This window comes from Scyliorhinus canicula, chromosome 1 (genome assembly GCF_902713615.1).
Source record: "Scyliorhinus canicula chromosome 1, sScyCan1.1, whole genome shotgun sequence".
NCBI lineage: Eukaryota > Metazoa > Chordata > Chondrichthyes > Carcharhiniformes > Scyliorhinidae > Scyliorhinus > Scyliorhinus canicula.
The window spans coordinates 133,889,879-133,961,967 of NC_052146.1; the positions used below are offsets into that span (position 1 = coordinate 133,889,879).

The 72,089-nt window shown below is 46.6% G+C and overlaps 1 protein-coding gene across 3 annotated transcripts; it reads right to left on the reverse strand.

Moving 5' to 3' along the window:
• Nucleotides 1-5,201: 5,201 nt before the first annotated feature.
• On the reverse strand, nucleotides 5,202-47,165 carry LOC119967682 (hydroxymethylglutaryl-CoA lyase, mitochondrial-like). 3 transcript variants are annotated; one of them, XM_038800538.1, is made up of 9 exons: nucleotides 47,023-47,165; nucleotides 28,198-28,281; nucleotides 24,907-25,014; nucleotides 22,181-22,276; nucleotides 13,710-13,858; nucleotides 10,993-11,056; nucleotides 10,539-10,727; nucleotides 7,331-7,456; nucleotides 5,202-5,508 (listed from the first exon to the last, which is right to left on the reverse strand). In XM_038800538.1, the coding sequence occupies exons 1-9, from the start codon at nucleotides 47,041-47,043 to the stop codon at nucleotides 5,407-5,409; spliced, it is 939 nt and encodes a 312-aa protein (XP_038656466.1). In that variant the 5' UTR covers nucleotides 47,044-47,165; the 3' UTR covers nucleotides 5,202-5,406. The 3 variants fall into 3 exon arrangements, with proteins under 3 accessions (XP_038656466.1, XP_038656448.1, XP_038656457.1); XM_038800520.1 differs by lacking the exon at nucleotides 47,023-47,165 and adding an exon at nucleotides 45,407-45,532; XM_038800529.1 differs by lacking the exon at nucleotides 47,023-47,165 and adding an exon at nucleotides 40,743-40,949.
• Nucleotides 47,166-72,089: the final 24,924 nt, after the last annotated feature.

Below are 72,089 nucleotides of genomic sequence, written 5' to 3' on the forward strand. Positions count from 1 at the left end.
AGGGTGATTGATGAGTATGTAAGGTTTAATAAAACTGGGGAGGTCTCTCCATGGGAGGTGTTGTAGGCTGTGGTGCAAGGAAAGACAATTGCCTCTAAGGTGCAGGCTGATGGGTTGGCTAGGAAGGACTGCTAATGGCTGGTGGATAAAACTTTGGAGGTGGATGTTAAATAATAATAATCTTTATTGTCACAAATAGGCTTACATTAACACTGCAATGAAGTTACTGTGAAAATCCCCTAGTCGCCACATTCTGGCGCCTGTTCGGGTATACTGAGGGAGAATTCAGAATGTCCAATTCACCTAACAGCATATCTTTCGTGACTTGTGGAGGAAACCGGAGCACCCAGAGGAAACCCATGCACACAGGGAGAACGTACAGACTCCGCACAGTCAGTGACCCAAGGCTGGAATCGAACCTGGGACCCTGGCGCTGAGAAGCAACCGTGCTAACCACTGTGCTACTGTGCCATCTTTATGCAGAGGACCCCATCCCTGAACTATTAGCTAGTAGGAAGAAACTGCAGATGCAGTTTAATCTGGTGACTACGGATAAGACGGTGCATCAGCTGTGGAGGACTAGCGGATCAATGTACGAATATGGGGACAAGGCTAGCCGTTTGTTAGTTAACCAGTTGAAGCAGCAAGTGGCTTCCCGAGAGATTGTTCAGATGCGGGATATGGGAGGCTGTTGGCTGCACCAGAGGTGAATAGGGTATTTAAGGCATTCTGTGATAGTTTTGTATAGGTCAGAACTGCCAGAGGACGAGTCAGACATGGGGAGATTTTGGCAGGGTTGGAGCATCCCACATTGTAGGAGGAAGATTGGGAAGGGTTAGAAGGGCTACTGGGGGTGTAGGAGGTTTGGAAGGCAACTGGAAACATGCAGATGGGCAAGGCGTCCGGGCCAGATGGGTTCCCAGTGGAATTTTATAAAACGTTTGCCGACCAGTTGATATCACTGATAGTGGAGGAATTTGAAGACTCAATGGTTCGAGGGTTCACTCCCGAAGACAATGATGCAGGCATCCATCTTGCTTCTTCTGAAGAAGGATAAGGACCTGGTCATATCGGCCAATCTCTTTATTGAATGTAGACGCTAAATTCCCGGTGAAGGTGCTGGCGCTCAGATTGGAGCAGAGTCTCACGAGCATTGTTGGTGAGGATCAAATGGGGTTTGTGAAGATGAGGTGGTTGTCCTCTAATGTGCGTCACCTGTAAATGTGGTTGTCCCCGCCGAAGGGGAGGGTGCAGGCGGTCGTTGTGGCACTAAATGCAGAAAAGGCCTTCAACAGGGTAGAGTGGAACTGTGTGTTTGCGGTGTTGGAGCAGTTTGGGATTGGGCCCAGGTTTGTGTCGTGGGGAGACTGTTATACAGGGAACCTAAGGCTTGTGTTTGTATGAATATTATGAGTTTGAAGTATTTCCAGTTGCACAGGGGAACGAGGCAGGGTGCCTATGTCCCTTCTTATTTGCATTGGCGATTCAGCCGTTGGCCATCGCATTGAGGAATTTAGGGAATGGCAGGCGATAGTGTGAGATGGGGGGGGGGGGGGGGGGGGAATGGAGCACATGGTGTCCCTGCATGCTGATGGCTTGTTACAGTATATCTTGGACTCACAATGGGGAGCATGATGGCGCTGAAGCGGTTTGGTGCGTTGTCTGGGTACATGTTAAATTTTGAGAAGAGTGAATGTTTTTCAGTGACACTATCAGAGAAGGGAACACTGCCAAGGTGCCAGGCTGGCATTTTGTGTGATGGCGATCAGCCCAGGGATGCCCAGGGGCCGGGGGGGGAAGGGAGAGAAAGAGATCCCTCCCATAGTGTGTTGGAGACTTGGGGGTGTGGTCGGAGGTTGCGTCGGTGGCTCGAGAGATCGGGACGCTATGGAGTTACGGCGAGCAGAGCTCCTCAGTGCAGAAAACGGAGCTATGTTCCCGTCTATATCTGTAGTCACCGGCTATCCTCATCACTATTTACCACCCCACTCTCGTCGCGAACGTACTTATCAAATTCATGTCCAAAATATTAAATAAACCACAAACTAGAAGAGCCCAACACCGATCCCCACGGGACCCCACTGGACACAGGCTTCCAGTTAGAAAATGTAAATCACTATCAAAACCAAAGCACAAAGTACACATTTAAATTCATGTCCTTTATTAATTCAGACATCAAAATTGTTCTCTTGTTGCAGTGATAGACAACTGCAATTGAAACTGAACATTCAAAACAACTGCTCTGTGGCTCTTGTGCAATGCAAGTTTTAAAAAAAAACACGTACAGCTTAGGCAAGTTATTTACAGCTTACTGTATTCAAATCTAAAATATACTCCATAAAATAAGAAATTTAAATGTTTTCGCCAATTTATTCCAAATAAATGTTTTTCCTGGGTGAGGGCTCATATTAATTGCACTTAATTTTCATGAAATAATCAACTTTAAAAGATTTGCAAGTTACAAAATATACTAGAATAAAAAAATTTTAAAAATGCTGGGAAAAGGACCTAAAACTCGTGGTTCAAGATAAAGTTATAAATTGCTATTCTTCAGTTTTCAGTTTTTTTAAATGTCAAGCAATACCATCGCCCGCTGCCCCCCCACCCACCCCCCCCGGTTAATTCTCAGGTTTCGGGTGGTCCTTGGCAAGGCCATTAATTATTAATCACCCCAAACTGCCATGAGAAGGTAGTGGTTCTTGAAATCAGGACTACACTTAAAAAGTGCTTTACTGGCTGTGGGTGATCCTGTGGTCATGCAAGAACTACATAAATGGAAGTCTTTCTTCGTGTTATAAGGGTTTGATATAGCTGAGTGGCTTGCCATACCACTACAGAAGTCAGGCAAGAGTTGATGTAGGACTGCAGGCATACAGCTGTCAGAGTAGATAAGAATGGCAGGTTTCCTTTCCTTACGGACATTAGTTTTTAAAAAAAAAGACAACATGATGGCTTCATGATCATTTAAAATAACTGATGATTGCTCTATTTCTTGAGGAAAATGATCTTAATTGAATTCAAAATTCAGAAACTGGATGGTGAGATTTGAATTTACATTCTCTAGATTATTAATCCCAGACTCTGCTTTACGAGCGCAGTAACATAACATTATACTACCATAATCTGCATTGCATAATAATTAGAATGCATAAATGTAATAGGTGTAAAATCAAATATTTTATCTACAACAAATGGCTGTAATAACTGAATATCACAGAAAATGTTGGAATAATTATGATTTACCATTTTAAGGCAGAGAGTAACCACCAACATGGCTTTGAACAGAACAAGAAAGTGATACAGCAGCTATGAGGCACTTTTTAAAAACTGTAAATGGTCTATTGAAATTTCAAAATGTGTTAACATTTTGCCTAGTTTTTTCTTGTCCCAATAGGTATCATAAGACAGCAGGTTCCTGTGACCGAATCATATAATGTGTGATATTGAGTTTAGTTTCCACTTCAGGCTACAGAAAAGTAGATTCTGTACAAGTCATAGCAGAATATTTGACAGCTTTGCATCAGAATTATATTAATACATTTAAAAATAATTCATATTTTCCATATTTTGATTATTGTACATAGTAAATTCACTAATGTTCATTTGAAACTAAATACATTTGCATAGATTTTTTTATTCTTTAGTTCTCACATTCACTTCTAATTATACTATGAGAGATAACTCTTAAAATACTTTGTTGAAAATGTTATGTTTGGATCAAGATAAAGTAAAATTTCATGGAAACTGTACTCGATCATATTCTTTCTGTCCTATAATTGACTGGTTTATTAAGCCATTTCAGAGGCCAGTTAAGAGTCAACTATAGATGGGCGGCACGGTGGTGCAGTGGTTAGCACTGCTTCCTCACAGCGCCAAGGACCCGGATTCAATCCTGGCCCCGGGTCACTGTCCGTGTGGAGTTTGCACATTCCTTCCGTGTCTTTGTGGGTCTCACCCCCCACAACCCAAAGATGTGCCGGGCAGGTGAATTGGCCATGCTAAATTGCACCTTAATTGGAAAGAAAATGAATTCGGTACTTTAAATTTAAAAATAGTCAACTATATATCTGGAGTCACATATAGGTCAGACCAGGTAAGGATGGCAGACTTCTTTCCTAATGGACATTAGAGAATCAGATGGGTTTTTACAACAAGTGACCATAGTTTTGTGGTCACAGTGACGGAGATTAGCTTTCAACTCCAGATTTAGTTAATTGAATTTAAATTCCGCCAGTTGCCACACTGGGATTTTAACCCATGTCCCCTGAGCAATATCCCGGGGTCTTTGGATAACTAGTCCAGTGACATTACGACAACGTCACTGTCTCTCCGAAACATTGGGCGGCACGGTAGCACTGTTGCTTCACAGCACCTGGGTCCCAGGTTCAATTCTAGGCTTGGGACACTGCCTGTGCGGAGTCTGCACGTTCTCCCCGTGTCTGCGTGGGTTTCCTCCGGCTGCTCTAGTTTCCTCCCACAAGACCCGAAAGACGTGCTGTTAGGTGAACTGGACATTCTGAATTCTCCCTCTGTGTACCCAAACAGGCGCCGGAATGTGGCGACTAGGGGATTTTCACAGTAACTTCATTGCAGCCTACTTATGACAAGAATAAAGATTATTATTATTGACATACCTAAACTTTTAGGGTCTTATATCCATCATATACTGTGAAGACTTTCTAATAATTTAACAGGTTGATATAAAATATTAGCTCAGGAGCCACCTTTGTGGAAGCCCTGTGGGAGATGAATTGACGCAGTGAGACTTGCAATGTGGAAAGAAAAGCACTACCTAACTTTGAGGGGCATTTCCGAAAGAAAACACCTACAACAGATAGATAACGCCTGCAGCTAGAGTTATTTTCTTGAAATGGAACAAATAATTCAGAATCAGCCCAGTATTATACACCAAAATTACAATGAGGCAACAGGACCAGATTTACATCTATTTCTGCCCCCTAACAAAACATTTCACTTTGTTTTTGTTTGGGTGGAATAGGAAAGCAACCTTAAGAGAAAACGTTCTCCATTTTGGTACTTTCTATCATTCAACCCCTTTTCAGAGATCGTAACAAGGGTAATCCGGAAAATCCTTTTTGCTCTGCTAATTAATGGAATTAATTAACATCATCTGACCTGACAGGCCAACTTTATTTCTCTCCCCACAGATGCTTCCAACCTGCTGACGTTTTTCATTTTTATTTCAGATTTCCAGCATGTGCAATTTTTTTTTGTATTATGCACCCGCATCTGAATGTAATTCAAACTTAAAATCAGAAGAGCAAAATAAGATAAACTGTCAATAATGCCTTTTAAATGCTGGGGAAGGTGGAAGTTGTAGGCTGGAAAATTTTTACAATACTCATTTATTTTTCCATGAATCTGAATATAATAGTTTACTGATTATTACAATTTGCAAGATGCCTGAGCGACCTTGGAGCTGGTTTTCCTCTTTAGGGCTTTGCAGATATATGCACCAGCCTCCAGTAACTTTGCCAGGTCGACTCCCTAGAAAATAACAGAATAAAAATGTTTTATTAATGCATATTGGGAATTACATGATGACAAAGACCACAGTCCATTTTCTTTTCTTTCTACCATCACGGTGGTTGCACAATACAATGAAAATGGAAACTGTTAATTAATCAAAACAATAAATCGATCTCCAACATTCCCAGAAATAACACAAAAATAACCAAAGTGATGGGAGAGATTTGGGAACTCTAAAGACAAAAGTTTATCCTACTTCTTTCAAATGTACTTACCACGTCACTTCCCAAATTACTAATGCTCTGTATCCCAAGGTTCTGTTTTATTAGAATCATTTGAAAGGTATTCTGGCCATTTGAACTCAATTAAGGCAACTTTGATTGCTGTGGCACCATACGTTGTTCAAAAACAGGAAATTAATGGTCTGCTTTTTACATAGCACTTAGAACAAAAAATACTGAAGTTTAGCACTGAAATAGAAAATAAGAATTTGAACTTTAAAAAAAACACACACACACACAACTCAGGCTGTGTGTAGTTACATAAAATTGAGGAGCGCGAAAACTGAAATTTAACCTTCGGTCTTGTCCCAGCTAATTGATGCACCCATGTACCTGCAGAAGGGTTGACAGCTGCTAGCCTATCAATCTAATTTTCCTCACTCAGTAATGCCCAATCTTAAAATAATTTGGTTTGGTCAATAGTTGTCTTTGCCTTCCACTGTTACCCCAGCTGATTAAATCCCACCTAATTAGTTTATTAATTTATTTATTGCTTCCTTTTATCAGCTGATTCACGATGTATCATGTGTAAACCAGCAGGAGTAAATTCTGTTCAGAATTCAGATTACTCCTGAATGTCAGAGTCAGAAATTTCCACACTTGTTTCAGTTGTGCTTATTTGATACTTCCCTCCATCAAGCTTCAAGCCATCCCCTCTGATTAACAGCTGGGTGTCAGTTGTATGTCCCGGAGTCAACAAAAGTTCATTTTTTAAATTTCAGGACCTGAATGTTACGACAGGGATATTTTTAAAATATAAATTTAGAATACCCAATTAATTTTGTCCAACTAAAGGGCAATTTAGTGTGGCCAATCCACCTAACCTGTACACCATTTGGGTGGTGGGGGGGAAACCCACGCAGACACGGGGAGAATGTGCAAACTCCACACGGGCACTGACCCAAATTTGGGATCTCGGCGCTGTGAGGCAGCAGTGCTAACCACTGTGCCGCCGTGTTGCAGTTCGACAGGCATGATAGATGGTGGGAGCATTAGAGAAAATAGACAACAGATCCCATTCAACAATGCAGACAATAAATGACACTGCAGGTGCAAGTAATCAGCAGAAGAACCTAATTGGTAGCAAAAAGCTTGTAAAGGACGCAATTGGAAGGATCTTTCCACCAGTTTGCTGCTCCAGGAGGGGAAGAATTGAACTTCACTGCATCAAATCTGAGATTGTTTGACAGCATTTACATAATAATAATCTTTATTAGTGTCACAAGTAGGCTTACATTAACACTGCAATGAAGTTACTGTGAGAATCCCCTAGTCGCCACACTCCGACACCTGTTCGGGTACATTGAGGGAGAATTCAGAATGTCCAACTCACCTAACGAGCACGTCTTTTGGGACTTGTTGGTGAATTAGACATTCTGAATTCTCCCTCAGTGTATCTGAACAGGTGCCGGAGTGTGGCAATGAGGGGATTTTCACAGTAACTTCATTATTAGTGCCACAAGTAGGCTTATAAGACTGCAAAGATTATTATTACATGTTAAACAACAACCTGAAAAGTTAAAACAAGAACAAAATATTTCCCTAAAAGGCATACATACTGTGTGAATTCCAAGCCCATTCAACATGTACACTACATCCTCAGTTGCCACATTTCCAGATGCGCCTTTAGCATAAGGACAGCCACCCAAGCCAGCCACTGACGAGTCCACTGTACAGATTCCCATCTGAAAAAACAAATGGAAAATCCCAGTATAGCAGCACACTTCTGAACATTAAAAATTGCATTACTCTTGGGCGTGTAACCAGCTAAGGGTAACAAAGATTATGGGAGCAACTAAACATTAAATATGAAATTAGCAAAGCTAGTTACCTAGTTTTTCATGCTGTTTTTGTGGTAGTCACTTAAGGAAAATTTCAGCTTACAATCTACTAAACCAGCTTAAAAAAGGTACCCAATCACGGGGAACAGAACCCATGAGTTTTGATTCCTTTGGCACTACAGTTTATTTTAAATTGCTTTTTTAAAAAAAAATCTTTTTATTGGCTTTTCTCATTTATAAACAGTTGTTACTTATATACATGACATTTTTCTTGCCTGCGCTAATTTGCTTTACTTTACAGAGAGGTTTGTTTTGTCCTTCATTTATTTGACTAAGTAAGTACATTTTGCTGCCCTCTGGATCGGTCTATGACATTTCTCTTCCCCCCCCCGGGCCATTGGTTTCAGCACCCTTCTTCTTCTCTCGTGGTTTCCCCATCATCATTTCTCCCCCACCCCCACCCCACCCGAGAGGTCAGCGAGAGTCCCCATCCTACCTCTGTCCCCAGTTCGTCCTCACATTTTTGTCTGGTCCCGTCCAGTGGTGTTCGAGCTCTGTCCAGTAGCTGTCTGTATATTTTCACACATAGCCCTCCCTTCTCGCTCCTTGTGCCTATCGGGTCCTCTAGTAGTGTGCTTTCTGAGGCCCCGGGGTACCCCACTGTCTCTTTGCGGAGGAAGTGCTTTATTTGAAGGTGTCTCAATTCCTGTCCTCTGGCTAGTTTCCACTCAGTTCGTCCAGTGTCTCCAGTCTGCACCCTACGTAGAAGTCCCCGACCGTCAGTGTGCCCCCGTCCCGCCTCCATCTTTTGAAGGTGGTATCTAGCATGGTTAGGGGGGGGGAACCTGTGATTGCCGCAGATGGGGGCCATGGGGGACAGTTTGGTTATCCCAAAGTGCTGTCTCAACTGGGTCCACGTTCTCAGCTTGGCCGCTACCACTGGGCTTGTTGTGTACCTTGTTGAGGAGGATGGGAGTGCTGCTGTAGCCAGGGCCCAGAAGGTCGTTCCTTTACAGGATGCCTCCTCCATTTGTACCCAATCTGTGTCGGGTTCTTGTACCCATCCCCTCACTTTTTCTGCCGTTGCTGCCCAGTGGTAGTATTGTAGGTTCAGTAGAGCCAGGCCCCCTCTGACTTTCCCTCTTTGCAGTGTCGGTTTGAGAATTCTCGGGTCCCCCCCCCACCCAAACACAAACGCCATGATTAGCCTGTCTATGTTTTGGAAAAAGGGAAAAAGGCCTTGGGGATGAAGATCGGGATGGATCTAAACAGGAAAAGGAACCTTGGCAGTACATTCATCTTGATCGTCCCACTCTTCCTGCCAGGGAGAGTGAGAGTGAGCCCCATCGTTGAAGGTCCTTTCTTAGTTTCTCCACCAGGCTGGTCAGGTTCTACTTGTGGATCTGTGTCCAGTCTCTGGCTATCCGGATTCCCAGGTAACGGAATCTGTTCTGGGCCGTTTTGAATGGGAGCCCCTCCAGCTCTGTATCCTCCCCCTTTTGGGTTCCCTGGGAATATTTTAAATTGCTTAACAGGATGTGGGCATTGCTGGCTAGACCAGCATTTGTTGCCAAACTGCCCTTTGAAGTCTTGGTGCTGAGCCATCTTCTTGAACTGCTGTAATTCATATGGTGCAGGTACACCCACAGTGACATTAGGGAGGAAGCTCCTGGATTTTATCCCAGCAACAGTGAAGGATTGGCAAGATAGCTACAAACCAGGGTGATATGTGGCTTGGAGTGGTCTTGTGGTGTCCTCGTGCATTGCTGCCATTGTCTTTATGGTGATAGAGGTCATGAGCTTGGAAGGTACTATCGAAAGGGCCTTGGTGAGTTGCTGTAATGCATCTTGAATATGGTAACATGGCTCCCACTGTGCATTCGTGGCGGAGGGAGTGAATTAATATTCAAGGCGATGAATCAGTCTACAGAACATGACATGGTACCAAGTTTGATGCTTTAACAAGAACAGGCGGCATAGTGGTTAGCACTGCTGCCTCACAGCGGCAGGAACCCTGGTTCAATTCCAACTTGGGTCACTATCTGTGTGGAGTTTGTACGTTCTCCCAGTGTCTACGTGGGTTCATCCGGGTGCTCCAGTTTCCTCCCATAGTCCATAGATGTGCAGGTTAGGTGGATGGTCATGTTAATTTTCCCTTAGTGTCCAGGGACGTGCAGCTTAGGTTGTTGGGTTACGGGAATGAGAGGGGGGGGGGGGGGGGGGGGGGGGGGTAGATTGCTAATTTGAAGGGTCAAGTGGCCTCCTTCTGCACTGTAGGGAGTCTACGATTGGGGCACCAATCAAACGGGCTGCTTGGTCCTGGATGGTGTTGAGCTTTGAGTGTTGTTGGAGCTTCATTCATCCAGGCAAGTGGAGAATATTCCATCATACTCCTGACTTGTGCTTTGTAGATGGTGGGCAGACCTACGACAGCCCAGACTTCCCAGCTTCAGACCTACTGTTATCTGGAAGCAAATCTCAAATGATTATAATTTGAATTTAGTTGAATAGATATTTAGTTGAATTAGAGTATGCCTGCGGATGTGTAACTGTGCGCAGTAGTTACAGCAGACAAGCTGCATTGTAGCTCAAACTGTACAAATTCAAGTCAGTATTACAACTGGGAAATCAATCACTTGTAATTTGCTGATACTCAGTTCATCAAAACACTTTTACTAGAACTCAGGTTTCCCAATTTATTTATCTATTTTTAAAAAAATTATTTTATTTTAATTTTTTTCCAATTAAGGGGCAATTTAGAATGGCCAATCCACCTACCCTTCACATCTTTGGGTTGTGGGATGAGACCCATGCAGACATGTGGAGAATGTGCAAACTCCACACAGACAGCAACCTAGGGCCAGGATCGAACCCGGGTCCTCGGCACCGTGAGGCAGCAGTGCTAACCACTGCTCCACCGTGCCGCCCCAGTCTTCCAATTTAAAACAAAACCCACAAAAGTCTTAGTTTTAAAAAAATTACTAGCCTGTAATGCTGCAAAGATGTTGACAAGAGCCTGGCCATATGTATCATGACAGTGTACAGCTAATGCACTGACTGGAACCTCCTTGATTACTGCTGTCAGCATTTCCCGCATGCTGCCTGGTGTTCCTATACCAATGGTATCCCCCAGGGATATCTCATAACAACCCATGGAATAGAGTTTCTTGGCTACCTGCAAAACAAGAAGATGTACAAGTCAGCTGCAAGGTTGACTACAGGTTTTAATCAGTTCTGTTGATTCTGTAATGCATCTTATTATTTAGTGATGTACAATGTTTAGTGTAGAACATCAATAAATTAGGTGAATATGACAACATCTGCTTTTATACTTAAAATAGGTACATTTCATATCTTAGTATCCATTTTATTAGTAGTGATTGCTAAAAAGAAAATTTCAATTTGTGTCCTTCCTCTTCCCCCACTCCCACCATACTTGCCTCTGCAACTTTAATAGGGGAAACATTCCCTTCATAAGGGCAGCCAAGTACACAGGACACATATCTGAAAGAATACAAGAGATTAAGTTAATTTAATGGATTCTCAGTCTATGAACAAAGTTGTGAAAAATTGATGGTCTCTATAGAGGCCTCCTCTAACTAGAACTAATCAGTATGGATAAGTTAATAATGAAGCCCGAAACAGAATCACAATCTGTAATTGGTCAGACCATGGTTGCATGTTTCAATTCGTTAACTGAAACCAGATTTCTGCTTTATTTAGGAGCAGTATTTGTTCCACCTTACCTGGGTATGCCCAATCATCAGATCCAATCTGATAATCAGTAACAGTTTATCTCACCGTACATATCAAGTTGTGTTGAAGCTCTGCTAGTTCCTTTACCTAATTGGGCTGGTATGATTGTGTATTATTTGGAAGACTACTCATGTCTCCCTATGGCAGAAAACAGCAAGTGCAAAGAAATGTGTATATATATATAAAATAAATATTTTCCAGTCCCTCCAACATTGCTTTGCACTCCCGTTATTCCAAGCTTTACGACAGCACTGCTAAGTGCAGTTTCCCTTAAGGCAATGCATAGATAGTAGTGTGGTTCAATGCGCCATTGAAGTTTCTAAATTAAAGCACTACAGTGCTTTACAGTCAGACTCAGACTAAAGAAGAAATTAACATTCCACTGAGTTCAATAATGCGATGGCTCCATCACCCATTTCTGGAAAACGAGATCGCCTGAGACAGAAAAGGTTAAAATCCTCAAAATGGCAATTAAAAAAATTATATTTGTAAAATGTTTTAGAAGAATGTGCAATCTATGTTCTAGGTTTTAAGTTTCAAATAAATTAGGCTTTCAGTTCTAAGAACTCAATGTATTGAAGTATTGCAGAGAAGAAGCTGGAGTTATGATACCCGGAGAGACCAATAACCTGAAGAGAAAGGAATTCCCAGCTAACTCTTGAAGAACAGGATCAATGAACACAACTTTACTTCACAGAATTATAGAATTTACAGTGCAGAAGGAGGCCACATGGCTGATCGAGTCTGCACCGGCCCTCAGAAAGAGCACCCTACCCAAGCCCACACCTCCACTCTATCCCCCTAACCCAGTAACCCCACCCAACCTTTTTGGACACTAATGGTAATTTAGTATAGCCAATCCACCTAACCTGCACATCTTTCGACTGTGGGAGGAAACTGGAGCACCCGGAGGAAACCCACGCAGACACAGCAAGAACGTGCAGACTCCGCACAGACAGTGAAGCAAGCTGGGAATCGAACCTGGGACCCTGGAGCTGTGAAGCAACAGTGCTAACCACTGTGCTACCGTGCCGCCCTTACTTTTAAAAGCTTTACTGGAAGAGTCAAACACAAAAACAACAAAATTATGCAAGCATTAACAGATCAATGGTATTTCACTCTATTGGATGAATTCCACTTTGAACAGTGCATACAACGAAGACACGTCTTACAAAACTACAAGAACTTACATCACTCCCCACACTGCTGGAACCACGTGCAATTTCAGTATTTCCAACTCCAGTATGTGAGATTCTCCACTTTTCACACTCAATGGATTTGGCCCTCAAATTGCTTTCACCAGAAGCAATGTCCTATCTGAAGTTCCGATGTGGTTAACACCCAAATGGCACACTCTTGCAGAATGTCTCGGTTCACGACAGCCTTGATGGCATTGATTCTCCAGAGACCCCCCCCCCCCCCCCCACTAACTGAACCAAGAGTTTGGTCTGTGCATGTACTGCAACTGAATAAAAGCTGTAACTCAGGAGATCTGAAATAAAAACAGAGAGTGCTGGAACAACTCAGCAGATCTGGCAGCATCTGTCTTCATAGAATTTACAGTGCAGAAGGAGGCCATTCGGCCCATCGGGTCTGCACCGGCTCTTGGAAAGAGCACCCTGCCCAAGCCCACACCTCCAACCTATTCCAGTAACCCCACCTAACCCAAGGACAATTTAGCATGGTCAATCCACCTAACACTGCACATCTTTGGGCTGTGGGAGGAAACCGGTGCACCCGGAGAAAACCCATGCAGACACAGGGAGAACGTTCAGACTCCGCACAGAGCGACCCAAGCCAGGAATCGAATCTGGAGTTGGGAAACAACTGTGCTAACCACTATGCTACCGTGCTGCCCCGGTATCTGTGGACCAACAAAGAATCATATTAATATCAAAACATCTGTTTCTCTCGCAGATGCTGCCAAACCTTCTGCGAGACTTTGTTTTTATTTATGTAACTCGTTATCTCAATTAATTTTAATTAGCCTTTTTTGTTGGCTTTCATTCTCATAGCAACCTCAGTCAGAGTTTAACTTCTCAAACATGATGTCATAACCACAAAGGCCAATTATCTCCTCTCCAACCTCCCCCCCCCCCCCCCCGGTTCCAAGCTTTCCAGAATGCTCTTTAGATTCACTCTGAATTTAAAGGGCTATCCCATAAATACAAGTTCTCTGCCAAACTTCAAGAAACTATAATAATTCGGGACAGAATTAATAGTCACATGAACAATTTTCATCTATACCAGTTGAGGATGTATATCTGATGCATTTAATAGCCAAAACGTTTGGGAAAATAATAAATCTGCAGCTTCCCTGTGATGCAGTACATAAACTCACCAATAGAAAAATGCGTAAAATGTTTTTCAACGTGGAAATGTGAAAGATTTGTAATCTTACCCTCGGACTGGAATGCTCGAATCCTTTGCCGCTTTCATCACTTCTTCAAATCGCTGTAGACTCTCATCAATAGAACAGTTAATATTTTTTTTGCTGAACATTTCTGAGGCAGCTCCGAAGATAGCTACCTCTCCTGCACCTGCTTTGAGCTGTGAAAAAACAGTACATTATGGTACTCATGACACAGCGATATGATAAAAAGGGGAAACGCAGACCAAACACCTGATCCTAGATTAAGCCACAAGGATGATTATCAATAAATTATGAATCCACAGAGAGTTCACTGATAAAGAAAATTAGGCACATATGATAATTTAATTATGAGAGTTGGGGGGGGGGGGGGGAAGATGTTATACCAATACCAAATTCTAATCATTGACTGTGACAGGAGTTACAATAACTAACTCTCCTGCAGCAGTTTCTACTGATTTGAAAACGACACCTTCCCCATAATCTGCCCATAAAATATTTGCGGGGCTAAGTATAATGCCATTTACAGAAATCAATTACTGAATGTAGTGCAGTCCTGTGTTATATTATGACATTTTCTGACTATTACCGGACAGACCTAAATTTTACAGGCCAAAACAGCTTTAATTACAACCAATGAAGAAATGGAAAATTTCCCAAAGTTTAAGCATAACAAATGCAATTGAAATATAATTGGTTAACTATTCTCAGTAAACTATTCTCAGTAAACACAATTTCTGAACAGTTCAGCTATCATTAGTGTACTGCAAATGCAGCCTTCTATGGTTTCAAAAATACTAACTCAGGGAATTCTCAGATTTTACTCTTACTCAACAAAGTACCAACCAAATCCATAGTTCAGAAGGAGGCCATTTGGTCCATTGAGTCTGCACAAATCCACCAAAAGAACACTCAGCCTTGGCCCACTCCACCGTCTTAACCCCCAAAACCCCACGTATGGATCATGGCCAATCCACATAACCTGCACATCTTTGGACTGTGGCAGGAAAACAGAGTACCCGGAGGAAACCCACACAGACACGGGGACATTCTGAAAACTCCACAGTCACCCAAGGCTGAAATTGAACCCGGGTCTCTGGCGCTATGAGGCAGCAGGGCTAATCACTGTGCTGCCTCTAATGTGGGAACCAGAGCTACGGATCAGAGGATAGGGTAGTTGTTGAAGGGGCAGAAATAGTATGCATCGAGTCTGTGAGGAAGGATAGACAGTTCATAGGGCAAAGTTGGGTTAAAGTATTTTTGTTTCAATGCAAGGGGTGTCAGGAATAAGGTAGATGAACTTAAGAGCATGGATCAGTACTTGGAATTACATGGATTTCACAAGGGCAGGAATGGTTGTGAGATGTTCCGGGCTTTAGATGTTTTAAGAAGAATAGGGAGGGAGGTAAAAGAGGAGGGGGAGTGGCACTATTAATTAGACAGTGCATCACAGCTGCAGAAAAGAAGGTAGTCGAGGAGGGTTTGTCTACTGAGTTAGTATGGATGGAAGTCTGAAACAAGAAATGAGCAGTTTAATTCTGCCCTTGGGTGACTGTCTGTCTGTGTGGAGTTTTCAGGATTTCTCCACGTCTGTGTGGGTTTTCTATAGACCCCCCTAATAGCAGCAGAGAGATCGAGGAACAGATTGGGTGGCAGATCTTGGAAAGGTGCAGAAGTAACAGAGTGTTGTCATGGGTAACTTCAACTTCCCTAATATTGACTGTACCTCCTTAGTGTAAATGGTTTGGATGGTGCAGATTTTGTCATGTGTGTCCAGGAAGGATCCTGACTCAATATGTAGATAGGCCGACTTGGGGGGGGGGGGGGGATATTGGATTTGGATTTGCTTGGCAACGAACCAGGCCAGGTGTCTGTCTCGGTGGGAGGGCATTTCGGTGACAGTGACCACACTCCTTGACCTTTACCATAGTCATGGAGCGGGATAGGAACAGACAGTATGGGAAGGTATTTAATTGGGCGAGTGGAAAATATACTGCTGTTAGACAGGAGCTGAGGAGCATAAATTGGGAACAGATGTTCTCAGGGAAATGCACAACAGTAATATGGGGGTTGTTTAAAGAGCACTTGCTGCGAGTGCTGGATAATTTGTCCCACTGAGACAAGGAAGGAATGGTAAGGTGAAGGAGCCTTGGATGACAAGAGAAGTGGAGCTTTTAGTCAAGAGGAAGAAGGAAGCTTACGTAAGGTTGAGAAAGCAAGGATCTGGCACGGCTCTGGAGGGTTACAAGGTAGCCAGGAAGGAACTCAAAAATGGACTTAGGAGAGCTAGAAGGGGGCATGAAAAAGCCCTGGTGGGAAGGATTAGGGAAACCCCAAGGCATTCTACACGTATGTGAGAAATAAGAGGATGATCAGAGTGAGAGTAGGGCCGATCAGGGATAGTGGAGGGAACTTGTGTCTAGAGTCTAAGGAGGTAGGGGAGGCCCTAAATGAATATTTTGTTTCATTATTCACTAGAAAGAAGGACTTTGTTGCTCGTGAGAACAGCGTGAACCAGGTTAATAGGCTCAAAAGGTTGATATTAAGGAGGATGTGCTGGAAATTTTGAAAAGCATCAGGATAGATAAGTCCGCTGGGCCAGATGGAATATACCCAAGGTTACTGCGGGAAGCGAGGGAGGAGATTGCTGTGCCGTTGGTGATGATCTTTGCCTCGTCGCTCTCCACTGGAGTAGTACCGGTTGATTAGAGGGAGGCGAATGCTGTTCCCCTGTTCAAGAAAGGGAATAGGGAAATCTCTGGGAATTACAGACCAGTCAGTCTTACGTCTGTGGTGAGCAAAATACTGGAAAGGATTCTGAGAGATGGGATTTCTGATTATTTAGAAAAACATAGTGATTAAAGATTGTCAGCATGACTTTGTGAGGGGCAGGTCATGCCTCACAAGCCTCATTGAATTCTTTGAGGATGTGACGAGACACATTGATGAAGGTCAGGCAGTGGATGTGGTGTTTATGGATTTCAATAAGACATTTGATAAAGTTCCCCATGGTAGGCTCATTCAGAAAGTTAAGGGACATGGGATACAGGGAAATTTGGCTGCCTGGATACAGAATCGGCTGGCCGAAAGAAGACAGCGAGTGGTAGTGGATGGAAAGTATTCCGCCTGGAGGTCGGTGACCAGTGGTGTCCTGAAGGGATCTGTTCTGGGATCTCTGCTCTTTGTGGTTTTTATAAATGACTTGGATGAAGAAGTGGAAGGATGGGTTAGTACGTTTACCGATGACACAAAGGTTGGGGGAGTTGTAAATAGTGTTGAGGGCTGTTACAGGTTACAACAGGACATTGACAGGATGCAGAGCTGGGCTGAGAAGTGGCAGATGGAGTTCAACCTAGATAAATGTGAAGTGATTCATTTTGGAAGGTCAAATTTGAATGCAAAATACAGGGTTAAAGGCAGGATTCTTGGAAGTGTGGAGGAACAGAGGGATCTTGAGGTCCATGTACATAGATCCCTCAAAGTTGCTACCCAAGTTGATAGGATTGTTAAGAAGGCATATGGTTTGTTGGTTTCATTAACAGGGGATTGAGTTTAAGAGCCACGTGATTTTGCTGCAGCTTTATAAAACACTGGTTAGACAATACTTGAAATATTGTGTTCAGTTCTGGTCGCCACATTATAGGCAGAATGTGGATGCTTTGGAGAAGGTGCAGTGGTTATTTACCAGGATGCTGCCTGGACTGGAGGGCATGTCTTATGAAGAAAGGTTGAGGAAGCTAGGGCTTTCCTCACTGGAGCGAAGAAGGAAGAGAGGAGATTTGATAGAGGTGTACAAGGTGATGAGAGGCATGGATAGAGTGGATAGCCAGTGACTTTTCCCCAGGGCGGAAACGGCTGTCACGAAGGGACATAATTTTAAGGTGATTGGAGAAAGGTATAGGAGAGATGTCACAGGTAGGTTCTTTACACAGAGTGGTGGGTGCGTGGAATGCACTGCTAGCGGAGGTGGTGGAGTCATAGTCATTAGGGACATTTTAGCGACTCTTGGACAGGCACATGGACAGCAGTAAATTGAAGGGGTGTAGGTTAGGTTGATCTTGGATTAGGATAAATGGGCGGCACAACATCTCTCGAAGGGCCTGTACTGTGCTGTACTGTTCTATGTAGAGGTGACTTCACAAGTACATATCTTAATTTACAGGGGGGAGGTTTTGTGGCACAGTGATAGCACACCTATCTCTGGACCAGAGGGTTTGGGTTCAAGCCCAATGCCCTGAGGAAGGATTCACGGAGACTTCTGATGGTGGCCATGGTGTGAGTGGTTGCACTAAGGGCAGTTCCTGCTTGAAGACATAGAAAAGAGCTCTTTTTACCCAATATCGGGTGCAACTTTGACGGAAAATTGTTCCCCCTGGGAGTGGTATGTCTGTTGGTTATCAAACCCGGCTGAAGGTGAATGACTTGGCCAAGGAGTTGTGGCGCAGAAACCAGTGGAAGGATGGCGAACGGTGAAGGGCTAGTGCAAGTAGCAAAGCCACAGATGCAACAGTTGATGGCCTTTTCAAGGAAGAGTTCCACCAGCAGAGGAAAAAGATGCAGGAGGAACGCTTGAAAGCCATCGAGGGATAATGGAGATGGTGGAGAAATGCTTCGAGACACAGTGGTCGCAGATCCGAGAGATTTCAGGGGGTGATGTTGGACCATAGCTCGGGTGATGGCATTGGAGATGGAGGTAGGGCTCTTGGAAGACCTCTGTAAGATGTTGAGAGCAAAGGTGGAGGAGCTGTAAATAGATTGAGAAGGCAGAGTCAGTGGATAGTGGGCCTGCCTGAAGGAGTGGAAGGTGTTGAGTGCCACGAGGTATGTTTCGAGAATGCTGGCGGGGCTGGTGGCAGAGGGGATGTTGGACAAGGCCCCTGAGGTGGTCAGAGCGCATAGGTACCTGAGGCAGGGGGGTCGTCCCGGGCGGTGATCGTGAGGCTCCACAAGTTCATGAAGAAGGAGAAGATTCTGCAGTGGGCCAGGGAGAAGCGCAACTGTGAATGAGGAGGGAACAAGATCTGAATATACCAGGTCATTGGAGCTGAGCTGTCAAAATGGCGTGCAGGGTTCAACCGTGCCAAGGCAGTGCTGTATCGACAGTGGATCAGATTTGGGGTGCTCTACCCGGCGAAACTATGGGTGACTTATGAAGGCCAGGAATACTATTTTGATGCCCCAGAAGCGGCCAATGACTTTATCAAGTAGCATTAACTGGGGGAGAATTGAACTGAACAATTTTTTTGTGTGTGTGTGGGGGGGGGGGGGAAGAGAGAGAGAGATGCTGGCACTTTGTTCTCAATTACTTCAAAGGCCGAGTGGGAGTTGGAGGGAAGGTTTTTTTTTTCCTCCGACGTGGAAGATTTTTTCTTCTTTTTACTGTTGGGTCGAGAAAGGGTAGCAGGGGTGAAAAGTTTATAAGGGGAGGGCTGTCCCCTCCCCCTCCTGCTGCCTGGGGCTGTGTTTTTTCTTTTTGTTTGTCTTTGGGGAAGTTGACCGGTGGTAGAGATGAGTCTTTGTTTGAGTGGGGGAGGGGGAGGTCAGCAGGAGCCTTTGGGCAGGAGTCGTCACGCTGGCAGGTAATGTTGGTGAACAGGTGGGGAGAAGGCCGAGAGAGGTGGCCGGGTTTGTGGGGGGGGGGGGGGGGGGGGGGGGAACCGGGTGAAATGAATAGGGGTAGAGCTGAAAGGAGAGGATGGTGGATGATAGATGGGGAATGGAGGTGCAAACCCCCGGTACGGCTGATAACATGGAACGTGCGAGGGCTCAATGGACGGGTGAAGCGATCTCGGGTCTTTGCACACCTAATGGGTTTAAAGCGGAGATGGTCTTTCTGCAGGAGACACACCTCCACGTGAAGGACCAGGTTAGGCTGAGGAAGGGATGGGTGGGTCAGGTTTTCTACTTGAGGTTTGATTCAAAATTGAGGGGGGTGGCAATTTTGATGATTAACAAAACGCGGTTTGTGAGCACGAAGGAAGTGAGCGACCCGGGTGGGAGATGTGTGATGGTGAGTGGGGTATTAGAAGGGACGCCAGTGGTATTGGTGAATATGTATGCACCAAATTGGGACGATGTAGGTTTAACAAGGGGGTTCATGGCAGCAATCCCGGACTTGGTCACACATCAGTTATGGGAGATTTTAACTGTGTTCTAGAGCCAAGGGTAGATCGGTCGTGCCCCAGGTCAATGGGTAGAATACGAATGGAAAAGATGGGTATGATGGACCTGTGGTGATTCAAGATCCATGGGGAAGGGAGTATTTCTTTTTCTCACATGTGTGCAGGGTGTATTCAAGAATCAACCTTTTTATGGTGAGCCAGGAGGTTTTGGTTGGGGTGGAGGGTGGAGAATACGCGGGGATAGTAATCTTGCCTCATTGGCTGGAGATTCGGCTTAGATCAGGGTGGGAGCAGAGGCCGGGGTGGAGGCTGTATTCGGGGTTGTTGGCAGATAGAGGGTTTCACGACAAAGTGTGAGCTGTGATTAAAGATTATATTGAATGAAACCAAAACGGGGAGGTGTCGGCGGCCACATTTTGCGAAGCGCTAAAAGCGGTGGTTCGGTGGGAGATCCTCTCGTTTAAGGCTCATGCAGATAGGGAAAGGAGGGAGGAATATTCACGGCTAATGAATGAGATAGTGAAGGTAGATAGAGAGTACTCGAGGGCACCCACCATGGAGGGATAAGCGAGGAGGAGAAAATTGCAGGGGCAATTCAACAGGTTGACAATGGGCAGGGTGATAGTACAGATGCATTGGGCAAGGGGGCTGCAGTACGAATATGGGGAAAAGGTGAGTCGAATGTTAACGCATTAGTTATGGAGGTGGGCCACGTCCTGGGAAATACTGAAGTTCCGGACTGGGGCAGGGGATGTGTCGGAGCCGGGGAAGAAAAACGAGACAAGTTGGGGCATGTTCGTGACCATGTTTGAGGAGCTGTTCTTCCACCACTTCACAACCTATTCCTCAAAAAAGGGGAAAAAAAGTGTGGGTGTGAAGGTACACTAAAAGAAATTTACAGGACACTGATAAAGGATATGAATACCTTGTATGCCGACACAAAGCACACTCATTTTACCAATTCGTCCAATAGAACAGAGGAATTAGAATAAAAGCAAAATACTGTGGATGCTGGAGAACACAAAGTGCAGGAAAAACTTGGCAGCACTTGTGGAGAGATTAACAGAGTTAACATTTCAAAGTCCAATATAACTGTTCTTTGGAACAAAAATAATTATCTGCTCCTTAAATCAATGAGCCAATCAAAATCAAGGAAAATTTGAAGTATCAAAATTAAAAACAGACTGAATTATAAAAACAAGTAAAGGTGAACATACAAACCTCAGAAGCACTACCCTGACAAAAACACACACACTCCAGCTGTGTATCTATGTTTGAGATTAAGAAGTTCCTGCTACCGCTGAAAGCATTCACTCAATTTTTCTGAATGTTAGATTAAAGAATAGAAGGCTTAGTTGAAGGCCTGAGCTCTTGAGTTTAACAATACATGGCAGGTTGCTATCTTGCACGGTAGCATGGTGGTTAGCATAAATGCTTCACAGCTCCAGGGTCCTAGGTTCGATTCTCGGCTGGGTCACTGTCTGTGCGGAGTCTGCACGTCCTCCCCGTGTGTGCGTGGGTTTCCTCCGGGTGCTCCGGTTTCCTCCCATAGTCCAAAGATGTGCGGGTTAGGTGGATTGGCCATGCTAAATTTCCCGTAGTGTCCTAAAAAGTAAGGTTAAGGAGGGGGTTGTTGGGTTACAGGTATAGGGTGGATACGTGGGTTTGAGTAGGGTGATCATGGCTCGGCACAACATCGAAGGCCGAAGGGCCTGTTCTGTGCTGTACTGTTCTATGTTCTATGATACAGTATTTAGGTATTGTTTTAAAACTAAATGCCAAAGTTTGCACATTATTTGATAGGAAGCAACCAGAGTTAAAATGACTTTTAGCACACTCTGCCTAAATTTGCCACTAAACCTGGTGAGATTTTTAAACTCAGACATAAGATCAAATCCAAAAATAATTCTTGCCTGAATAATCAGTGCCTTATGATGATGCATTTACTCACTGGCCATGTTAGAAATGCTCTCAGAATGAGCTCTGAAGAAGGATTCCGCCCGAAACATAAATTTATCTTTCTCCTCTTGCATTCTGATGGTATGTTGTTATTCTAGCATTGCAAGATTTTCTTTTTCCACTTGTTTAACATTTTAGCAAGCATTTATTTAAAAACCTTTGCACCTGTCGGGATCACACATATCTAACCAATCTCAATGTTATACCAAGTCAAATGTGCAAACACTTGTACTTCACTTCAAAAAAAGGCTTACAAAAATTAATTAAGTTTATTGATAGAAAAGGATTATTGTACAAGTTCTGTAATGTATAACCTTAGGCCATACTTGTGGCATGGAATTCCCTTAAAGTTGTCAATGGAGAGCATTTTGTCCATTAAGTAAACAATGGAAAAGTGCAGGTCCAGGAATGCACACTTACCGCAGACTCAAACCCTTGCAGGTTTGGAGTCAGCACTGGGTAGCTCACATTCGGATATTTTCGGATTCCTTGCATCACTTCCTTCTGGTCAGCCATCTACACAGAAAAAGGCAGTGGGTACATTCCAACACATCGAATAGGCAAGTACAAGTGTAATCACTTACATAAAGCATGATCTTTGAGGGCTCCAGTACAACATTAACTGACCAATGTCATGAAGTGCCATGTCCAAAGTGTCAGGTGCACAGTAAAATAGTATAACAATAATCACAAAGAATCAGTAAAACAACTTGCATTCTAATGCAGTAAGATATCCCAAGGTACTTCACAGTATTAACCAGAATTTAACAACAAGCCACATAAGGCAGTATTAGGACAGATGATCAAAAGCCTGGTTAAAGAGGTAGATTTTAAAGGAGCATCTTAAAGGAAGAGAGAGAATTAGAGAGGTTTTCATAGAATCATAGAATTTACAGTGCAGAAGGAGGCCATTCGGCCCATCGAGTCTGCACCGGCTCTTGGAAAGAGCACTCTACCCAAGGTCAACACCTCCCCCTATCCCAATAACCCAGTAACCCAACCCAACACTAAGGGCAATTTTGGACACTAAGGACAATTTATCATGGCCAATCCACCTAACCTGCACATCTTTGGACTGTGGGAGGAAACCGGAGCACCCAGAGGAAACCCACACACACACACGGGGAGGATGTGCAGACTCCACACAGACAGTGACCCAAGCCGGAATCGAACCTGGGACCCTGGAGCTGTGAAGCCATTGTGCTATCCACAATGCTACCGTGCTGCCCTAAATAGGGAGTGAATAGGTTACAGGACAGCTGATGCCTCTGGGAATTTAAAAAAAAGACAAGTAACCAACATTGGATATATTTTCTCCCAAGTTCTAATGTACAGAACTTAATGCATGTATGGCCAAATCCATTACATCAGGTTTTCTTTCCAATGTTAGAAGTTTAGTTTCCCCAAAGATTAATTTTTAGTTTGCCTCAGTTTCCAATACTTTTATTTACCAGTTTTATTTACTAGCTCTCCAAAACGCAAAATAAACAAAACACACTTGCGGAACCCCTCATCCGCACCACGCACCACCCCCCCCAGGGCAAATTTCACCTTCCGAAGATGTTTATTAGATCCCCCAGCCACACCGAGGCACAAGGTGGAGAAGGTAAGCTCCGCCCCAACAGAACTCGCTTGCGAGAGATCAACGAGGCGAAGGCTAAAACATCTGCCCCCACTCCCGTCTGCAACTCCGGCAGATTTGACATCCCGAACATGGCCCCAGGGCATACGGACCCAAATCCACACCCAGGACGCCGACATGGTGCTGAAAAACGACTCACAAAATTTCTACAACTTCAGGCAGGACCAGAACATGTGCACATGATTAGACGGCCCCTCACACACCGTTCGCAAGTATCCTCTACCCCCTCAAATAGCCCGCTCATCCTTGACTTTGTCAAAAGCACCCTGTGCACCACCTTCAACTGTATTAACCCCAGCCTAGCGCAGGAGGTTGAGGCATTCATCCCTCTCTCTCTTCCCGTCCCCTTAACCTCGCATCCATCCTCCTCGGTGCAAATCCATGATTCCCCTGGATCGGCATCAGCCTCGACCCCGCTCCCGACCTAATGCACTGCCGGAATTGCCTCCAAATCTTCAACGTGGCAACCACCACAGGACTTCCAGAATAATTCCCTGGGGCAAACGGAAGCGATGCCGTTGCCAGAATCCAGAACCCCAACCCCCTTTCACCCTCACCCATAAAGCCTCCAACTCCCTACTCCAGCCCCGCACCTTCTCCGCGTTCGCCACCTAATAATAATGTAAGAAGTCTGGAAGGTAATGTGAACATAGAACATAGAACAGTACAGCACAGAACAGGCCCTTCGGCCCTCAATGTTGTGCCGAGCCATGATCACCCTACACAAACCCATGTATCCACCCTATACCCGTAACCCAACAACCCCCCCCCCCCCAACCTTACTTTTATTAGGACACTACGGGCAATTTATCAGGGCCAATCCACCTAACCCGCACATCTTTGGACTGTGGGAGGAAACCGGAGCACCCGGAGGAAACCCACGCACACAGGGGGAGGACGTGCAGACTCCACACAGACAGTGACCCAGCCGGGAATCGAACCTGGGACCCTGGAGCTGTGAAGCATTTATGCTAACCACCATGCCACCCTGCTGCCCCTTGCTACCCTGCTGCCCCTTGTGATGCCACCAGGAACAGATCTCTCAAGGCCGAAGTTTAGAATAGGGCCATGGTCTGACTTGGACGACCACGGTCACACTTGAGCTGTTTCTCATGTCACACTTTGAAGCAAGTGGTCACAACCTCCTTGGCCTGCCCTCAAGCAGTTGGCGGTTATCTAGATTTTCAGTGGAAGCTTGAAACCTGGGACTTCACCATTCGGGTCAGTGGTTGATGATGTTAACAGTCGGCCAGGAGGTGCACCATCAAGAGGTAGAGCTGTTGTAGGTTTGTAGGGTGCAGAGTAGTTCCCAGTAGGCACTACAGGTTTTCAGATGGATGTGTGGGGACTTCAGGGGAGTGCTTCGTTAGCTGTCAGTGTAGCAGCAACAGAACCCTGTATCATGGTCATATCGTTTGTGAGTCTGTGTTCATAAATTGCTCAATCATCTAAAACAGAATTACAAAAGCTGTTTAAAGCCAGTTCCATTTTCTAACCTGCTTACCTGAGGGACCCATTTTGGAGAGACAAAGCTTGTGGCTTCCACAACAGACAACCCAGCCTCAGAGAGAAGGTTAATTAACTGAATTTTCACATCAGCCGGAACAATGACCTGCAAGCAGAAACATCTCAAGTAGGCAACTTGCATCCTGTACTAAAATGACAGACACCGAGAATCCAAAAGCAAATATCAACAGAGGTTTTCACAACTAACCCAACATCAGTGAGATGTTTCCCGGCGATTCTCCGGGCCCCGATGGGCCAAGTGGCCGACAAGTTTGGCCGAGTCCCACCGCCGTGGATTACTCACCTCCCACACGGCGGGACTTGGAAGGTGAGTGTGCGGGGGCCGTCTTGGAGGGGGGGGGTGGAGGGATCCGATCCTGGAAGGAGGTGGGGGGGGGGGGGGGGCACCGTGGCCTGGCCCGCGATCGGGGCCTACCGATCAACGGGCAGGCTGGTTCCGTGGGGGCCTACTTTACTCCGTGCCGGGTCCCTGTAGGGCTCCGCCATATTGCCCAGGGCCGGCGCGGAGAAGGGAAAGCCCATGCATGCGCGGAATTACGTCGGCTGTTCCGCGCATGCGCGGACTCGCGCCGGCCGTTCCCCGCTGGCTGGAGCTGCGGGGGCGCCTCCAGCAGCAACATAGCCCCCTAGAAAGGTGAGAATGCCTCACTTTCGGGGGCTGTTGACGCCGGAGTCGTTGCCGCCAGTTTTCACGCCGGCGTGGGGGCATAGCCCCATTTTTAGAGAATCCTGAGCATGGTCTCCAGAATTGACTAAACACAGTCACACTTCTGTTTAGTAAATATATATTATGAATGAAAAATGAAACTGAAAATCGCTTATTGTCACAAGTAGGCTTCAAATGAAGTTACTGTGAAAAGCCTCTAGTCGCCACATTCCGGCGCCTGTTTGGGGAGACTGATATGGGAATCAAACCGTGCTTCTGGCCTGCCTTGGTCTGCTTTCAAAGCCAGCGATTTTGCCCTGTGCTAAACCAGCCCCTATTATCCTGTACCTATTCCATGTTTCCACACTTGGCAGGGCCAATGCAATCTTTGTTAGTACAAGAACTGTTTAATGCTTCATAAACTAAATTAGGCCAAAAATAAACTAGACTTTTTGTATGGCGACAAAAAAATTGCTATATGAGGCTGAGGCTTTCTATTTAACTTATGGACTATCACTTATTCTCATCCCAATGAAATCAGAGATCTTACATCCAAAGGCCTGGTTTCATTGGAATTAGATACCAAACTCAACTGTGAATGAGGAGACTCGCAAAACCTTGGGCTTAATAATGCCCTTAAAATTGTAAAATGTCCCAAGGTGCAAAAGATTCAAGTAACTGTCTTTCAGGTCAGCCAATTGCCCCACAGGTTTAGTTAACTATCTCATCCATAAAAAATAACCAAGATTTACTTACTGCAAGTTTTAAATTCTAGCAGTTTATTTTTACTGACCTGCTCTCTAACACTGCCAGATCCAGGGAACAAAAAAATATTCTAAAAAATGCCAGGCTGGGGTCTTTCATTCATGTGTGAATTTTGAGAGATCCGTTTAACCAGGCATTCATCTGCAGTGAGCATTACAACTGAATCTAATTTTCTCCTAATCTAATCTCCACACTGTTATACTTCTAGTAAAGTAGAGCAGGAGGATTCAAATAAAAAGAGGGTCCATGGTTAATTATCAGGTGCAGAGACTGTGAGCAAGGAAGCTGGATCAATTACAGTCCTCCTATCAGCATCCTGTTCTAGTCTGAATAGAACAGCTACATAATCTACGCCCAAAATGTTGAGTGACAATTTAGAATATGATCTCTCGTAAGACCTTATTTATAATGGGGATGTTTGAATCAAATGGGAACTATGTCCCCATAGTGAGTGCGTTTATCAGCATGTTTCTCGGCACTCAAAAACAGCAAGAACCACAACGCAATCCAGCGCGACTCCGGTTAGATACGGGGCCTCAGCGGAGAACGCGGGGCCAAGACCGCACTTAGTCCCATTTTCTGCAGAGCGAGCCCCTGCTCACTGAAACTCCTCACTGAAGGGAAAGATCGAGATGTCATTTTTAAATGGCGTCATGATCTCTTGACGCCCGGACGTGACACTCGAACTCCCCAAAGCCCCAACTCACCTTTAAGGGGTGTCCGTCTCCCCCCCCCCCCCCCCCCCTCCCCAACCACTATCCCACGTGCACATGGCACCCCAGGCTCAATCACTCCCGCGCAAAAAATGTCAGAATGGCATGCTGGGTGCCAGCCTGGATGCATCTCTGCCAGCTGGAAGTGTCACCTGGTACCTTGCCAGTGCCACGCTGACAGTGTCAGGGTGCCAGGCTGGCAGCAGCATTGCCACGGTGCTACCCTGCCCAGAGGGCAAGCACCGGATGCATCCAATCCCTTGGGAGAGCCCGAGTGCCATACCATCTGTTTCCCGTTCGTAGGCACCAGTACCGAATGGTGCTCGCCTGTGGTCTCCAAGGCAAAGGGGATAGATCCCAATGCCTTGGTTACCTCAGGAACTGCATTTTAAAGAGTCAGATTAGCTGTCTCACTCCACTATGCAGATTTGCCAAAAAGTGATCCACAGACAATAGGCGGGCTTCACATCGCGACGTCTCACGGGATTGCGTTAGATCTCACGAGGCGTGGCGAGCTAGGTAGATCCCAGAAGGAGGGCCCCCAGCATTTACCGGCCACGTTGCTTTTCAGGCACAGCTTGGCCGGTAGATCGCACCCAATATCACTGAATAGATTTGATACAGTTACTAGAAAACACAGAAATTCCTTCTTCTACAATCTTCCTTCAAACTCTTGCTGTATTGGATTCTGCCCAATGGCAACTCTTCCCCATTACCTTGATTAACTTCTTGTCAAAAGGAAAACGTTAATTTTAATCTTTCAAAAGGTTTATTCCCTGTTGTTAGAGCTCAAAAGCAATTATTTGCAATTGAAAATTTGACTTCACCAATCTTCGTAAAGTAAATTCTTTGCACGGAGCAGGATTTTCCCAGTGCTTTCCTGATGGATTTCACCAAACAATGAGTGATTAAATTCTCTTCAATTGAGAAATAAGGTTAGCGTGCAGAAAACAGAATTGAAATCAACCAAAGGAATGTATTAACATCTAAAAGCCATCAAGTAAAATTGTTGATTACATCTTCTGTTGAGAATATGGCAATGCAATTAAATTCATCTTTGAAGGCACTAAAGCCACCTTGGAAGAAGTAAACTGAATAACTGTTTCAATTCTCGATGCAAAGTTTTGGTATATTATGAACTTACCTTCTCATTCTGCAGTCCATCTCTGGGTCCAACTTCCACAATTTTCACTTGCTCAGGCAGAGAATGTGCCACAGCCACGCTAGTCTAAATAACGTTAAGAATAAAATTATTAATATCTCCAATGTTATTCACTGCTTAGGATATATTAACGTTGCTTGTATCACGTTATCATAAAAATCCCTACAATCATCACAACAAAAAACAACTATTTTTTGAAACAGTCTGTATAAGCATAGAATAAAATCACAGAATGGTTACAGCACAGGGGGCTATTTGCGCTGTGTCAGCTCTCCAAGTATTTGTTCTCTGACCCATTTCCAATGGAAACTCAAATAGTCCCATTCCTCTGCCTTTTTCCCGTGGACCTGCAAATGCTCATCCGTTCATTCTTCAGATAAATATCCGAGCTCCTTATAAAGCTATGATTGAATGTTTCCCCACCATACCCTCAAGACAGTGCCTCAAGACAGCGCAGTTCAAACCCTAACCACTCACAATTTGAATTTGATTTGTCACGTGTACTGAGGTACAGTGAAAAATATTGTTCTGCGTACAGTCCAGAGAGATCGCTCCATACATGAAAGAACATAGGACATGCATAAATACAAACTGTAAATACATAAACACACAGGCATTCGGAGTGGATTACTACTCGGTAGAGAAGATGTGGGAAGAAATCCATAAGTTCAATCCATAAGAGGGTCAGTCAGGAGACTTAACTGCAGGGAAGAAGCTGTTTTTGAACCTGTTAGTGCGTGTTCTCAGACTTTTGCATCTCCTGCCTGATGGAAGAAGTTGGAAGAGAGAATAACAAGGGTGGGAGGAGTCTTTGATTATGCTGCCCGCTTTCCCAAGGCAGTGGGAGGTGTAGACAGAGTGAATGGATGGGAGGCAGGTTCATGTGACAGACTGGGCTGTGTTCATGACTCTCTTGGGCCGAGCAGTTGCCATACCAGGCTGTGATGCAGCCAGATAGGATGCTTTCTATGGTGCATCTGTAAAAATTGGTAAGAGTCAACATGGACATGCTGAATTTCCTTGGTTTCCTGGGGAAGTATAGGCACTGTTGTGCTTTCTTGGTCACAGCACTGTCGTGGGTGGACCAGGACAAATTGTTGGTGGTGTGCACACCTAGGAATTTGAAGCTGTCAACCATCTCCACCTCAGCACCATTGATGCAGACAGGGGTATGTATGATACTTTGTTTACTGAAGTCAATGACCAGCTTTTAGTTTTGCTGACGTCGAGGGAGAGATTGTTGTTGTTACATCACACCGGTAGGTTCTCTATCTCTCTCCTGTATTCTGACTCATCATTGTTTGAGATCCAACCCATTACAGTTTTGTCATCAGCAAACTTGTACATAGGGTTGGAGCTAAATATTGCCACACGGTCGTGTGTGTATAGGGAGTATAGTAGGGGGCCAAGTATGCAGCCTGCGGGGCCCAGTATTGAGGACTGTCGTGGAGGACGTGCTTTTGTTTATTCTTACTGATTGTGGTCTATGGGTCAGGAAGTCGAGGATTCAGTTGCAGAGGGAGGAGTCAATTCCTATGTTTTGAGTTTTATATGAGCTTGGCTGGGATTATGGTGTTGAAGGCGGAGCTGTAGTCAATGAATGAGTCTGATGTAGGAGTCCTTGTTGTTGAGATGCTCCAGGGATGAATGTAGGGCCAGGGAGATGGCATCCACTGTGGACCTTGTGGCGGTATGCAAGTTGCAATGGATCAAGGCATTCTGGGAGTATGATGTGTCTCATGACCAACCTCTCGAAGCTCTTCATAATGATAGATGTCAAGGCCACCGGACAGTAGTCGTCGAGGCACGTTGGTCTATGCAGGATTTGAGAGTACGATCAGGGACTCTGTCAGGACCCGTCGCTTTCCCAAGGGTTCACTTTCAAGAAGGCTGACTTCAGAAGCTGTGACGGTAGGTATGTGTGTGTCCGAGGCTGCTGGGGCAGTTGATAGCGGTTTGATGGTTTCCTGCTCGAACTGAGCATAGAATGCATTGAGTTCATCGGAGAGGGGTGCACTGCTGCCGGAGATTCTACTCGGCTTTGCTTTGTAGCCCAATATGTTGTTTAATCCTTGCCACAACCGACGAGAGTCTGTGTCGTTAGTCTGTAACCCTAGCTTAGTCTGCTATTGTCTCTTGGCATCCCTGGTGGCTTTGCGGAGGTCATACCTGGATTTCTTGTATAAGTCAGGTTTTGCTACTTACCGTAAATCGGTGTTCTCTGACCTATCTGCCAATGGGGACAATTTCTACTCTGTCCGAACCTCTGGTGATTTTGAATACTTCTATGAAATTTCCTCTCAGCCTATTGTTCCCACTAACTTTATGATCACCATGCACAATACACCTGATTTAGACCTCATTGCATTTCCTCTTCTTCTGAACCTATCCTTGGGGGTTCTATGAAACATATATTCTATTAAACTAGAGCTAATGTTTGCAACACAATGTTGGAGTAGTTAGATTAAGTTATAGACAGAGAGTTTGAAACAAATGCAACCAGTTTGCCTTTTAAAGGGCTGCATGGTTGCACAGTGGTTAGCACTGCTACCTCACAGCGACAGGGGCACAGGTTCAATTGTGCCTTGGGTAACTGAGTGGAGGTTGCATGTTCTCCCCATGTCTGCGTGAGCTTCCTCCTACAGTCCAAAGATGTGCAGAAGAGGTGGACTGGCCATGCTAAATTTTCCCTTAGCATCCAGGGATGTGCAGGTTAGGTTAAGGGGATGGGGCAGTGTGCACAGGGGAGCAGCCATGGGTATGGTGCTCTTTCAGAGGATTGGTGCTGAATCTAACGGTTGAATGACATCCTTTTGCACTGTAGGGATTGTATGTTATACCTTGATATGTCTTAGCCTAGTGCTATCTATCTCTCCCATTTCTCTGTGCACCTGTTTTTGCCTCTCTAAAGTTACCTCATGGTTCTCATCCCCCTGGCAAGTTTGAAACTGCACCATATTTACTCATGCTCGAAGCTAAACAAAAAATGGTTAATCTTCGAACTTGAATGTCCTTGGTTCAATGCCATTTGTGTTAGCCACCGAGCAATTTTTGTACTTTGCAAAGAAAACAAGATATTAGCTGACACACAAAATATGCATTATAAACTCAAAGGTCTGTAAGTGTGTGGTAGTGAAGGCTCACAAAAAAGTGAAACTTCAGATAATTATTGAAATGTTTTTAATTTTGGCATAATTCAGGGTAGGATAACAATTTTATGTTAAATTTTAAAATAATCCACCGCTGGCACATGCCCAACTGAACACGTATTTTATGGCAATTATTTTTTAGAAAATCAGTTTTGTACGTAAATAGTGGCATGTTTGTTAACAAGGTCAAAGTCTAATGATGACCATGAAACCACTGCCGATTGTTTAAAAGCCCACCTGGTTCACCAATATCTTTTAGGGAAGGAAATCTGCCATCCTTACCTGGTCTGGCCCACATGTGACTCCAGACCCACAGCAATATGGTTGACTCTCAAATGCCCTCTGAAATGGCCAAGCAAGCCACTCAGTTGGAGTCAATGCTACAAAAACACAAAAAAAAGAGGAATGAAACCGGATGGACTACCCGGCATCAACCCAGGCATCGGAAATGACCACGGCAAACCCAGTCCTTTTGACCCTGCAAAATCCTTCTCACTAACATCTGGGGCTTGTGTCAATGTTGGGAGAGCTGTCCCACAGACTAGTTAAGCAACAGTTTGACATAGTCAAACTCACCGAATCAGACCTCACAGAAAATATCCCAGACACCACTATCACCATGCCTGGGCACGTCCTGTCTCACCGACAAGACAGATCCAGCAGAGGCAAAAGGGGTATAAAGTAGGGAGGGAGTTGCCCTGGGAGTTCCCAACATCGACTCTGGACCCCATGAAGTCTGGTTTCAGGTTAAACATGGGCAAGGAAACCTCCTGCAAATTACCACGTACCGGCCACCATCAGCTGATGAATCAGTACTCCTCCATGTTGAACACTACGTGGAGGAAGCACTGAGGATGGCAAAGGTGCAGAATATGCTCTGGGTGGGGGATTTTAATGTCCATCACCAAGAGTGGCTCGGTAGTACCACCGCAGAGCGAGCAGGCCAGGTCCTGAAGGACATAGCTGCTAGACTGGACTGCAGCAGGTGATGAGGAAACCAACGAGAGAAAAACGTTTCCTCATCCTCACCAACCTGAATGCTGAAGATGCATCTTTCCAGGACAGTATCGGTAGAAGTGACCACTGCACAGTCCTTGTGGAGACAAAGTCCCACCTTCACATTGAGGATATCCTCCATCGTGTTGTATGGCACTACCACAGTGCTAAAAACCGATCTAGCAACTCAAGACTGAGCATCCATGAAGTCCTGTGGGCCATCAGCAGCGGAATTGTATTCATCCACAGTCTACTACCTCATGGCCCATCCTACCATTACCACCAAGCCAGGGGATCAACTGTGGTTCAATAAAGAGTGCAGGAGAGCATGTCAGGAGCAACACCAGGTATCAACCTGGTGAAGCTACAACATAGGACTACTTGTGTGCCATCAGCATAAACAGCAAGGAATAGACAGAGCTAAGCGATTTCACAATGAACCCATCAGATCTCAGTTCTGCAGTCCTGTCACATACAACCGTTAATGGCAGTGGACTATTAAACAACTCACTGGAGGAGACTCCATAAATATTCCCAGCCTCAATGCTGGCGCAGCCCAGCACATCCGTACAAAAGACAAGGCTATAGCATTCGCAATGCTCTTCAGCCAGAAGTGCCGAGTGGATGATCCATCTCGGTCTCCTCCGGAGGTCCCCAGCATCACTTATGTCAGTCTTCAGCCAATATGATTCACCCCACGTGATATCAAAACACTGCGAAAGGCACTGGATACTGCAAAAGTTATAGGTCCTGACAATATTTCAGCAACACGACTGAAGACGTGCTCCAGAACTTGTCTCACTCCGAGCCAAGCTGTTCCAGTACATCTTCAAAGCTAACATCTACCCAGCAAAGTGAATTGTCCAGGTGTGTCCTGTACACAAGAAGCTAAACCAACCAATTACTGCCCGATCAGTCTACTCTCCATCATCAGAACGTAATGGAAGAAATCATCAACAGTGCTATCAAGCAGCACTTACTCAGCAATAACCTGTTCACAGATGCTCAGTTTGGGTTCCACCATGGTCACTCGGCTCCTGATCTCATTACAGCTTTGGTTCAAACATGGACAAAAGAGCTGAATGCCAGAGGTGAGGTGAGAGTGACTCCCATTGACATCAAGGCAGCATTTGACTGAGTATGGCATCAAGGAGCCCCAGCAAAACTGGAGTCAATGGGAATCAGGGAGAAAAATCTTCGCTGGTTGGGGTCATACCTGGTACAAAGGAAGATGGTTGTTGTGGTTGGAGGTTAATCCTCAGCTCCAGGACATCACTGTAGGAGTTCCTCAGGGTAGTGTCCTGGGCCCAACCATCTTCAGCTGCTTCATCAATGACCTCCCTTCCATCACCAGGTCAGGAGTGGTGTTGTTCACAGATGACTGCACAATGTTCAGCACCACTAGTGACTCCTCAGATAATGAAGCAGTTAATGTCCAAATGCAGCAAGACCTGGACAATATCCAGGCTAGGCGTGACAAGTGGCAAGTTACATTCACACCACACAAGTGCCAGGCAATGACCATCTCCTACAAGAGAGGATGTAACCATCACCCCATGTCATTCAATGGCATGATCATTGCTGAATCCTCCACAATCAACATCCTGGGGGTTACCATTGATCAGAAATTGAACTGGACTAGCCACAACAATACTGTGGCTATCAGAGCAGGTCAAAGGCTAGGAATCCGACGGCGAGCAACTCACCTCCTGACCCCCCAAAGCCTGCCCACCATCTCCAAGGCACAAGAGTGTACTGGAATACTCTGTACTTGCCTGGATGAGTGCAGCTCCAATAACACTCAAGAAGGTAGACACCATCCAGGACAAAGCAGCCCGCTTGATTCCTCCCTCTTCCAGAATCAAACACAATTGAACATAACACAATCAAACACCACCCACACACACAATCACACACAGACACACCTACACACACAAACACCAGCCACACACACAAACACCAGCCAAACACCACCCACACACCCTACACACAAACACCGCCCACACACACCACCCACACACAAACACCGCCCACACGCACGCAAACACCGCCCACACGCACGCAAACACCACTCACACGCACGCAAACACCACTCACACGCACGCAAACACCACTCACACGCACGCAAACACCACTCACGCACGCAAACACCACACGCACAAACACCACACGCACACACCACCCACACGCACGCAAACACCACCCACACGCACGCAAACACCACCCACACGCACGCAAACACCACCCACACGCACGCAAACACCACCCACACCCACACCACCCACACCCATGCAAACACCACCCACACCCACGCAAACACCACCCACACCAACACCATCCACACCCACGCAAACACCACCCACACCCACGCAAACACCACCCACACGCACGCAAACACCACCCACACGCACGCAAACACCACCCACACCCACGCAAACACCACCCACACCCACACCACCCACACCCACGCAAACACCACCCACACCCACGCAAACACCACCCACACCAACACCATCCACCACCCACACCAACACCATCCACCACCCACGCAAACACCACCCACACCCACGCAAACACCACCCACACCCACGCAAACACCACCCACACACACGCAAACACCACCCACACACACGCAAACACCACCCACACACACGCAAACACCACCCACACACACGCAAACACCACCCACCCACACGCAAACACCACCCACCCACACGCAAACACCACCCACCCACACGCAAACACCAACACCACCCACAAACACCAACACCACCCACACGCACGCAAACACCACCCGCACGCAAACACCACCCACACGCACGCAAACACCACCCACACGCACGCTAACACCACACGCACGCTAACACCACCCACACACAAACACCACCCACACACAAACACCACCCACACACAAACACCACCCACACACAAACACCACCCACACACAAACACCACCCACAGACAAACACCACCCACACACAAACACCACCCACACACAAACACCACCCACACACAAACACCACCCACCCACACACAAACACCACCCACACGCACACAAACACCACCCACACGCACACAAACACCACCCACACGCAACCACCCACACACAACACCCACACACACACAAACACTACCCACACACACACAAACACCACCCACACACACGCAAACACCACCCGCACGCAAACACCACCCACACGCACGCAAACACCACCCACACGCACGCAAACACCACCCACAAACACCAACCACACGCACACCGCCCACACACACACAAACACCGCCCACACGCACACAAACACCGCCCACAAACACCGCCCACACGCACGCAAACACCACCCACACAAACACCACCCACACGCACGCAAACACCACCCACACACACACACACCACCCACACGCACGCAAACACCACCAACACGCACGCAAACACCACCCACACGCACACACCACCCACACGCACACAAACACCACCCACACGCACACAAACACCACCCACACGCACGCAAACACCACCCACACAAACACCACCCACACGCACGCAAACACCACCCACACAAACATCAACCACACGCACGCAAACACCACCCACACGCACGCAAACACCACCCACACGCACACACACCACCCACACACCACCCACACGCACGCAAACACCACCCACAAACACCGCCCACACGCACGCAAACACAACCCACACAAACACCGCCCACACGCACGCAAACACAACCCACACAAACACCGCCCACACGCACGCAAACACCACCCACACGCACACACACCACCCACACGCACGCAAACACCACCCACACGCAAACACGCACGTAACCACCACCCACACACACCACCAACACACACAAACACCACCCACACACACAAACACCACCCACACAAACGAAAACACCACCCACACGCAACCACCCACACAAACACTACCCACACACACACAAACACCACACGTACGCAAACACCACCCACACGCACACACCACCCACACAAACACCAACCACACGCACACCACCCACACGCACACAAACACCACCCACACGCACACACCACCCACACACACCACCCACACGCAAACACCACCCACACCCACGCAAACACCACACGCACGCAAACACCACCCACACGCACGCAAACACCACCCACACGCACGCAAACACCACCCACACGCACGCAAACACCACCCACACGCACGCAAACACCACCCACCCACACACACACCACCCACCCACACACACACCACCCACCCACACACACACCACCCACCCACACACCACCCACCCACACACACACCACCCACCCACACACACACCACCCACCCACACACACACCACCCACACACACACACCACCCACACCACCCACACCCACACCACCCACACCCACACCACCCACACCACCCACAACCACCCCCACACACACAACCACCCCCACACACAACCACCCCCACACACACAACCACCCCCACACACAACCACCCCCACACAACCACCCCCACACACAACCAAACACCACCCCCACACACAAAAAAACACCACCCACACACACCCACCACCCACACACACACCACCCACACCCACACGCACCACCCACACACACAACCACCCCCACACACACAACCACCCCCACACACACAACCACCCCCACACACACAACCACCCCCACACACACAACCACCCCCACACACACAACCAAACACCACCCACACACACAACCAAACACCACCACACCAACCACCCCCACACACAACCACCCCCACACACAACCACCCCCCACACAACCACCCCCACACAACCACCCCCACACACAACCAAACACCACCCCCACACACAAAAAAACCCACCCACACACACCCACCACCCACACACACACCACCCACACCCACACACACCCCCACACACCAACCACCCCCACACACACAACCACCCCCACACACACACAACCACCCCCACACACACAACCACCCCCACACACACAACCACCCCCACACACACAACCACCCCCACACACAACAACCACCCCCACACACACAACCACCCCACACACACAACCACCCCCCACACACAACCACCCCCACACACACAACCACCCCCCACACACCAACCAAACACCACCACACAACACACAACCAAACACCACACACCACAACCACCCACACACCACCACCCACACACACACACACAACACCCACACACACACACAACCACCCACACACACACAACCACCCACACACACACACACAACCACCCACCCCCACACACACAACCACCCCCACACACACAACCACCCCCACACACACAACCACCCCCACACACACAACCACCCCCCCACACACAACCACCCCCACACACACAACCACCCCCCACACACACAACCACCCCCACACACACAACCACCCCACACACACAACACCCCCACACACACAACCACCCCCACACACACAACCACCCCCACACACACAACCAAACACCACCCACACACACAACCAAACACCACACACACAACCACCCACACACACAACCACCCACACACACACACACAACCACCCACACACACACACCCAACCACCCACACACACACAACCACCCACACACACACACACAACCACCCACCCCCACACACACAACCACCCCACACACACAACCACCCCCACACACACAACCACCCCCACACACACAACCACCCCCACACACACAACCACCCCCACACACACAACCACCCCCACACACACAACCACCCCCACACACACAACCACCCCCACACACACAACCACCCCCACACACACAACCACCCCCACACACACAACCACCCCCACACACACAACCAAACACCACCCACACACACAACCAAACACCACACACACAACCACCCACACACACAACCACCCACACACACAACCACCCACACACACACACACAACCACCCACACACACACACAACCACCCCCACACACACAACCAAACACCACCCACACACACAACCAAACACCACACACACAACCACCCACACACACAACCACCCACACACACACACACAACCACCCACACACACACACACAACCACCCACACACACACACACAACCACCCACACACACACACACAACCACCCACACACACACACACAACCACCCACACACACACACCCACACACACACACACACACCCACACACACACACCCACACACACACACACACACAACCACCCACACACACACACAACCACACACACACAACCACACACACACACACCACACACACACCCACACACACACCACACACACACACAACCACACCACACACCACACACAACCACCCCCACACACACACCAACCACCCCCACACACACACAACCACCCCCACACACACAACCACCCCCACACACACAACCACCCCCACACACACAACCACCCCCACACACACAACCAAACACCACCCCCACACACACAACCAAACCCACACACACACACAACCAAACACCACACACACACAAACCACCCACACACACAACCACCCACACACACACACAACACACAACCACCCACACACACACACAACCACCCACACACACACACACACACAACCACCCACACCCACACACAACCACCCACACACACACACAACCACCCCCCACACACACAACCCCACACCACAACCACCCCCACAACCCAACCACCCCCACACACACAACCAAACACCCACCCCCACACACACAACCAAACACCACACACACACACACACAACCAAACACCACACACACACAAACCACCCACACACACAACCACCCACACACACAACCACCCACACACACAACCACCCACACACACAACCACCCACACACACACACACAACCACCCACACACACACACAACCACCCACACACACACACAACCACCCACACACACACACACACACACAACCACCCACACACACACACACACACACAACCACCCACACACAACCACCCACACACAACCACCCACACAACCACCCACACACACACACACACAACCACCCACACACACACACACACACACAACCACCCACACACACACACAACCACCCACACACACACACACACAACCACCCACACACAACCACCCACACACAACCACCCACACACACACACACACACAACCACCCACACACACACACACACAACCACCCACACACACACACACAACCACCCACACACACACAACCACCCACACACACACACAACCACCCACACACACACACAACCACCCCACACACACACAACAACCCCACACACACACACAACCACCACACAACCCACCCCACACACACAACAACCACCCACACAACAACCCACCCACACACACACACAAACACCCACCACACACAACAAGCCACCCACACACACACACACACACCCACACCACACACAACCACCCACAACACACACACAACCACCCCACACACACACAACCGACCCACCAACACACACACAACACCCACACACACCACACAACCACACACAACACACACAACCACCCACACCACAACCACCACACCACACACACAACCACCCACACCACACACACAACCCCCCACACACACACACAAACCACCCACACACACACACACAACCACCCACACACACACACAACCACCCACACACTCGCAACCACCCACACACTCGCAACCACCCACACACTCGCAACCACCCCACCACCCTCGCAACCAACCACTACTCGCAACCACCCACACACTCTCAACCACCCACACACTCGCAACCACCCACACACTCGCAACCACCCACACACTCGCAACCACCCACACACTCGCAACCACCCACACACTCGCAACCACCCACACACTCGCAACCACCCACACACTCGCAACCACCCACACACTCGCAACCACCCACACACTCGCAACCACCCACACACTCGCAACCACCCACACACTCGCAACCACCCACACACTCGCAACCACCCACACACTCGCAACCACCCACACACTCGCAACCACCCACACACTCGCAACCACCCACACACTCGCAACCACCCACACACTCGCAACCACCCACACACTCGCAACCACCCACACACTCGCAACCACCCACACACTCGCAACCACCCACACACTCGCAACCACCCACACACTCGCAACCACCCACACACTCGCAACCACCCACACACTCGCAACCACCCACACACTCGCAACCACCCACACACTCGCAACCACCCACACACTCGCAACCACCCACACACTCGCAACCACCCACACACTCGCAACCACCCACACAAACACCACCCACACAATCAAACACCACCCACACAATCAAACACCACCCACACAATCAAACACCACCCACCCACACATCCCCCCCCCCATTTGGGTCCACTGGGAATACCTTGCTTTTGTAACCGGAGAAGGTTCCAAACTCTTTTAGAATCCACATGATTGCTTTCAGTCCTTCTTGTGGCTTTGAGATGTACAGGAGCAGGTCATCTGCATAGAGTGAGACTCTGTGCTCTCTATCACCTCTTTGGAGCCCTTCCAGTTTTTCGTACCCTGTAGGACTATCACCAGGTGTTCGATTGCTAATGCAAACAGGAGTGGGGACAGTTTGTATCCTTGCCTTGTGCCTCTTTGTAGCTGGAAGAATTCAGAGGTGGTGGCATTAGTTCGAACGCTCACCTTGGGAGCGTTGTACAGGAGTCTCACCCAGGCGGTGAATCCTGCTCCTAGTCCAAACCGATCACGAGTCTCACGTCACCTCTGGTGTTCTCTCCCGGGGGAGCAGGGGTTCATTATTACGTTCATCAGCCGCCTCATGTTAGCAGTGAGTTGCCTACCCTTGACAAAGCCCGTTTGGTCTTCAACGACCACCTCCGGTAAGGCGTTCTCCAGCTTTTTGGCCGGGACCTTTGCGAGTATTTTAGTGTCCACATTCAGCAATGAAATGGGTCTATATGATCCACATTCCGTCAGGTCTTTATCTTTTTTGGGTATTAATGAGATTGTGACCTGCGTTAGCGTAGGTGGCAAAGTGCCCCTTGCCAGCGAGTATGTCCCTTAGATGTGGGGCCAGGGCCGGTGCAAATTTTTTTTTTATAAATGTTTTTATTCAGTTTTCATATTTTATATTGAACAAATTACAAATTGTTAGGAGAGAAAAAGAACAAAAAAAAAAAAAAAAAACCAACAAACAAACACGCAAAAATTAACATACATATTTACAGGTAAGCATCTTCGTAGTAGTAACTGCGCCCGCCCCCCCCCCCCCAACATGTTTATTTAGTTTGGTTTTGGGCCTTAGCTAGCCATCGAACCCCCGTACCGAACCTGTAGCCCCTCCCGCTACCTTCCCCCGACTATTCTTCCTCTTGTACATTGGCCACAAATAGGTCCCGGAACAGTTGCATGAATGGCTCCCACGTTCTGTGGAAGCCGTCGTCCGACCCTCGGATGGCAAATTTGATTTTCTCCATTTGGAGAGATTCCGAGAGGTCGGACAGCCAATCCGCAGCTCTGGGCGGTGCTGCTGACCGCCAGCCAAACAGGATTCTACGGCGGGCGATCAGGGAGGCAAAGGCAAGGGCGTCCGCCCTCCTCCCCAGGAATAGATCTGGCTGTTCTGAAACCCCGAAGACCGCCACTATCGGGCATGGCTCCACCCTCACTCCCACCACTTTGGACATAACCTCGAAGAAGGCTGTCCAGTACTCCACGAGTCTGGGGCAAGACCAGAACATGTCTGGGGCAAGACCAGAACATGGGGCCGGTGCAAATTTGGACCCATCTTGTCCTTCTCTCCCTGTATGGAGTTGATGCTCTCCATGATTACCCCCAGATCTATTGGTGCTTCCAGCTCCCCCAGTCTGTCCTCCCCCACACACAAACGCCACAATTAAGACATCTAGGTTCTGGAAGAAGGACTTGGGGGTATGTACACGTCTTGGGTTGCTCTTGAAGCACAATATTGAGTTAAGAAAGGAAGCACAACCACCAAAGACAGTGGGGGAAAGAAAGTTTTTTAAAAGGCTCGAAATCATGTCATGATAAAACAGGGCAGAGTCCCACCAACCAAAAAAAACTGAAATAAATTTACATATTATGCAACAGTGCATCTTTAAAACACATGACCCATTAAAAATAATAGAAAATGCTGGATAAACGCAACAGGTCTGGCAGCACCAGAATGACAGGGAGTGGGATAGCTTGATCTTGGTTTCGGACTACGCTCGGCACAACAGAGGGCTGTACTGTTCTATGTTCTGATGTGGAGATGCCAGCGTTGGACTGGGGTGAAGACAGCAAGAAGTCTTACAACACCAGGTTAAAGTCCAACAGGTTTGTTTCAAACACGAGCTCTCGGAGCACTGCTCCTTCCTCAGGTGAATGAAGAGGTATGTTCCAGAAACATTTATATAGACAAAGTCAGAGATGCCAGACAATGCTTCGAATGCGAGCATTTGCAGGTAATCAAATCATTACAAGGTACACCCAGCTTCTGTCGCAACACGACGGACTTCCTACAGAAACCCAGCACCCATGGACCAGTTGAACCAGGAACATTCCTCGTCACAATGGATGTCTCGGCACTCTACACCAGCATCTCCCATGACGACGGCATTGCTGCAACAGCCTCAGTACTCAACACCGACAACTGCCAATTTCCAGACGCAATTCTGCAACTCATCTGCTTCATTCTAGATCACAACGTCTTCACCTTCGACAACAAATTCTTCATCCAGACACATGGAACAGCCATGGGGACCAAATTCGCACCTCAATATGCCAACATCTTCATGCACAAGTTTGAACAAGATTTCCTCACCACACAGGACCTGCAACCGACGTTAAACACCAGATACATCGATGACATTTTTTTCCTTTGGACCCACGGAGAAGAATCACTGAAACGACTACACAATGAGATCAATAAATTCCATCCCACCATCAGACTCACTATGGACTATTCTCCAAAATCAGTTGCATTCTTGGACACACATCTCCATCAAGGACGGTCACCTCAGCACTTCGCTTTACCGCAAGCCCACAGACAACTCACGATGCTCCACTTCTCCAGCTTTCACCCAAAACACATTAAAGAAGCCATCCCCTATGGACAAGCCCTCTGTATACACAGGATCTGCTCAGATGAGGAGGAGCATAACAGACACCTACAGATGCTGAAAGATGCCCTCATACGAATGGGATATGGCGCTCGACTCATCGATCGACAGTTCCAACGCGCCACAGCAAAAAAACCGCACCGACCTTCTCAGAAGACAAACACGGGACACCACTGACAGAGTACCCTTCGTCGTCCAGTACTTTCCTGGGGCGGAGAAACTACGACATCTTCTTCGCAGCCTTCAACACATCATCAATGAAGATGAACATCTTGCCAAGATCATCCCCACACCCCCACTACTGGCCTTCAAACAACCACGCAACCTCAAACAAACCATTGTTTGCAGCAAATTACCCAGCCTTCAGAACAGCGACCACGACACCACACAACCCTGCCAGGGCAATCTCTGCAAGACGTGCCAGATCATCGACTTGGATACCACCATTACACGTGGAAACACCACCCACCAGGTACGCGGCACATACTCGTGCAACTCGACCAATGTAGTCTACCTCATACGCTGCAGGAAAGGATGTCCCGAAGCGTGGTACATTGGCGAGACCATGCAGACACTGCGACAACGAATGAACGGGCATCGTGCGACAATCACCAGGCAGAAATGTTCCCTTCCAGTCGGGGAACACTTCAGCAGTCAAGGGTATTCAGCCTCTGATCTCCGGGTAAGCGTTTTCTAAGGCGGTCTTCAGGACACACGACAACGCAGAATTGCCGAGCAAAAACTTATAGCTAAGTGCGGCCTCAACCGGGAACTTGGATTCATGTCGCATTACATCCACCCCCCACCATCTGGCCTGGACTTGCAAAATCCTACCAACTGTTCTGGCTTGAGACAATTCACATCTCTTTAACCTGTGATTATCCCTCTCTCTGGATCTGTAATGATTTGATTACCTGCAAATGCTCACATTCCAAGCATTGTCCGGCATCTCTGACTTTGTCTATATCAGGGGTGGGCAAACTACGGCCCGCCAAAGGTCTTTATGCGGCCCACCAAGTCATTTAAAAAAAAAAAATTTTTAATTATTTTTTTTTTAAATTAAAATTTTTTTTTTAAGGTTAATGGGGGGGGGCTGTTGGGTTACTTACTGGTATAGGGTGGATACGTTGACTTGAGTAGGGTGATCATTGCTCGGCACAACGTCGAGGGCCGAAGGGCCTGTTCTGTGCTGTACTGTTCTACCTATATGAGGCGCCCAGAATCATAACCGGGTGAAGTAATTATTTTACTTAATATACTATGCGGCCCTTTAAAATTGTGAATTTCTGAATGTGGCCCTTGCACGGAAAAGTTTGCCGACCCCTGGTCTATATAAATGTTTCTGGAACATACCTCTCCATTCACCTGAGGAAGGAGCAGTGCTCCGAAAGCTCGTGTTTGAAACAAACCTGTTGGACTTTAACCTGGTGTTGTAAGACTTCTTACTGTTCTATGTTCTAGCATCTGTGGGGAGAGAAATTGGTTTTTATTCTTTTTTTAATTTAGGGTACCCAATTCTTTCCCCACCCCAATTGAGGAGCAATTTAGAGTGGCCAATCCACCTATCCTGCACTTATTTGGGTTGTGGGGGTGAGACGGGGAGAATGTGCAAACCTCACATGGTCAGAGACCCGGGTCCTGGGACCTCGGTGCCCCCAGAGAGAAATAGAGATAACTGTGTTGACCCCTCTACAGAACTCACAACCCCTTTTTAATGTTTTACTTTTGGGAGATGACTCCTTGCATCTGATCTACAGGTAAACGATGCAGCCTCAGATTTATCCACCCTCATTTCCAGTCAAAGGCACCAAAGCAGCACAGCCAATATTGAACAGCATGAACGAAGTACGCTTCCCCTTTACAAGCGGGCCAGGGATACAAGCACCCCTGCCCCCTGCAATGGGCTGATCTTGCAGATTCATTGCCAGTCACTCACATTTGTAGCCAGCGCTCGGTGGAACGCGGTCGCTGCGATGAGAGGCAACCGGGGCAACAACAACCGCGCCGGCATCTTGACCCAGGCTCAACTCGATTGAACCTTGAACCTTCCCCAGCCAAATCCCGCCGCCTCTCCGGGCTCTCGCGATATTCAATGGTCGGCAGGCCACGTGATCCACGACGCGTTAGCCACATGATCCGTGACGCGTTAGCCACACCCCTTTGGTCCTCTCTGAGTGCTGGGCTGGTTCCTGTGACGCCTTTGGAAATTGCAACATGTTGGCAAAGTGCATTGTGGAATGCGGGAAGATTGGGGTTGGCAGCATTTCCTTGTATATCTCGGCGTGAAGTTTAACTTAACTCCCGTGAAGCACCTCGGGATGTTTTACTTAGAGGCACCATATAAAATGCAAATTGTTGTTGCATCCTGAGAAAATTGGGGATACAATTTAAGCTCAGTAAATTACTGTACCATCAGATTTTATTCTTATAGCTACCACAATAGCAACATACTATTTAATTAAGAGCCCGTCGTACATTTTAACAAAAAACATTGTCCTCAAAAGGCTAAGAACAATAGTTAAGTGCAAGAACACTGCAGCAACACTTCGAAGGAACGATGACAGAATATGTGATGCACGATGTCTGTACCATCATTGCCTTATTTGACTGAGGTGCCTTGATGTTCAGCGGATGCTGTCCTAGAAAATGGAGTGAGCATTCAACCCCGAGCAATCCTGTCTCTAAAATCCAGGGTTCGAAACCCCATTCCCAGTGAGTGGACAGAACAAATTCAGATCCGAATTCTGGCTTGACATCCAATGGGATACTTGTGTCAGGTGGGTCCGTGTGATTCCTACCAAAAGGTCTAACCACCATGTCGGCTGGTTGGTATTGGTATAATGATGGTTGTTTCCAGAGGAACTTTCATATGGTGAAGTAGAAAGTCTAACACTAATAAAAGGTTAATGTGTCACAAAGGATTTCTGATGTTTTCCTGACATATCCCACGCTCCACCACCGCAAGAAAACCAACACAGAAGAATTACCTCTCATCTTTCTACAGCGTAATTTCTTTCACCCCACCCACCCCATGATCTTGTTTGTAGCACGGCAGCAAAATCGAACAAATCATTCGCTATAGATCATTCCTCCAAGTGAAGTGAATGAACCAGTCCTGCCGCTTTATTACCGAGTGCCGGAGGATAATTAAATAATTTTACAGCAAGACAACCACCCATATTGGAGAAATAAAATAAAATCCGCTCTGAAAACTGACTAGATCTTGCTATTTATTTTTATTAAAATGGGAAGGAAACACACATTCGAAGGAGCTCACATGAAACAGAAATGGCGGTGAAAATAATTTGGCAGGAATTAAGGACGGTTAAGATACATTTCATCACCAGTGATAATAAATTGCCAACGTTAGATCCCTAAAGGAATGCTAACAATTGTCTCGAGTTACAAATACGTAATTATAACCTCGTTCTGCAGTAACCTACAATGCTCCATCCAACTGGTGCTCTCTGTCAAATGTAGTGTACGTCACGGAAATGCCAGTGTTGTGCCAACTCGATGTAAGTGTCATGTCCTCATGCTTTTCCTTCTCACCTGTGTACAGATCGCTCCCATCCTTCCCTCCACATTATTACGCCCGAAAATTACGCACCTTTGCCACCCTCACCAGAAAACCACCCCGCCAAAAAACGCAAGAAACAATTGAAAACAGAGCTGCAGCCTGCCTGACGTCAGGGCACTGAATCAAGCACTTCCTCCCCAGCTATTTCTTCACTCGATAAGGGGCCGGCTTCTCTTTCTCTGAGTTCCTGTATTTCCCCCTGCGTTTAATCAGAAATATTATTCTGTTACTAGGTCAGACACAGCACTTTGGGATGATATGAAAAATGAAATGAGATTGTTCCCCGCTTTTCACCGAATCGGTAAATACAAGGTTTACTTACACGAGAAATACAAGGAAATACAAATAAGGTCGATTGTGTTTATATAACCGCATTGAAACTAGAGGCGAGGCTTTGAACAGATCAGCATAACAGGCCAAGTGAATTTTTCATTGTTATCGAGAACAATTTGACTTGTGAGAAATTTACTGCAATTATTTTTAAATGACCTAAAATGAAAAGTCTCACCTTTAAGTGCATGTCTGAGGTATGAAACTTGGCCTCACACTTCAAAATGGGTAACATTACAGCAACATAATGATTAACTAATAATTGATTATGTAAATTGTGATGTGGTCTTATTAAATAGCACTTGCAAAGTCACACGTCATTCTATGTGAATGTGACAAAGACAAACGATCCTTGCTCGACCTTCTCTGACTGTAGTCTTTGACACCATCCTACTTCAATGCCTATCCGCCGTCGTCCAGCTGGGTGGTACTGAACTCTCCTCATTCCTCGATATTTGTCCATTAATAGCCAGAGGATCACCTGGAATGGCATCTCTTCCCCCTCTAATGCCCTCAAGAATCTATCCTTGATGACATCCTATTTTCCACCTATACGGTGCTCCTCAATAACAGCATCTAAAAAGAGTACCAGTTTCCATATGTACACTGATGACACTCAGCTCTACCTCACTTCACTCCCATCGACTCCACCATTGTCTCCAAATTGTCAGACTGCCTAGAATCCTAGAATCATGGTACATAAGGGGCCCTTTGGCTCATCAAGCCTAGACTGACAAAAAAAACTATTCTAATCTACCCTCATCCCACTTCCCAGAACTTGACCCATAGCCTTGAATGTTTTGACATTTCAAGTCCTCATCCAAGTACTTTTTATAGATTGTGAGGTTTCCTGCCTCAACTACCCTCCCAGGCAGTGCATTCCTGATTCCCACCACCCTCTGGCTGAAAAAAGTTTTCCTCAAATCTCCTCTAAACCTCCTGTCTTTCACCTTAAAATTATGCCCCCTTGTTATTATTGACCATTCAACTAAGGGGAACAACTGCTTTCCATCCACCCTGTCTATGTTATTGCTTGTTTCTGAATAAAGCTCGTAGTCTTACAGTTGAAGTAGATGCTTTATTTGTATGAGTTCATTCTCTCTCCAACCTTTATACAATGTCAGTTGAGAGTACCCTTTGAGAAATGAGTGTTTAAGAAATGTACCTTTAAGAAATGGAGCTGCTCGTGTTACTGGAGTGATGTCAGAGTGTGGGTGAAGCTGAGCTCTGCTTCTGCTTTTTAGTTTCAGTTTGAGAAAGCTTGGGTGTGTGTGTTTTTCAGTGAGCTGAATCTGAAGTTAAAAGTGAGCTGCACTGCTGTTGATCTCTATCATCAAAAGACTACCTATGGATCATTAGGGTGAACACAGAATTGTAAAAAGGTCTCAGTATTGAATATAGATCTAATGTGCGCCTGTTTGAAGGTTTGTTAAGTCTTTTGGATGTTAAAAGGAGAGCATACACGTTATTTAGTGTTGTATTCTTTGGGGGTGTATTTGATTTACTGGTTGCTAAGATATTCACTGTTTGTTTTAAAAAGGTTAACTTGAGTTCATAGAATAAGCATTGTTTTGTTTTAAAAAACCATTGGTCCATTTTCTGCTGTACCATACCTGCAGAGTGAGCCGTGTGCTCCCCATACCACAATCTATTAAATGCTGTGGGTCAGGTGAACTCCATGATACTTTGGGGTTCTCTAAACTCTGGCCCATAACAACAATGTGACATCTGAGCTGCCTGTCTGTGTCCTCACCAGCTGCCGTTCCGGTGAAGTGTCTCCTGACTTCCTGTTTGTCTGTATTTATACATCTCCCGTGCTCCCTCTCGTGATTAGTTGTAGTGCATCTACATTGACCCCTTGTATATACACACAGATATGAAGATCATTACATCCCCCTTTTTTCTTTTATATATTTTCTGTACAGTGTTAAAGAAAATTGTACAAAACAGTTAGATTAATTATGCTATGTATATCTGTACAAGTGGTGATGATATTGGTTATTATACAAAGCCAATTAATATTTATGAGTCCAATCTTAATAAACAAATTGATGAGTCCAAATTGATGAATATGTTCGGATGAGTTTCTGTTTCTGTTGTTGACGTGATGATATTGATATTGTAACTTCTTTGTGAATGTCGTCAGTGTTCTTGTGTTTTAAGTAACCAACAAGTCATCGCGAGGTGTTCGAATGGTCGAACCACTGATGTTGACTGACTTGGACATTTTTCTGTGCTTGTGGTATCGATTTAGTGTGTCATCTGCCTTGAAAGCTGGTGTGCTTGTTTGTTCTGGAGACAATGTGAATTTGTGAGATTCATTGTATGTTTGTATTCTTGTCATAGTTTTGGAGTGTGCTGTTGCAGTGTCCTTCATGTGCAGAGTTGTGCAATGTTGTACAGGTCATTGTTTCATTGTTGTTGTTTCTGTCATTTCTGTCTTTGTTGTTTTCGTTGTTGTTGTTCTTGTTGTTTTTGTCATGCTTGTTCTTTCTGTTTTTGTTGTTGTTTTTGTTGTTTTTGTCGTGCTTGTTGCTGTTGTTGTCTTTGTTATGCTTCTTGTTGTTTTTGTTGTTGTTCTTGTAGTTTTTGTTGTGTTTGTAGTTTTTGTTGTTGTTCTTACTGTGCTTCTTGTTGTTTTTGTTATTGCTGTTGTTGTTCTTGTTTATGCTGTGTTTCATGTGGTTTTTTTGTTCTTGTTGCGCTCAATGACTTCATTGTGGATAATTTGAGTCATTCTCCAAGTTATTGGTGTCAGTGTCTTTGTGGTATCTGCTGTTTCATTGAGCGTTTCTTCTTGAGGATTGTGAGAATGATCTGATGTTGCATTGATCTTGGTGACATCAGTGTTTTGTGGTGGGTTTAATTCCTCTTCTTTGCTTCCTTGGTGCTTCTCTTCTGAAGTTATTTCTGGTTCATTTGAATCATCTTTGGTTTCTTGGTGCTCCTCTTCTGGAGTCAAAATCTTCAAGATTTCATTTTCTTGTGGGTAATTTAGAGTGGATGAGGTTTCAATTGATGTGGTCTCACTGGACTCATGAGTAGTTCTACTCTGATTGTTGAGTGCTTCTGTACAGATGAGCTGAGATCTGTCAGTCTCGCTGTGATCCTGCACATCCTGTATGTTGATTGTGATCACATTGTCACTGTTTCACATACAGTGGGTAGACTTACATTATCTTCTTGTTGATTATGTGATCTTGGTAGATTTTCATAATCTGCTTCTGGTTGCTCAGATACGGTGGGTAGACCTTCATTGTCTTGTTCATGCATGGCATTCGCTATGGAGTCTTTAATTGCTTCCATTTTGGAGTCTGTCAACGAGCTCTCTGTGGAGGCTTGCGTCGCTCTCTCTGTGGAGTCTTACATCACTCTCTGTGTGGAGTCGTGCAGTGTTCTCTCTGTGGAGTCGATTTGTGCTCTCTCAATGGAATCGGTCAGTACTCTCTGTGTGGCGTTGTGTTCTTCTTGGCTGCTGTCATCCAATGTATCGACGATCTGCCACTGCATAATGGTATTGGATTCATCTGCCATGAGTAGAGTTGTGTTGACCTTTGCAACCGTGTTGCTGATGCTCTGATTAACATTTCCAAATAACTCAGTCATGTCTGAGTAGTATTTTTCGATAAACAAATCATCTTTTTTTGTTTCGGATTTGTTATTGTTCTCTTCATGTTCAATGAACAAATCATCTTCTTTGGTTTCGGATTTGTCATTGTGCTCTTCACATTGAGTGGTGCAAACTGCTTGTTCCAGGGTGCTGCAAAAGTTATTTTCAACTGCCTGTAGAGGTTCAGGCAATGTTGTGCCCTTTGAGGTTGAATTTTGTTGTTTTGTGCCTTTAAACGTCTTGTTTGTGATTTTTGGGGATTTCCCCTTTAAGTGGGCGTTGTCTGAGTCTTCTGATGTTATGACGCTCATGACGTAAAGCGTAGGAACCGTTTGCGCATGCGTAAATCGAGTTTCCTTTACTGTGCGCTTTTTCTTAAACTGCGCATGCGCAACCTGCGCATAAACAGATCCATCTTTGAACTGTGCGCTCTTTTTGTCCAACTGCGCATATGTGCTTTGCGCATGTGCAGTTCCATCATTGAACGGTGCGGTCTGTTCGTTTAACTTTGCATATTCGACTTACGCATACGTAGATCTTACATCGAACGGTGCTCGATCTTCTGCTGACTGCGCATGCGTGTCCTGCACATGTGCATAATGATCTGAGTCCCAAACGGCTATTTTCAACTGCGCATGTGCGGTTGCGGTTTCCTACGCATGCGCAGACCCAGATTTGTGTCATTTGTTCCCTGGGCAGTTTAAAATGTGCTCAGACGCCATTTTAACTTCTTCAGACCCATGGAAAAGAACGTTTACGGCATTTTTACTTGTTAAAAACTGAAAGTTATTTTTTTCTTGTGATCTGCACTTGTCAATCGTGATTTCCAGCATTAAACCTTTCTGTTCCGGTAATAATTGTTTGAATTTCGCATCACTCATTCCTTGTGCAATTTGGTCTCCAAGCATTGAATGTCTTCAAGCAGCATTGTTAGTGGTGTTACAGTGATCTTCACATTTTTTGAGTATTACTTCTAATTTGGTGTTGTCTTCACCTTTCTAGTATTTAAAGCGTTATAGATTTCTCTAGCTTCATGTCCTGCTAGGAGGAGTGCTATTTTCATTTGTTCTGAGGCCGTTCTCAAATCATTAGCTATGATATATATTTCAAACATTTGTTTAAAGCTTTTCCATCTGTGACTTAAATTACCGGTTGTTTTCAGCTGCGGTAGAGTTTCAACGAGTTTCATGAATCAGCGAAGTCTCCCTACGTCGAATGTCCGGTACGAGTCTTCTTGTCATTTCAATCTTTCTGTGTCTGCATCTTGTGTAATCTTACACTAAGCGTTCTGAAGTCTCCTGGTACCATGTGTTGTTCCTTGTGTCTGAATAAAGCTCGTAGTCTTACAATTGAAGTAGATGCTTTATTTGTATGAGTTTGTTCTCTCTCCAACACTTTTACTATGTTACATCTGAGCTGCCTGTCTGTGTCCTGCTCACCAGCTGCCATTCCTGTGAAGCGTCTCCTGACTTCCTGTCTGTCTGTATTTATACATCTCCTGTGCTCCCTCTTGTGATTGCTTTGTTGTAGTGCATCCACATTGACCCCATGTATATATACACAGATATGCAGATCACTACACTGTCTATTCCCCTCAATCTTATGCACCTCAATCAGGTCCTCTTTCAGCCTTCTCTGCTCCAATGAAAACAAACCAAGCTTATCCAGCCTCTCTTCATAACTAAAATGCACCATCCCAGGCAACGTCCTTGTGAATCACCTCTACACCCCATCGAGTGCAATCACACTTCATATAGTGTGGTGACCAGAGCTGAACACAGTTCTCCAACCGTGGCCTAACCTAAGTCCTTTACAGCTCCAACATAACCTCCCTGCTCTTATAATCCATGCCACGACTGATCAAGGCAAAGGTCCTATTTGTCTTCTTAACTATCGTGTTAATCTGTCCTACCGCCTTCAGGGGGTCTGTGGACAAGCACCCCAACGCCTTCTGTTCCTTTGAGATTCCTAGTGTCCGGCCATTCATTGAATTCTTCCTTGTCATGTTACTCCTTCCAAAGTGCACCACTTCACGTTTGTCAGGGTTAAATTCCATCTGCCACTGATTGGCCCATCTGACCAATCTGTCCAAATTCTCCTGCAACCCACGACCTTCTTCTTCACTGTCAACCACCGGCCCATCTTCGGGTCATCTGCAAACTTGCTTATCACCCCCTCCATATTTTCTTCTATATTATTGATATATATCAGAAACATTAAAGTACCCAGCACTGTCCCTGTTTTGACGCCACTAGACATCGGCCTCCAGTGACACAAACAGGCTTCTACCATCACCCTCTGTCTCCTATCAATAAACCAATTTTGGATCTAACTTGCCACATTATCCTTCATTCCATGTGTTTTTACCTTCTTTATCAGTACCCCATGTGGGACCTCATCAAAGGTTGTGCTGAAATCCATGTAAACTACATCAACTGCACTACCCTCATCTACACACCTGGTCACCTCCTCAAAAAAGTCAATCAAATTTGTTAGGCATGACCTTCCTCTGACAAAACCATGCTGACTATCCTTGATCAAACCTTGCTTCTCCAAGTGGAGATTGATTCTGTCCTTCAGAATTTTCTCCAGTAGCCTCCATACCACCGATGTGTGAATCACTGATCTGTCATTCCCTGGCTTATCTCCACCATCCTTCTTGAAAAGTGGAACCACATTAGCCATCCTCCAACATCGTGTCCAACATCAGGTACTGGTTGAGCAGAAACTTCCTCCAATTAAATATTGGGAAGATCAAAATGCTTCCCTTTGGTCACCGTCAGAAACTGTATTAGATAACCACTAAGCCCATTACCCGCCATAGAAATCACCTGAAGCTAAACCAGTTTGTTTGAGATAATGATGTCATATTTGACCCCCAAATTAAACTTCCAACTGCAGATACACACCACATTCATCTGGCTCTGCCCCGTCTTAGTTCATAAGAAATAGGAGCAAGAGTTGGCCATTTGTCCCTCATCTGCCATTCAATAAGATCATGGCTGATGTGATTACGGCCCGAAGTCCACTTTCCTGCCTGCTCCCCATAACCCTTGACCCCCCCCCCCCCCACCTTGTAAATCAAAAATCAGTCTAACACATCCTTGAGCATATCCAATGACTCAGCCTCCATTGCTCGCTAAGGAAGAGAATTCCAAACACTAATGACCTCCTGAAAGAAGACATTCCTCCTCATCTCATTAAACGGCAGATGGTCACGTGTGGAGATACCGTAGCTTGGAAAGATGATTGAAATGTGAAGTATATGTGAATCAAACCATTTGTTATTTGATGACAAGCTCGGGTCTGCAAAAGTAATTTGTGTGTATTCCCTTTGTTGTACAGTTGAACTTCGGAAGTCCTTATCCAGACTTGTTCACCAGCAGTCACTTTCAACATAAGTATTGATGGAAATTAGCAGAACAAAACTCATGTATGCTGGACAGTGCTAATTGCTTGCAATTAATTTGTAATAGGGACTGCAGATGTGAGACTCAATCCCAATAAGTTACTTTGTGTCAAATAGAATATTAATTTTGGAAATGGAACATGGGAGACTTATTTATATAAAAATTAACAAAAATATTTCTAAATTCTAAATTAAAGGATTTAATGTATATTTGTACAATCTTTTGTACTTGTGCTACCTTATTTATCTAAAGAAGAAAACCTTAAAATATTTCAACACAAATACAGAAGGTAATGTTACTATGTGACTGCATCACTTAATAAAGAAGTAAATAAGAATAGAAAAGGAAACACTGAAAATCAAAAAGTAGCCACAAAAATAAAAAAGTAACCCTCAAGAAAATCTTAAAAAGAGCACTCGGGGGACAAAAAAGTTATTTTGACCCTTGACATATACATCGAAATCCCACCTAAATGAAAGGAAACTAAACAGCTTGTCATTTCATGTGATCTTCCAAAAAGCAATAGAAGCATGAACTTGCTTATATTTCAGCAAGGGTTCTATGGTGTTTACCACAACACTTCCTTTGAGGACAATAAGCAGCTGGTGTGTTATTCGAATGATGTATTTTTAAATGAAGAAACTTTCAGTTCTGTTCCCATTATTTAGTAACATTAGCAACGGTGCTGAACATTCAAGTTATGTCCAAGTTGAAAAGATGGCACCACTCCAAAATGGAAGGTGCCCTTTATAGCACACACATGGCATGTCAAACAGGTAGTTGTCATAGTTTACTTTGAAAGTGTCTTCCCACAATATTGTATAACATTGGATACTTGCCACTGTTATATTTTGAACAAGTTTTGGAAAACTGTACAATGGATGCACTTCAAACACAGTCATGAACCTGAATTGTAAGTCCCTGGTCACAGCTAGGCCATTGGGGCTGGGAAGGGAAGCTGATCAAGTAGGTAAAGTGCTTGTCACAGGGAGAGACAGTAGGTGAAAATTGGTACAGGGTAATGGCAATTTCCCATTATCCACAAAGGACAATCGATATACCTTTCCATTAGAGGAGTTATGCTCATCCACCTATTAGAAGGCACTGGCAGAGCATTTCTACCAGAACCTGGAACGTTTCTGGGGTGTGTTACGCAAGATAAGAGGAGTTTAAAGAGGGGAGGAAAAGTAATGATCATGACCAATTTACAACAAAAAGCCTATATTTATATATTGCCTTTGAAGTCCTAATGTGCTTCACATGGGCTTTTTCAAACAAAATTTGACACCAAGTCACGTGAAAAGGTGTTCGGACAGATGACCAAAGCTTGGTCTCTGGTGGACATTGTGGAAGTCATCCTACACACCTCCAGCTACTTGGCGTGGGCATCCATGATTACTAGGATCATGGACCCCATGAACGGTCCCTCAAAATCTGCATGAAGGTGAATCCATGGGTAACCCGGCCATTCCCAAGGGTGGAGAGGAGTAGCCAATGGAAGTTTCTTAAATTACCAGCATGCCGGGCAGTTTATTACAACTCTTTTGATGTCCCCATCGATACCCAGGCACCAAATGTAGCTCTGGGCCAACAATTTTATCTTCGATGCCCCCAGATAGCCAGCTTGCAAGTCCAATAACAGGGCTTCCTGAACATGCGGGGTAATGACCACTTGAGCACCCCACAATATCATGTCATCCTTCAAACTCTGAGAACTTTGAGGAAAGGGCCGTAGTGTTGTTGGAAGGGCTTCCTTTCTACCATCATCGAGCAGCATAAGGTGAAGCTTCGCCAACACTGGGTCCTGCAATGTCCATGCCCACACTTGAGCAGACGTCACACGTAAGGTGTCCATTAAATTCAACATCGCAAACACCTCATCCGTAACGTTGGGGACGGGCGCTCGGGGTAAAGGCAGACGGCTGAGGGCGTCCGCATGGGCAATCCTGGTACCCATGTGGTGTTGATGGTCTACAATGGAGCAAGCGGAAAGTTGGAGCGCCCACGCTGGATCCTGGCTGACGTATTAGTGGGTTGCTCTTGTCCACCTGAAAGAGTCTGAGCAACGGCTTGTGGTCCATCACGATAACACAATGTCATCCATATAGGTACTGATTGGATTTCTTAATTCTAAAGATCACAGCCAGACCTTCCTTCTCAATCTGTGCAAAATGGTGCTCGGCATCCACCAGGATCCTCGAGGCAAACGCAATGGGACATTCCATGCAGTTATTTCATTCATGGGCCAGCACCACACCAATGCCATAAGAAGCAACATCACACATTAAAATCAGGGGCCGAGATGGGTCATCGTGCACCGGAGTTGCTTTGAAGATCGATGCCTCTTCATGGCCATGACTGACTCGTCCTGAGAAATGCCCCAGCACCACTCCTGGTCCTCTCGCAACAACAGACACAGTGGAGCCAACAGAGAGGACAGGATGCCAATAAACTTGCCATAATAATTAACTAGGTCCAAAAATGACCGGAGCTCAGTGTCGTTCCGCAGGGTGGGGTCCCTTTAATAGCACAAACTTGATCCTTGACTGGATGCAGCCCATCACCGCCCACCCGGTAACTGAGGCAGGTCACTGCTTTGGCACGGAAAACACACTTACTGCGCTCCAGTCTGGCGCCTACATGGGCAAAACGGTGGAGTACTTGCTGGAGGTTCGCTATGTGTCTCTGCTACGTGGAATCGGTGATAAGAACATCGTCCAAATAGACGGCCACTTTTCAGCAGGCCCTGCAAGATGTTTCCATAACATGCTGAAATGTCGTGGGGGTTGATGAAACCCCAAATGGAAGGTGGGTGTATTCAAACAATCCCCGATGCATGTTAATAGTGTCAGATTTCTTAGACTCTGGGTCGAACTCCACCTACAGGGACACATGGCTCATGTCCAGCTTTGTAAAAGAACCTGGCCAACCGAGCATATAAATCCTTAACTCGGGGTCTCGGGTTGCAGTCTAGCCACAAAGCCCTGTTGACGGTAAGCTTACAGGCCCCACACAGCTGGACACTTCCTCAACATCACCACAGGAATTGCCCATTCCACAAACTGTATGAGGTCTATGAAATGAATTTATTTCGGTTTTGTAACTGAAATGTTCTATGCTAGCTTATCTGATGCTTTGATTCCACAGGAAATGTGGTAACAGGCTCCTCTTGAACACAAAGATTATTTCAGCTATGCAATGCATCTGTGGACAGCCAATTCATTTGATATACATCACTGGTGGTGGACTGTTTAAAAATGTGCACTTCATTAAAATTTAGAGTTGTTGGCATCTTTAGTCAATTTAACTTTGTATCCCAAATCTACAAATTCTATGGACTGATTGAGCTGACCTACAAGGTACAATCAAATGCTGGAGACAATCAGGTGTAATGTAGCAAAGTAGAATTTATTAAGCAAGAATGGTAATATACTTAACAAAAGACAGTGGAGACAGCACTGAATTACTGTCAAGGGCAGTGGATCCAAGTCTTCCTCTTTATTCTGATTTGAACTATCTTCAGGAGAGCTTTCATCATTGGAGCAATGGCATTGACTGTGCCAACAATGTCTTGAAGCCCTTGATTTTTATCCTTATTTCGGGAAGTCCTTGTGCCATATTTGGACATAATTTATATTAGCCCTTTCAATTGGTTGGAGTGTCATTTGCTTTCTCGTCCCATCTTCATGGTTCAAGTCAGATAACCAGCAATTAAAACAGATGTTCACTCTTTGTGCTCAGTGCGACACCTTCATGTTATAGTTGGCCTTCTCAAATTGTTTTCACAGACAGATAAACTAGTCATGCATGCCCTCAAAGTACTACTACTAAGGTTAAATGATGTCTCTCAGGGTAACACAGAAAAGATAAGCAAATATGTTGTTTTAACTGACTTTCTATATACTCGAATAATCAATTTGTTGGAAAACTATTCTAATCAAAAGGTATATGTGTTGGTACCAGCATTTGTCACCACAGGGAGTGATTCATGATGAGACTTTTTAGGAGGTCTTGAGTGTGACTTTAAAGCAAAGTGTTGCTGCCGGTGAACACTCCAGACAAACATGGAAACTAACTCTCGTCAGAAAGACAGTTCTTCACACAGTACTAACAGCCTTGAATCTTGGAGTTGCAATTGCTAGCAGTCTGATCAACTTAACTGTTTAATTATCCCTCTCTCAGCAGGCAAGAACTTCAGCGAGTCAATTTAAAATACAATCAAAATGAGATCCTGTCGGTTTGCAGGATTGAAGGAGCTGGGAGCGAAGTATGGGCTGGAGCAGGGGGAAATGTTTAGATACATGCAGGTTCGAGACTTTGCCAGAAAGGAGATACAGAGCTTCCCAGTAGAGCCGGCTTCCACATTGCTGGAGGAGGTGCTGACGACAGGGGGACTGGAGAAGGGGGTATTATCGATGGTTTACGGGGCGATTTTGGAAGAGGAGAAGGCACCGCTTGAAGGGATCAAGACAAAGTGGGAGGAAGAGTTGGGAAAGGATATGGAGGAGGGGGTCTGGTGTGACGTGCTCCGGAGGGTGAACGCCTCCACCTCGTGTGCGAGGTTGGGGCTGATACAGCTGAAGGTCGTATATAGAGCACACTTTGCAAGGGCGAGGATGAGTCGGCTCTTTGAGGGGGTAGCAGATGTGTGTGAACGTTTTGGGGGGGACCCCGCAAACCACGTTTATTATATTACTACGTCTGAAAGTAATGTTGTATTGCTTTGTGCAATATACGTTACTCACTTGCTTCTTCCAGGATGATCTTTAACTCGATGTTGATTAACACTTGTAGTCTTCCAATTAGAGCAAATACTTTATTGAGTAACATTGACAAATTAACCGTGAGTTCATTCTCTCTCCAATGCTTAAACTAGTTGTTTCATGAACAAGATTAAATAAGAAATACTTACAATTAGCTACATCTGTGCTGAGCTGTCTTTATCTACCTGTGGCCACTAGTCCCTGTCCTTGCGAAGAGGTGAATCTTGGCTTGAGTCTGTCTATTTATACCTGTCTCTAGTGCTGCCCTCTAGTGATTACTTGGCTGTGATGTCTGTACATTAACCCCTTGTGTCCATACAGATCATATATGTAGATCACTACAACATTCATATGTTTTGGTCCTGTCCAAACCTGGAGAATTATTAGAAGGAGGTTTTTAGGGTAACCTCAAAGTTGAGCACGTGAAACTGGACCCGGGCCTTTGGGAGGCCATATTCGGAGTGTCGGACCAGCCGGGGCTGGAAACGGGTGTGGAGGCAGATGTTGTAGCGTTCGCTCCGTTGATCGCCCAAAGGCGGATCCTGTTAGGGTAGAGGTCAACCTCTCCACCCTATGCCCTGGCGTGGCGGGGGGACCTGCTGGAATTCTTTACTCTTGAGAAGGTCAAATTTGAACTGAGGGGAAGGATGGAGGGGTTCTACGTTATTCATTACGCACTTTCAAGAATTGGATTACATCGAACATTCGGGGGCGCTTGGGGGGAGGGGGGACTGTATGTGTTAATGGTGACTATGGGTGATTCCTGATTCCTTTTTGTCATTTGTTTATGTTAACATGCGGGCTAATGTTTGGGGGTTTGGTAAGAGGATGGGATCGTTGTTATTTTTTTTGTTATAAATTTAGAGTACCCAATTATTTCTATTTTTTCCAATTAAGGGTCAATTTAGTGTGGCCAATCCACCTATCCTGCACATCTTTGGGTTGTGGCGGTGAAACCCACACAGACACGGGGAGAATGTGCAAACTCCACACGGACAGTGACCCAGGACCGGGATTCGAACCCGGGTCCTCAGCGCCGTAGGCGGCAATGCTAACCACTGTGCCATGTGCCGCCCAGGGATCGTTGTTATTGATATGGGGATTGGCATTGCATTCGTTACTGATTGTTGTTTATTGTTGGCTGTAAATTTGGGAGAAAATGTGAAAAAGGAGGAGAATAAAAATATTTTTTAAAAATGAGATCCCAAAATACTAACCCAATTCCATATAAAATCCTGAAATTTATACATTAACAAAACTTTACAACTGGGAGATTGGAATGCCATGACAGCTCAATACATGTCTAGGGGAAAGAGCAATCCTGGTACATGGTATCAATCTTCAAGAGAAGATGAGACAGCCACCTTTGGCAAATGCTGAAGGCAGGTGTCATCTAGCAAGCTCTGGAAGTGCTGTCAGGGCCAAAAGTGTGGGTGCTGATGGAAGGATAGTTGTGTACATTGCGTGTGAAGTGCAGAGGACTTGGGTTTCCTGTTTTCTCAAAACTGACCTTCCTTCCCCAAATCCAGGAGTGTCATTAGAACAGTGGTTCTCAAACTTTTTTGGTTGAAGGATCCCAATGGATTAGTAATCATAAATCCACTCTTTAATTTATAATGCTATATAATATTGATTAAATGAAAGCACAGCAAGGAATGAATGTTTTAATACTTTTAGGACCAGTATGCTTTTGGCTCATACACACAGCATTTAAAGATTTTTAAAAATTTGAATAAGGCTGAGTCACTTCACACCCACCACCAGCCTTGGTAACGGCAGGTCTATCTTGTAATCTTCAGACCTTTCTAAGTGCTCCTACAAACATGCTCCCCTCCTCGATGAGGCAGCAGCCCAGTCTGCATTGCAGATGGACTCCACATCTGCCTCCTGACTTGCACCAAGCCCTCCTCCATCTGCCCACCTCTCAATTATTTTGCAGACCCTATTGTCTCCAGGCGTCCGGAGACCCCAGTTTGAGACCCATTGCAGTAAAATACCTAAAGGACTTGCCATCCTGACTGCTTTGGTCCATGGAAGTGAATTGGCAGCTGAAGCAAGATAGCGGTTATAATTGGTTTGGAAACAAAGGTTTTGCAATGCAGAAATCAGATGTAAACACAGTAGTCACAGAAATGCAGATAAAATAATATGCAAAGAAAAACTGTAACTTGCCAGCCAAATAATTAAACAGCGACACTTGCAATAAGCATTCTCCCACAGTCAAGACTATCCATAATTATTTCAAATGGATTTGCAATGCAGCCAGTGCAGAGAAAATCGCAGGATCCAGCCAAATTCCTATTTAAATGCAATCGGGTATCTTAATTAACGCACTCAGGCCTTAAACCCAACCAGAAAAATGCTAAGACTTTTTTGTTGCCTCAACAAATTAGTCATTTGATCTGCAACAAAAGCAAAATACTGTGGATGCTGGAAATCTGAAAAAAAAACGGAATACATTCTGGAAATCTCTTCAGTTAAGGTAGCAACTGTGGAGAGAGAAGAGGAGTTAATTAGATGTTGGGGGGAGGGTGGTGGGGAGTGTTATGGAGGCATTCATGGTCTCCCCAGCCAGCAAGTGGGCAGTAAGGGCCCTGTGTTGATTCCTTCGGGAAGATCTACTGGTATTCAGTGTTTCCCAGGCATGTGTGACAACTGGCTGGCCTTCCCCGGGACTAATGGAATGGGTAGGGGTGGGAAAATCCCACCCATTGAGAGCTGCTAGCTCTTTTTTCGGTCACCAGGGTGGCAGTGACTGCTGTGGGAATGACAACCGCCGAAGGCCCAGGATTGAGGAGTGATCCAGGTGTCACCTAAGTGTCCCTTTAAGAAAGGTTTTTGCCTTATCTCATGGCTTCAATGATGTCATTGTGTGGGTGGAGCTGGGCAGTGGCTGTGAGAGCCGTTTTACTTTCGCTTTTGTTTTGACTGCTGTGGACTCAGGCAGGAGAAAGAAGTATTTTGGCCTGTCTCTCTCTCTATTTTCATTTCAAATATCTGTTCCAGTTAAAAAAAAACATTGATTATAGCTATCTGTTTTGGTAAATTAAAAGATATAGTTTGCTTTCCGGAAGGGTTTAAACCTGGTGAGACGGGGTCAGAATCCCAGGGAAAGCCAGTCTTATTCAAGTGAGAATGCAGAGTGCTGGGCCGCGCCCTTGAAAAGGGGTTTTTGGTTTATGGGGTTTTGTTTTTGAATAGGAACAGTTAAGGGGGAATTCATCCAGTGTTATACATAGATTACTGTGGCTGCGGGGTATCTTTATGTTTGTAATTGATAAAAATGTTTATATAAATGTTAACTATGTTCTTAGAATAAAGCTTATTTTGATTAAAGTGTCGAGGCAGACTGTTGAATCACACCTGTTGAATCACACCTCTTGCGCTCATCCAAATTCAACAAAAGCTATAGGTCAGGTGAACTCGATAATATACTTTGGAGTTTCTAAACCTTGGCCCATAACACAGGCCACAAGTAAGTTATGGTTGGAGAGAGGGATTTCATGGGGCGGGGGTCGCCAGGAAGCTGCTCTCAGCTACCCCCACCCTGCTTGTGCTTTTGGATCCCACAATCAGGCACTGAGTCTCTTTGAACGATGGAACACCAACCTCACCACCCCTCCCAAGGACCTCAAGCAACCTGCACAAGTTTGCTTGATATAGTCCTTGAGTGACAATAGGTCCACTAACCATTGGGTTAAAACCAGTGGTGGCAGGATGAGGCCAATAAGTGGTCATTTAAAAAAAAAAATTAATAGAATGTGGGCGTCAGCATCAATTACCCCAAATTGCCTCCGACTATGTGGTGGTGAGCTGCCTTCTTAAATCGCCGTATTCCATTTTTATTTTTTATTCAACATTTTTTTTCCAATGAAGGGGCAATTTAGCGTGACCCATCCACCTACCGTGCACATCTTTGGGTTGTGGGATTGAGACCCACGCAGACATGGGGGCGAATGTGCAAACTCCACACAGACAGTGACCCAGAGCCGGGATCAAACCCGTTGCATTCCATGTGGTATAGGTACACCCACAGTGCTGTTAGGGAGGGTAATAAAGGATTTTGAACCAGCGACAGTGAAGGAACAGTGATATATTTCCAAGTCAGGATGGTGAGTGGAAGGAGTATGAAAGCTCTACCTGCTTCACATTTGGAGATGATAGCACACTAACGTGGCCCAAAAGGGTAGTGCTCCCTTGCAGGATAGCTGGCATCAGTCTTTTCATCAGTACTGATGTTGTCCCTAGCAAGATACATCTATAGTTAAGTAGATTTTCGATTAAAAAAGCACAGATGATGCCAGATATCGAGAATGACAGTGCAATCGTGTTCAGGAAAACTGTCAAACTACATTTTACTAGGTCAGGCCATTACTGCCATTCAGTAAGGAAGGCAGAAATTTCTTGTCAGAGTTCAAGACGTCTTGTCAACATTTGGGAATGAGAATTTGGTGGACAAGGAAGCTGCATAGACAGTTTGCACATCCGATGCCCCAAAAACTTCAAGCTTTATTGCAAGATGCTGGTGTGCTTGGTAAAGAATACAATGACCTTATTGAGCAAGACACAATTCAATGTGAAATTTACATTAAATATCAAAAGTCATGACGACGTCCTGTTGTGACCTTGACTAGCCAGGGAATTTAACAATGCAGTGGCACTGTACTTAAAAGTATGTGCAAAGGACGGGGTTTTCTTTTGCTACACTGTACAGATATGGGGCAAAATTCGCCCAAAGATTCCAGTGTAATTTCAGGCTGGAAGACCGGTGAGAATCCAGTTAGCTGTTCTGGCATGGTTTCCATGGCAATTCACCCACACGTGGTCATTGTATTTGAGCTTGGGGAGATTGTCACACTTTTTAAAGGGTGCCTAGATCTCAAAGTTAAGCTGAAGGCCCCCCAAACCCTCCACCCACAGACAGTGAAATGCCCGAAGACATGTACAACACCTCCAACCCTCAACCCCGGAGGGCCAATCTCCCCACCCCGCCCCCCATCACTCCACGTCACTCCCCCCACACCATGCAGGCGTGAGGGTGGTTCAGCCCCAACCCATTCAACCTCATTATCATTGGGGCATCAGGTCCCACCCCCACGTGAGCAAACCCTGCTGTGGGGTTGCTGAGGGACCCCCCAAACATTAAGGCCACCCCCACTTTCAGCTTCTCCCATGGGCCCCCTTCACACCCCTATCCTTTATATACCTCCTTCACCCCCCTGCCTCTATGTACCCCCTTCATGGCTATGGCCCCCCTCAGGGTCACCCCTTGGCATTGCCCTGGCCAGTGCCAACCTGTCGACATATATCAAATAGTGGCCCATCAACCAGATTGCAAGTTCCAGACAGTGCTGGCATGAACAGCACATGCAAATAACTCTTTGAAAATGGTAGGCAGGTACAGTCCATACTCGGTGTTTAACATCCAAAAGTGGCTTTGGTCCTATCAGATGCCCCCTCTGCTCTAGATAGGACGAGCATTAGCCCTATTTTTTCTGCTAATGCATGCAAGCAGAAAGACTTTCATTAAAGCTGAGGTTTCAGGGACTTCCGGTGGCGGCCATGGATTTAGTTGTCGCACATTTGGTAACTCCCGCTCAAGGTGGAATTTTTCGGTCCTTTCCCCGTGTGAGGGGTGAAAGTTTCAGATGGAAAGAGGTGCATGAGTGCCTGGAGAAGGTGTTACTCCTCTGGTGTGGCTGGTGTTTGAATCAGGAGTGAGGTGATAGAAGCTGCTGGAACAGGAGAGTCTTCATGGTGCACCACAGAATAAGATGGTGGAGGGCAAGGGGGCTGTTCTGCCGCCAGTGGTCAACGGAGCAGCTGGTGAACTTTTTAAATGCTAAGTTCAGTCAGCAGAAGAGTTAGGCCCTGGAGGACCAGGCCAAGGTGGCTAAGCCATGCAAAGCAGGTATTGAGAGAATGGAGCAGAGGCTGGAGTCCCAGGGCCGGGTGATCCAGAAAGTGGAGGAGGCAGTGGGGGAGCACGAGGAGCAGCTCGCCTCATTGGTGGTCAAGGTGGGGGTGATGCGGGAGACCCAATGGAGGTTGAAAGAGAATATGGAGGACCTGGAGAACCACTCCAGAAGGCAACATTTGAGGGTTGTTGGGATGCCCGAAGGCATTGAAGGAGGGGAGGTCGACACGTATATGGCCAAAATGTTGGAGAAGCTATCGGCGGAGCAGGCCTTTGACCGTCCTCTGGAGGTCAGCCAAACGCACAGGGTGAGCCGCCAAGGGCGATGGTGCTGCAGTTGCAATGCTTCTTGGACAAAGAGAAGATTCTTCGGTGGGCGAGGCAGGTGAGGAGCTGCATCTAGGCTTTGGGTGTATTAAGACCTGGGCACAGATCTGGCGAAGAGGAGGGGCGGGTTTAGCCGAGTTGAGGCTGCCTTATTCAAGAAGAGGGTGAGGCTTGGAGTGCTGTACCCGGCCTGCCTCTGGTGACTTTCAGAATCGCCAGAGGAGGCGATGGAGTTTCTGAGAGACAATGGACTGGTAGGAGAAGGAGGACATTAACCTTTTGAGGAGTTGTGAGGAGGAATTTTTGTTTGTTGTTCTTGGAAAACTTTTTTCCTTTTGAAATGTTATGGTGGGTTTGGTGGTGGGGTATTTGGGGAGCATCAAGGGGAGTGGGGGCGAGGTGTTGGAGGGGAAGCGGGGGGGTAGGAGCTTTAGAGGCCTTGGGCAGGGGCTGCCATGATAGCTGGGCGGGCTAGTTAACAGGAGCACAGTGGGGGTGGTCTGGAGGTAGGCACAGGGGAGGGGGCTGTTGTTTTGTTTCGGGGGGAGGGAGGGTGCTGACAAGAGTGTGGTTGTTATGGTGCAGCTGGAAAAGGAGTGATGACAGTGGACATCTGAGGGTGGATCGGGAGGGTTACGTGACACAGGCCGGCTGAATGTGCCGGTCAAATGGTCATGTCTGTTCACGCACCTGAGGAGTCTGAAGGCAGATGTGGCTTTGTTACAAGAGACGATTTAAAGATTGTGGACCAGACAAGGTTGAGGAAAGGATGGGTCGGGTAGGTGTTCCATTCGGTTCTGGACATGAAGATGAGGGGGGTGACGGTGCTGGTGAATAAGCGGGTGCGTTCGAGGTGAGGAACATTGTGGCAGATTCAGCAGGGAAGTTTGTGATGCTTAGTGGGAAGCTGGAGGGGATGTTGGTGGTCCTGATAAACGTTTATGCCACTAATTGGGATGATGTAGATTTTATGAGGTGGGTGCTTGGAAAGATCCCGGAAGGACTCACACCGGTTTATTAAGGTGGGGTATTTTAACACAGTCATTGAGCCAAGTTTGGACCAGTCAAGCCCGAAGTCGGGGAAGATGACGGCTGTGGCGAAGGAGCTGAAGGAGTTTATTTAGAGTATGTGGAGTGGTGGACCCGTGGAGGTTTGGGAGGATGAGGGCAAATGAATGTTTGTATTTCTTCCATGTGCACAAGGTGTACTCCCGAATTGACTTTTTTGTGGTGGACAAGGCGTTGCTGCCGGGGGTGATTGACTTGGCTTATTCGTGATTGTGGTTTCCGAACACGTACCGCACTGGAATTTGCAAGTGGACTGGGGGGGGGGGGGGGGGGGGATGCCCACAGTGGATGTGGGGCTGTTGGAAGATGAGGAGAAGTGCGAGGGGGTGAAGGCTACCATTCGGGGGTATATGGAACTGAACGATACGTGGGAGATCATGGCCACCATGCTGTGGGAGGCACTCAAGGCGGTGGTTCAGAGACATGTATTTTGATTCGAGAACATAGGGAATAGGTGGAACGGGCAGGGATGGCAAAGCTGGTGGAAGAGATTCTGAAGGTGGACAGGAGGTATTCAGAGGCTCCGGAGTCAGGGTTGTTGAGGGGGCGGCATGGGGAAGGCGGTGGGCAGTTGCAGAGGGCCGGGTATATGAGTATGGTGAGAAGGTGAGCAGGATGCTGGGCCACCAGCTGAGGAAGCAGGAGGCGCCGAGGGAGGGGAAACAGGAAGGGAGGTGCTGGACCTGGTGGGGGTGAATGGGGTGTTTTAGGAATTTTATAGGAGGTTGGAGCCCACAGTCAGTGGGAGGGAGTGCGGCGGTTCCTGGACGGGTTGGAGTTTCCCCAGGGTGCAGGGATTGGGGGCCACATTGGTTTGAGGGAGGTGATGGAGAGCATGGGGGCGATGCAGACAGGGATGGCCCTGGGCCTGGATGCATTCCTGGTGGAGTTTTATAAAAAGTTGGGGGAGGGGGACCTGGCGCCGTTGCTGATGGGGCATACAGTGAGGGTAGAGAGACGGGGGAACTCGTCCCTACACTGTCACGGGTATTCAGCTCACTGATATTGAAAAAGGATAAGGATCCGGAGCAGTACGGATCGTACCATCCAATATCATTGTTGAATGTGGACGCTCAGTTGTTGGCTTCGCGAATTGAGGACTGTGTCCTGGGGGGGGTGATACGTGAGGACCAAACGGGGTTTGTGAACAGGAGACGTTGTCGGCAAATATGAGGAGGCTGTGATTATGATGCCCCTGGAGGGGCAGGAAGTGAAGGTGGCAGTGGTGCTGGATGCGGCGAAAGCTTTCGACCGAGTGGAGTGGGAGTATCTGTGGGAGGTGTTGGGGCGGTTTGGGTTCGTGTTTGGGCAAGGGTTTGTGGACTGGGTCCGGTTGCTGTACAAGGCAGTGGTCGCAAGTGTGCAGACGAACCGGGTGAGCTCGATGAGCAGGGGTGCCTGCTCTTCCCATTGCTTTTTGCCTTGGCTATAGAACCATTGGCAATAGTGCTTAGCACGTCGAGGGATTGGAATGGGCACCGAGCACAGGGTTTCGCTGTATGCGGACGAGCTGTTATTATATATTTTGGACTCACTGGGTGGCATTGGATGCATCATGGGGATTTTGGAGGACTTTGGCCGGTTCTCAGGGTGCAAGTTGAACATGGGAAAGAGCGAGGTGTTCCCGATTGAGACTAGAGGACAGGAGAGGAGGTTGGGGGAACTGCCTTTCAAGGTAATGGGGGCGAGCTTTAAATACCTGGGCATGCAGGTGGCACGGCGTTGGGCACAGTTGCACAAGTTGAATTTGACTCGGCTGGTGGAGCAGATGAAGGGGGATTTTAAGAGGTAGGACATACTGCCACGGTCATTGGCGTGATGGGTGCTGACAGTGAAGATGTCAGTACTGCCAAGGTTTCTGTTCATATTTCAGAACCTCCTGATCTTTGTCCTAAAGTCATTCTTTTAAAAGGTTAATACGCTGATCATGGAGCTAGTGTGGGCGGGGAAGACCCCCGTGGGTCAAAATGGCCTTTTGGAGCAGGGGTAAGGGGGGTACGGGGTGGGGTGCTGGTGGTGCCGAATATAATGAATTACTACTGCGTGGCAAACATCGCTATGGTTAGGAAATGGGTAATGGGGAAGGGGTCGGTATGGGGGCGGCTTCTTGTAGGGGAGAGAGTTTGAAGGCATTGCTAACGACGCCCGGGGTGGGGGGCTGCTGGATGGGGGGTTTCGGGAGTGGTGGCAGGCAGGGGTTGAGCGATTCGGGGACCTGTTCGTAGGGGGCAGCTTTGCGAAATTAGAGGACCTGGAGGAAGAGTATGGCTGTCCAGGGCGAGCAGTTTCAGCTACTTGCAGGTGGGGATTTCATGAGGAGAGAGGTGCTGTCCTTTCCTGGGCTGCCGCCCTTGGGACTGCAGGATAAGGTGCTGTTAAAGGAGGGGATACGGGAGGGGAAGGTGTCCGAGGTTTACAAGGAGTAGATGGATTGGTAGGGGGCCCCAGTTGGGACGTTAAGTGGAAGTGGGAGGAGGAGCTGGGGGGGTGGGGGGGGCGTGTGGAGGCCGGGACATGGGAGGAGGCTCTGCGGAGGATGCATGCATTCTCTTCGTGTGCGAGGAAGTGGGAGGAGGAGCTGGGGTGGGGGGGGGGGGGGGGGGGGGCGGAGTGTGGAGGCTGGGACATGGGAGGAAGCTCTGCGGAGGATGCATGCATTCTCTTCGTGTGCGAGGAAGTGGGAGGAGGAGCTGGAGGGGTGGGGGGGGGGCAGTGGGGGGAGTGTGGAGGCCGGGACATGGGAGGAGGCTCTGCGGAGGGTGCATGCATTCTCTTTGTGTGCGAGGAAGTGGGAGGAGGAGCTGGAGGGGGGGGGGGGGGGGGGGGTGGGGGGAGTGTGGAGGCTGGGACATGGGAGGAGGCTCTGCGGAGGGTGCATGCATTCTCTTTGTGTGCGAGGCTCAGTCTTATTCAGTTTAAAGTAGACCACAAGTTGCATATGACGGTGGCTAGTGTAGCCACCTGGGGTGGCCACGTCCCGATTCCAAAATGGACATTCGCAAAGAGTACAGGGAAAAATGGACAGTGCTAGAAAAACAAGCAGGTACAAGGTTTCCTGTGGATTGGAACTTGCAGAGCCCAGACAGAACTGAAACTACAAGCCATTAGCATAGTAATGAACTATCTCCGGGGACAAAAGAGAAACATTTAAACAATCGGTACCAGGGCAGACTCCCCGGCGCCAGTGGAGACTAAAACAAAGGCAGGCCAACGGTCACCTAGGGCCCGCCCAGTGATCAAGCAACGACCCCTTTATTGGAGAGAATCAATACAAACGATTGAGTCCAGGGTCCGCCCAGAAGGGCGCAAAACCCTTTAGGGTATAAAGCAGAGTCCCCAAGGTCAGAACGCTCTCTTAAGAACTCTGAAGAACTCTTCTTCTTCACCTTCACTTTGGTATTTGGCTCTCAGCGACGAGAGGCCCACCAAGCACCAGCCAAATAAGTCTAAGGTCAAAGCATGCTACGAGATAGGCGCTCCTAGCTACTATTCTATACCAGTTCGAAGCCAGCAGTATCATAACCGGACAACAGCCATTGTTCCTTTGACTGAGTGGGCGCCCAAAGCTAAGGATATGCTTTTAGCAGTAGTTGTAGTTTAGTGAGTAGAGTTTGTGCATGAATATAATTGACTGTGTGTGTTAATAAATGTGCATTGATTTCAAACTTACTAACTGGTGTATCGAGTCATTGATCAGTATTCGGTTTTGAACCTTGTGGTGGTATCAGAAAGATACCTGCCGACTCTTGAGCAAAGGTAATTAAAACAGAGCAAATTAAGGAAAAGCATAATGAGCAACACTAGGACGAGTAGGTGCTTTGAGGGAATGGAGGGCAGGTGTAGGCGGTGCGTGGGAGGCCTGGGAATCATGTCCACATGTTTTGGGCATGCCCAAAGCTAAAGGGGTTCTGGCAGGGGTTTGCAGACGGAATGGCCAAGGTGTTGAGGGTAAAGGTGACCCAGTGTCCAGAGGTAGCAATATTTGGGGTGCCGGGAGAGCCGGGAATCCAGGGGGCAAGAGAGGCCGACGTTTTGGCCTTTGCGTCCCTGATAGCCCAGGGACGGATTTTGTTTGGATGGAGGGTCTCGGAGCCGACGAAAGCAAGGGTGTGGGTGAGTGACCTAGCAGAATATCTGAGGCTGGAGAAGGTCAAGTTCATCGTAAGGAGGTCAGTTGATGGGTTCGCTTGGAGGTGGAAGCCATTCATTGACTTCTTTAAGGAGGATTGAGGTGTCAGGAGAGGGGGAGAGGGGATTAAAATGGGGAAGGCAGGATGGGAGGACTGGGTATGGCGGGGTGTTGGCTATTTATTACAGTGTCTAATTTTACTTCAGCTTTAATTTGTTTTGTTTGATGTTTGTTTATGCAAATACCTAAATAAAATATATATTTTTTTTAAAGTTGAGGTTCCAGAGAAAATTCAGCGATCTGAACGGCACCACACAGGCCTTCAGGAATACAGTTTAAACATTGGGACTTGGTATATTACAAAAGAGAAGTGTGAGGGCAGCACGGTGGCATAGTGGGTTAGCCCTGTAGCCTCACGGAGCCGAGGTCCCAGGTTCGTTCCCGGCTCTGGGTCACTGTCCGTGTGGAGTTTGCATATTCTCCTCGTGTTTGCGTGGGTTTCGCCCCCACAACCCAAAGATGTGCAGGCTAGGTGGACTGGCCACACTAAATTGCCCCTTAATTGGAAAAAAATGAATTGGGTACTCTAAATTTAAAAAAAGAGGAAAAAAAAAGGAAAAAAAACAACAACAAAAAAACAAAAAACAAAAGAGAAGTGGGGAAAGAATGGAAAGACCTGGAAAAGTGATAGACAGTGAAGGGAAAGTAGTGATTGTACAACATGGGAATAGAACTGTTAGGGACCATTCTTTAAGGTTCCAGTGGCATTGACGATGCCTTTGCAGATTCTGAACAGGACATAGAAATCAAAATGGTGCTGCGCAATTCACAAACACACAAATTGGGCAGTTATGAGGAACAAACTACAGCAGATAGCGGGTTAACGGATGATGAACAAAATAACACTGAAGCATAGGATAAGGCTATTCATCCAAAAGGGCAATTACCCAAAGTAGGAACAAAGGTAACATTTATGTCAGTAGGGGCCTTTTGTGAGGGCCATGAAGAATCCAGCACGAGTTTTGCTGCCAAACTCCTCTCTCTCTGCTGGTTCCAAACTGGCCAGCTCTATTTATGCAGGGAGTCTGCTAATGATTTCTCCGCCCCCCTTATTGGGGAAGCTCATACTCCCACAGGATTGTGGGATTGTCATTAGTCCCCAGCCAATAGTAAGCAGGCAGGTTATAACAGGGCCAATGTGTGCAGCAATGCCACCATTATGGGGAGAGCAGGAAAGGCCATTGGTAATACAAACATTGGGTAAATGTGCAAATTAAGCCTATACTGTCTTGAGTTTAGAAGAATGAGGGGAGATCTAATTGAGGTATACAAGATGATAAAAGGCATTGACAAAGTAGACTTGTAGGCCAATCTAGAAAAAGAGGTCATAGTTTTAGGATAAGGGGTAGCAGATTTAAAACAGATGAGGAGAAATTACTTCTCTCAAAGGGTCCTGAATCTGTAGAATTCACTGCCCCAGAGTGC

Bases quoted from the DNA above. Each gene is read 5' to 3' on its own strand.
- LOC119967682 (XM_038800520.1), bottom strand. From the start codon at position 45,481: ATGCCGGCGCGGTTGTTGTTGCCCCGGTTGCCTCTCATCGCAGCGACC. The intron at 25,015-28,197 runs GTAAGTTCATAA...TTCTGCTTGCAG, and splicing joins ATGGACTGCAGAATGAGAAG to GTCATTGTTCCGGCTGATGT. The intron at 11,057-13,709 runs GTAAGATTACAA...GTATTCTTTCAG, and splicing joins TCGAGCATTCCAGTCCGAGG to ATATGTGTCCTGTGTACTTG.